Raw genomic sequence first — 72,089 nt, 5'->3', positions numbered from 1 at the left:
ATCCCTAGTATAGGCAATAAAATGTACCATGCTGTCTCGGCCGCTGACAGCACAGCCAGGAGGTATTAATAAGGGGAGTCTCTGCAGCCTAGCAAGTATACTGGGTCTGTCTCAATTTTGATAACTTAAACATAGTTAGAATAGGGCAATACATTCCCCCATGTTCTAGTATAAGTTGCAGGGGAAAATAAAATAAAATAACTCTGCAAATAAATAGTAGGTGGCCACAAATATAAGAAGTTCTAGTTATAATAGTATGCATGTCTAGAAAGAGGGGAAAAGGGAGCATAAGAAATGCATCGGTCAGGTCTTCTCTTACACTAATACCAAGTGAGCATAAAATCATATATATAACTTATCTGGGTTTTGGACCGCAATAGGTGTGAGATATAATAACCTGGTGGCATGGTAATGGAGACAAATGAAATCAGTATAAAGACAGGCACATATCATATACACTATTATGTCTAAGCAGAAAAATAGCCCACATAACAGGTAATATCCTAGGCTGCCAAATATCAGGCTCAGTCACCGTCATTAGGGCAGACATTTTTCTAGCCTGGAAGCAATTAAAAGTAACTGGATTGTCCTTAAAGAGCATGATATAAACGTGACAGTAAAAGGTATAGTGGGTAGTAGAGTCTTATATCCATTCATGCCAGTTTTCAGAATGTTTCTGTACCGCTTATTCTGCTGACATCCGCGTATTGCCGTAACTATTTATCCGATTCCAGCTTAACCTATGCCTGCTGGGTCCTGTATAGATAGAAGAAATGGTCAGATGTGACCCTTTGTTAAGAGCACACAAACCAGCATCGTATCAAAGATGATCTGACCATCGGCACATACACTTACTCCCAACATGTTAAGCTCTGCTGTAGCGTGTCTCACCACATCATGATAAGCTTTGAGTTGACAGTATTTGAAGACTATAGGCTCCATTTGCTCAAGTGTCCGCTCTAGAGTCTTTGCTTTTTCATAATTACTGACAATCCGTGTCCTCAGACCGGTCCTGGGAGACAGAAGACCCCCAATGCACAGGTTGCTCTCCATCTTCAGTTCCCACGAGAGGGGCAAGACCGGTATTTCCTCAATAGTCCTGGCTATCCAACATCGCCTACCCGCTCGCAAGCTACGCTTTTCGTGTACAGCCAGCCAATGATCAGTGAGTGACTCCGGTAGGAGCGGTGCAGTCACAAGTGTATTCAGACAGGTCAGGGAACAGTCCTCTTGTGTTGCTGCCAATGTCATGTTTGTTTTGAGTAGGCCCCAGGGACCGCGCCAGCCAGCGATCCATTATCCGTGTCAGGCACGTTTAACAACTCAGTTCCCTGCGGGGACCCTGGGGAGATCGGCAATTGTAAGATCCTCTGGAGATCTTGTTCCAATTCCTCAAAGTGCCTCTGAATGAGAGACTGCATCTCCATTCCCCATGCATCAATAATAGCCGTCATTGGTTCCATGGCGGTCCACAGTCAAGCTAATATTCACAGCTTCCCAATTAGTTATACGTAGGTGCCAAGACTTGTATATTTAAGACTGTAGCTGCTCCAGTGATTTCAGTTATGACTTCCCACAGATAGTGCCATAGCATAGAGTATATAGAAGGACAGCTTAGCAAGCTGTTGTACCCGGATCACCGGGGGGGGGGGGGTTAGGTGATGGTCGGGCCTTATTCTAGGCCGCCACTGCGTACCTCACCGTTCCAGTATAACAAGGAAGAAGCTGGCTCCACTATTTAGGTCAAACTGTTCAGTAGGATCTATAGTTTAGGTATATAACACTTTCGACCCTGGATGGTGCCGTAGTCAGATGATATGCAATGGATATATCAGTCTAGCTCTTCAGCCCCTGAAATAAGCAGCCATCATGGCCGCCGCCCGGAAGCATCCCCCATGTAACGCCTTTTTAAGTGAGGGAGTAATAAGTTAAAAGTTAATCGCAGTGAGAAATTTTGTTTCCAATCTCCTGTGCCACCAAAAAGTTTTGGAAAGTGTCTCTTTTAAACCCCTTTTTCTGCTAAGAAGCTTTTTATCAGCTATTCTATGCTGAGCTCCAAGATTAACCCGTTATCCAGCTTTTAAATTATGTAGACACAGGGGGGGGGGGGGGGTCTTACAAACCCCTCTATGGGGTAAAGGCATCGAGGCTCTAAAAAGGATCAGCAAGAGAACCCCTATATCAGGCTTAAAACAAAGTTCCTTGATGAACCCACCAAAGTCACTTTTTTTTCTCTCTCTCTTTTCCCCTTCTTGTTCCTTTTCCTCCGTCTTCCTCCTCTCCTCAACCCTTTATACACTCTCTTAGACTTTCCCCTTTTACCTTAAGCCTTGCGCGGGTTTGATGGTTAATGATCCTCTCAGGGGTGGTATAGTACCGTCCCAACTCGGCCAGCCGTTGCCTTCCTGCTTGTAACACCCAGGAGCTGCTTGACCTTAACCTCCGCTGTGTGCAGACTGACAGGACCTGGATCAGGTATTGATGCGGCAAATGGTAAGACTGAAGTCCCGGTGTTCTGTCTCCTGAACCGCCGGGGAGGCGGGTGTTTTAGAACAGGCGAGGAGAGGATGTATTTTAGAGGAGTTTGTTATACCCTTTTACCAAGATTGTCTGCCCCCCAAACGCAACAACGGTGGGAGGGGGGGGGGGAAGGTGCTGATGTTCTACCGTCTAAGGATTTTCTGGTGTCTTCGGGCTATCTACCCCCCTCACGCAGCACCGGTGGGAGGGGGGGACTGCCGCTATAGATCTTATCTTTTTGTGTGACCTCTCCACAGAATGTCCTTCGTGGGGTCCAACACGCTGTGTGTTAAATTGTAGCACAAGTTGTAATAGCGCTGTGGGAGTCCCTCCAGGCGATAACCAAGCCGGTTGCAGCGTCTTCCCTCAGCTGCTGGGAATCCTGGCACGTAATCTACCGCCAATGGATTGTCTGCAGGGAGCAGTGAACAGAGCTTGTGCAACTCAGCCTCATGCACAGGCTCCTCCTCCGGAACTCCATTTCACATCTTATTAGAAGTCTTTAGGACCGGTACCCCCAGTCAGATAGGCTTGTCGCCTTAAGTCAGATAGAAATACAATATTAATATTATGCCACACTGATTATATAATTTTATGTTTTATTGAATTTTTGTCTTATATTCTATAGACACATGGATCCATGCTTATTTTAATTTTATTTTAATTGTTGTATTAAATTGAATCATATTCTACTTTAAGCATCTAATTGAAGTAACTTATGTAGGATCTCTTGAAGCATCTAATTCAAGCTACTTATGAATGCTCTCTTTGAATTATAGCATATCATAGTCAATTTAGCCTTCTCAATTTAGGCGCTCTGAACACCATATCTAATTCTTAAATAGAAGTACTCGGAGCATCTTATAGAATCTCACCAGACCAGAGAGATTTAGATAATTCCACCAGGGAAATAGAAGTACTGGCAGCATCTTATAGAACAGCCCTTCTTAAACTGTGGGGGTCGCGGGAGCAGTGGAGAGCACATAAAAAAATAAAAATCTTTATTTCTTTATTATTTTTTTTTAAATTGAAATGTTGCGCAAAGCAGTTCCCTCTCTCACTACAGTGTGTGTACAGGCGCGGGAAAAAAAAAAACTACTTCCTCCCGAGCCTGTAACACAGTTCATACAGACACAGCAGTAGTTCCATGGCATTTGGTGCTTGGAGAGGCAGGCAGCAGAGGGAAGAGTGGAGCTCCTGACTGGTTACAAGAATGTAAGTGCATGGAAAGAGGGAGGGGGTTGTTGGAGTCAGTACACCATATAGTGTCGGTTCTGGTCCTTACAATTACAAGCCTCAGTCCAGGAGCAGTTGCCTCACCGGCAGCTGGAGAAAACATATCCACTGAAGCATCAAGGAAGGCTGTGTCTAATTTGAGAGTTAATTAACCGTTATTTTTGATCAGTGAACTGATGTTTATTTGTTAAGTTGGATCCAGTGGAAGCAGAAGAGGGGCAAAGAGCGTAATAAGTAGTGGAGAGGAGACAACGGAGTTGCTTAACAGTAACTCCGGCGTCTCCTCTCCACTACTTATTACGCTCTTTGCCCCTCTTCTGCTTCCAATGGATCCAACTTAACAAATAAACATCAGTTCACTGATCAAAAATAATGGTTAATTAACTCTCAAATTAGACACAGCCTTCCTTGATGCTTAACAAGTGGATATGTTTTCTCCAGCTGCCGGTGAGGCAACTGCTCCTGGACTGACGCTTGGAAGGAATCATGAGGACCGGAATAAAAAGAACATACGCTGCGTGCCTTGTAAACACATACATATATATATATTGATTCTGAAGCCCATCTCATGCAAAGAAGCAAGACAGCAGTAACTCCAGCGTCTCCTTTCCACTACTTATTACGCCCCTTGCCCCCTTCTGCTTCCACTGGATTTAACTTAACAGTGTTTGCTTATAGGGGTTACAGGGGATGCTTATGGGGCTTATGTAGTTTACAGAGAAGGGGCTTATGGGGGTTTACTGGGGATGCTGATGGGGTTTATGTAGGTTAGAGAGGGGGTGCTGATGGGGGTTACAGGGGGTGCTTATGGGGCTTATGTAGTTTACAGAGAAGGTGCTTATGGGGGTTACTGGGGATGCTGATGGGGTTTATGTAGGTTAGAGAGGGGGTGCTGATGGGGGTTACAGGGGGTGCTTATGGGGCATATGTAGTTTACAGAGGTGTTTATGGGGGTCAATGGGGATGCTGATGGTTGATACACGCCCTAGCTTTAATCCACTCCACCACGCTATCCATTTGTATACCTATTTTATATACCCGGGGTCATGTAAAAATTTCTTGCGTGAAATGGGGTCACGAGTGGAAAAAGTTTAAGAAGGGCTGTTATAGAATCTCACCAGCCCAGAGAGATTTAGATAATTCCACCAGGGAAATAGAAGTACTGGCAGCATCTTATAGAATCTCACCAGCCCAGAGAGCTTTAGATAATTCCACCAGGGAAATAGAAGTACTGGCAGCATCTTATAGAATCTCACCAGCCCAGGGAGCTTTAGATAATTCCACCAGGGAATTAGAAGTACTGGCAGCATTCTTATAGAATCTCACCAGACCAGAGAGCTTTAGATAATTCCACCAGGGAATTAGAAGTACTGGCAGCATCTTATAGAATCTCACCAGCCCATACAGCTTTAGATAATTCCACCAGGGAAACAGAATTACTGGTAGCATTCTTATAGAATCTCACCAGTCCAGCGAGCTTTAGATAATTCCACCAGGGAAATAGAAGTACTGGCAGCATCTTATAGAATCTCACCTGCCCAGAGTGTTTTAGATAATTCCACCAGGGAAATAGAAGTACTGGCAGCATCTTATAGAATCTCACCTGCCCAGAGAGTTTTAGATAATTCCACCAGGGAAATAGAAGTACTGGCAGCATCTTATAGAATCTCACCTGCCCAGACAGCTTTAGATAATTCCACCAGGGAAATAGAAGTACTGGCAGAATCTTATAGAATATCACCGGCCCAGAGAGCTTTAGATAATTCCACCAGGGAAACAGAAGTACTGGCAGCATCTTATAGAATCTAACCTGCCCAGAGAGCTTTAGATAATTCCACCAGGGAAATAGAAGTACTGGCAGCATCTTATAGAATCTCACCAGCCCATACAGCTTTAGATAATTCCACCAGGGAAACAGAAGTACTGGCAGCATCTTATAGAATCTCACCTGCCCAGAGTGTTTTAGATAATTCCACCAGGGAAATAGAAGTACTGGCAGCATCTTATAGAATCTTACCAGCCCAGAGAGCTTTAGATAATTCCACCAGGGAAATAGAAGTACTGGCAGCATCTTATAGAATCTCACCTGCCCAGAGAGTTTTAGATAATTCCACCAGGGAAATAGAAGTACTGGCAGCATCTTATAGAATCTCACCTGCCCAGAGTGTTTTAGATAATTCCACCAGGGAAATTGAAGTACTGGCAGAATCTTATAGAATCTCACCTGCCCAGAGAGCTTTAGATAATTCCACCAGGGAAATAGAAGGACTAGCAGCATCTTATAGAATCTCATCAGACCAGAGAGCTTTAGATAATTCCACCAGGGAAATAGAAGGACTAGCAGCATCTTATAGAATCTCATCAGACCAGAGAGCTTTAGATAATTCCACCAAGGAAATGGAAGTACTGGTAGCATCTTATAGAGTCTCACCAGACCAGAGAGCTTTAGATAATTCCACCAGGGAAATAGAAGGACTAGCAGCATCTTATAGAATCTCACCAGCCCAGAGAGCTTTAGATCATTCCACCAGGGAAATAGAAGTACTGGCAGCATCTTATAGAATCTCACCAGCCCAGAGACCTTTAGATAATTCCACCAGGGAAATAGAAGGACTAGCAGCATCTTATAGAATCTCACCTGCCCAGAGAGCTTTAGATCATTTTACCAGGGAAATAGAAGCACTGACAGCATCTTATAGAATCTCATCAGCCCAGAGAGCTTTAGATAATTCCACCAGGGAAACAGAATGACTGGCAGCATCTTATAGAATCTCACCAGCCCAGAGAGCTTTAGATAATCCCACCAGGGAAATAGAAGTACTGGCACATTCTTATAGAATCTCACCTGCCCAGAGAGATTTAGATAATTCCACCAGGGAAATAGAAGTACTGGCAGCATCTTATAGAATCTCACCTGCCCAGAGAGTTTTAGATAATTCCACCAGGGAAATAGAAGTACTGGCAGCATCTTATAGAATCTCACCTGCCCAGAGAGTTTTAGATAATTCCACCAGGGAAATAGAAGTACTGGCAGCATCTTATAGAATCTCACCTGCCCAGAGAGTTTTAGATAATTCCACCAGGGAAATAGAAGTACTGGCAGAATCTTATAGAGACTCACCAGCCCAGAGAGCTTTAGATAATTCCACCAGGGAAATAGAAGTACTGGCAGCATCTTATAGAATCTCACCTGCCCAGAGACCTTTAGATAATTCCAACAGGGAAATAGAAGTACTGGCAGCATCTTATAGAATCTCACCTGCCCAGAGAGATTTAGATAATTCCACCAGGGAAATAGAAGTACTGGCAGCATCTTATAGAATCTCACCATCCCAGACAGCTGTAGATCATCGGACCCTCAGTATAGCACAGAGGCTTTTATGTGGTTTTGAGGAACAGGGCTATTTGCATCTTAAGGATGGACTTCCCTATTAGAGGAAGGGTTAAAGGACTGCTGGTTAAAACTACAGTAGCACAGTTACTACTCACCATTTTATTAGTTTTCTTTTTGTGACTGAAGCTCCCTTCAAAGACGTTGTCTTATTTTAACCCTTTACGAGTGCTGTTTAGTGAAGCTCTGCATCTTCACACTGGGCGCCGCCATCTTGGAATTTAATGGGACAGTCTACTCCAGAATTGTTATTGTTTAAAAAGATAGATAATCCCTTTATTACCCATTCCTCAGTTTTGCATAACCAACACAGTTATATAAATTTACTAAAAGTAAAAAGTATATTATTATAACAGGGTGTGGGTAATAAAGGGATTATCTATCTTTTTAAACAATAACAATTTACACGTAGACTGTCCCTTTAAGTTGTAAACTCTATAAGTTAAAGTCAATGTAAATTTTGATGCTAAAGTGCCCGTTTTTTAAAAATTTGATTAAAAACAGGGGCACTTTAATTCTTCAAAATTTACATTTCACTCGTGTTGTAAAAAAAAACCAACTTACCTTTTACTCTTCACAGCAGCTCCAGCTTCCTCCACCCGTTGCAAAGTCTCTTCCTGGGTCTAAAATGAGGAATCCGGCTTCCTCCAATCACGGCGTTGAATCAGACACTGATTCCCCCAGGGGGGAAGCCGTGATTGGAGGATGACCTATCCATCATTTCTGACATCAAAAATGGCTTGCGATGACTGGAGGAAGCTGGAGCTGCTGTCAAGTTTAAAAGGTAAGTTTTTTTTCACAACAGGAGTGAAATGTAAATTTTGATGAATTAAAGTGCCCCTGTTTTTAATCGAATGTTTAAAAACCGGGCACTTTAGCATCAAAATTTACATTCACTTTAAGAGTCATGTAATCCTTCTGTCCCTGTCTATTGCCCCCTCTGTATAGCACTGAAGGTTTAAATGGTGCATTACACAAACATACTACTAAATACATGACATTTTTGTAGAGTAAAGGGACATAAAACAAGTTGGGATAGAGACAAAATATAATATTTACTTTAATTACTTTACCTGCAAATTTATGCTGCAGTGCCTCGCCATTAACCCTTTTTTTTAAGTTTCTGAATTGTACAGTTCTAACTCCCCCCACACATTTCCTTCTATGGCTGTATCTATATCTATTGTTGCTTTGGCAGAATGCAAAAGTGCACAGTGATTTTCTGCTGGAGCTGCCTAGGAGCATATAAGTAGTTGAAATACAATGTCTGTGTCTAAACACTGATAAGGGGGGGTGGAGCACAGTGCTCCAGACAGCATGACTAAGTATTTTTGCTTATTTTTGGAAAAAATATTTTAAAATACTTGCCAACAGTTTTTAAACTTTTTTTATGCATTTATTTTTTTACTAAATTAGCCCTTTTAGGATATGCACAGATCTCAACATGTTTTATGGCATGTTTTGTCAAGTGTTTCACACAAGCGTTATGTTTCTCACATCACAAATGCTAGATTCTACTGCATTGTGCATGGCACTGTGTGACAATGTGTGTGTCAAATGTGTGTATGTCATTGTGTGACAATGTATGTTACTGTGTGTGTGAAAATGTGTGCATGGTACTGTGTGACAATGTGTACATGACTAGGTGTGTGACAATGTGTGCATGGCACTGTGCGACTGTGTGCATGACTAGGTGTGTGACAATGTGTGCATGGCACTGTGCGACAATGTGTGCATGACTAGGTGTGTGACAATGTGTGCATGGCACTGTGTGACAATGTGTGCATGACTAGGTGTGTGACAATGTGTGCATGGCACTGTGCGACAATGTGTGCATGACTAGGTGTGTGACAATGTGTGCATGGCACTGTGCGACAATGTGTGCATGACTAGGTGTGTGACGAAGTGTGCATGGCACTGTGTGACAATGTGTGCATGGCACTGTGTGTGACAATGTATGTTACTGTGTGTGTGATGGTGTGTACATGTCACTGTGTGACAATGTATGTTACTGTGTGTGTGAGACACTGTGTGCATGGCACTGTGTGACAATATGTGTGACAATGTGTGCATGTCACTGTGTGCAAATATGTGCATGTCCCTGTGTGACAATGTGTGCATATCACTCTGTAACAATGTGTCTATGTCATTGTGTGACAATGTGTGCATGGCACTGTGTGACAATGTGTGTGTCATATGTGCATGTTCCTGTGTGACAATGTGTGCATATCACTCTGTAACAATGTGTCTATGTCATTGTGTGACAATGTGTGCATGGCACTGTGTGACAATGTGTGTGTCAAATGTGTGTATGTCATTGTGTGACAATGTATGTTACTGTGTGTGTGAAAATGTGTGCATGGCACTGTGTGACAATGTGTGCATGACTAGGTGTGTGACAATGTGTGCATGGCACTGTGCAACTGTGTGCATGACTAGGTGTGTGACAATGTGTGCATGGCACTGTGCGACAATGTGTGCATGACTAGGTGTGTGACAATGTGTGCATGGCACTGTGTGACAATGTGTGCATGACTAGGTGTGTGACAATGTGTGCATGGCACTGTGCGACAATGTGTGCATGACTAGGTGTGTGACGAAGTGTGCATGGCACTGTGTGACAATGTGTGCATGGCACTGTGTGCGACAATGTATGTTACTGTGTGTGTGATGGTGTGTGCATGTCACTGTGTGACAATGTATGTTACTGTGTGTGTGAGACACTGTGTGACAATATGTGTGACAATGTGTGCATGGCACTGTGTGCAAATATGTGCATGTCCCTGTGTGACAATGTGTGCATATCACTCTGTAACAATGTGTGTATGTCATTGTGTGACAATGTATGTTACTGTGTGTGTGACAATGTGTGCATGACATTGTGTGACAATGTATGTTACTGTGTGTGACAATGTGTGACAATGTAGGTTACTATGTGTGTGAAAATGACTAAGTATTTTTACTTATTTTCGAAAATTATTTTAAAATACTTGCCAACAATTTTTAAAAAATTTTTTTTTATGCAAACTATTTTTACAAAATTAGCCCTTTTTTTGGATATGCACAGATCTCAACATATTTTATGGCACTTTATTTAAAGTGTCTCACACAAGCGTTATGTTCCTCACATCACAAATGCTAGATTCAACTGCATTGTGCATGGCACAGTGTGACAATGTATGTTACTGTGTGACACTGTGTGCATGACACTGTGTGACAATTTGTACGAGGCACTGTGTGACAATGTGTGCATGGCACTGTGTGACAATGTATGTAACTGTGTGTGACAATGTATGTAACTGTGTGTGACACAATGTGTGCATGGCACTGTGTGTGACAAATGTGTGCATGGCACTGTGTGTGACAATGTGTGTGTGTCACTGTATGTTACTGTGTGTGTAACAATGTGTGTGTATGTTACTGAATGTGTAACAATGTGTGTGTATGTTACTGAATGTGTAACAATGTGTGTGTATGTTACTGTGTGACAATGAGTGTATGTTACTGTATGTGTAACAATGTGTGTATGTGTGTATGTTACTGTGTGACAATGTATGTTACTGTATGTGTAACAATGTGTGTGTATGTTACTGAATGTGTAACAATGTGTGTGTGTGTTACTGTATGTGTAACAATGTGTGTGTGTGTTACTGAATGTGTAACAATGTGTGTGTGTGTTACTGAATGTGTAACAATGTGTGTGTATGTTACTGAATGTGTAACAATGTGTGTGTATGTTACTGAATGTGTAACAATGTGTGTGTATGTTACTGAATGTGTAACAATGTGTGTGTATGTTACTGAATGTGTAACAATGTGTGTGTATGTTAATGTATGTGTAACAATGTGTGTGTATGTTACTGAATGTGTAACAATGTGTGTGTATGTTGCTGAATGTGTAACAATGTGTGTGTATGTTACTGTATGTGTAACAATGTGTGTATGTTACTGAATGTGTAACAATGTGTGTGTATGTTACTGTATGTGTAACAATGTGTGTATGTTACTGAATGTGTAACAATGTGTGTGTATGTTACTGTATGTGTAACAATGTGTGTGTATGTTACTGTATGTGTAACAATGTGTGTGTATGTTACTGTATGTGTAACAATGTGTGTGTATGTTACTGTATGTGTAACAATGTGTGTGTATGTTACTGAATGTGTAACAATGTGTGTGTATGTTACTGAATGTGTAACAATGTGTGTGTATGTTACTGAATGTGTAACAATGTGTGTGCATGTTACTGAATGTGTAACAATGTGTGTGCATGTTACTGAATGTGTAACAATGTGTGTGCATGTTACTGAATGTGTAACAATGTGTGTGTATGTTACTGAATGTGTAACAATGTGTGTGTATGTTACTGAATGTGTAACAATGTGTGTGTATGTTACTGAATGTGTAACAATGTGTGTGTATGTTACTGTGTGACAATGTGTGTATGTTACTGTATGTGTAACAATGTGTGTGTGTGTATGTTACTGTGTGACAATGTATGTTACTGAATGTGTAACAATGTGTGTATGTTACTGAATGTGTAACAATATTTGTGTATGTTACTGAATGTGTAACAATATTTGTGTATGTTACTGAATGTGTAACAATGTGTGTTTATGTTACTGTATGTGTAACAATGTGTGTGTGTATGTTACTGTGTGACAATGTGTGTTACTGTATGTGTAACAATGTGTGTATGTTACTGTATGTGTAACAATGTGTGTGTATGTTACTGTATGTGTAACAATGTGTGTGTGTTAATGTATGTGTAACAATGTGTGTGTATGTTACTGTATGTGTAACAATGTGTGTGTGTGTATGTTACTGTGTGACAATGTGTGTATGTTACTGTATGTGTAACAATGTATATGTGTGTATGTTACTGTGTGACAATGTATGTTACTGTATGTGTAACAATGTGTGTGTGTGTGTGTGTGTATGTTACTGTGTGACAATGTGTGTTACTGTATGTGTAACAATGTGTGTGTATGTTACTGTATGTGTAACAATGTGTGTGTAACAATGTGTGTGTATGTTACTGTATGTGTAACAATGTATATGTGTGTGTATGTTACTGTGTGACAATGTATGTTACTGTATGTGTAACAATGTGTTTGTATGTTACTGTGTGACAATGTATGTTACTGAATGTGTAACAGTGTGTGTATGTTACTGTGTGACAATGTATGTATGTTACTGTGTGACAATGTATGTTACTGTATGTGTAACAATGTGTGTGTATGTTACTGTGTGGCAATGTATCTTACTGTATGTGTAACAATGTGTGTGTGTGTGTGTGTGTGTGTGTATGTTACTGTGTGACAATGTATGTTACTGTATGTGTAACAATGTGTCTGTGTATGTTACTGTGTGACAGTGTGTTACTGTATGTGTAACAGTGTGTGTGTGTGTGTGTGTGTGTGTGTGTGTGTGTATGTTACTGTGTGACAGTGTGTTACTGTATGTGTAACAATGTGTGTGTATGTTACTCTATGTGTAACAATGTGTGTGTGTGTGTGTGTATATATGTATGTTACTGTGTGACAATGTATGTTACTGAATGTGTATGTGAGGGACGCACATATTTTTACAAGTCTCAGGCCTTTTGTTTCTGCAGATTATCTGGTGTTTTTATTATCTCAATCTCAAGGTTAAAAATATCCCACACAAAGGCTGCAGTCCTAAAAAGACAGCGCTTTGTTCATAAGGTCATTGGGAAATTATAAAATAGCTCGACCAGTGACCACCAGCAAATATATAGTAATCCCAGTCCGGTGTTTGTTATGTCTGTACTACTATTGCATTTATTTATGGTGACATTGCTTTGTGCTGTGAGAGACTCACAGCCTGAACATCGCTGTCTGACACTCAATAATAGCATTGTCTTTGCATTCAGGCCATTATGAATTATTTCCATATTTAATATAAATGGAGAAATAAAGTAATTTCTTATAGATATAAACATTTAAAATTATTTTGTTAGAAAATATTTCCTTGTTTTACAGTACATGGGTAAATCACTTGAAACCCTCAAATGCTTATCTTTTCACTTTTGCTGTTGCCAATTAGGAACAACAAATTATCTGTTTCATATATCAAACAAGCACTGTGCAGTATTTAGGAGGTATAGGGCTTGATACCACAGAAAGCACAACAGCTTCTCTGGGGCAGTGTAAAAAAAAAATGCAATTTACACAGTTAAATTACAGGAAAAGCCAGCAAACTAAATAATTAATTGTGGCTTATTAAACCTTTTATGGGGGATTCATATTTAAGTTTATGGTCCCTTCAAGGGTTCTGTGCAATTTTACATTTTGTTAGGTCACATATCTGTAGACGGAATATAGGTGAGGAAAACTGAAGAAAGAACTAACGAGACAAATACAGAGGATACGATAAAGCTTTATTTCAGACAGAGTGCGACAGATAAACAACATTCTCATATCTACACAAATATTTGTAGATTACATACACAAGTTATAAAGAGAATTCCTCTTCTACGGTCGTCAATCTATTGTCTACACCACCTGCAGGGGGTCTTGGTCTTTCTGTGACACCAGAACTTGCACCTTTCTATCCAGCTTTTCCTCAATCTGCCCCCGAAGTTCCTGCAGATATCCACGCTCAGAATTACTGTGCTCACAAAGAATCACACTGCGCCCCTCAGATACTGCGTCAAGGACATCGTGGTGAGACATCTCACCTAAAAAAGAAATGAGATGGTCAGTAACAAACCCTCTGATAGGGCAGCAGGACTAGATGTGAAAGTATTACTACTGGCGGAGGTGATAGCGTGACTGGGACAGCGGGACTAGATGTGCCGGTAACACTACAGATGCAAGGGGACTAGATGTGCCGGTAACACTACAGATGCAAGGGCACTAGATGTGCCGGTAACACTACAGATGCAAGGGCACTAGATGTGCCGGTAACACTACAGATGCAAGGGCACTAGATGTGCCGGTAACACTACAGATGCAAGGGCACTAGATGTGCCGGTAACACTACAGATGCAAGGGCACTAGATGTGCCGGTAACACTACAGATGCAAGGGCACTAGATGTGCCGGTAACACTACAGATGCAAGGGCACTAGATGTGCAGGTAACACTACAGATGCAAGGGCACTAGATGTGCCGGTAACACTACAGATGCAAGGGCACTAGATGTGCCGGTAACACTACAGATGCAAGGGCACTAGATGTGCCGGTAACACTACAGATACAAGGGGACTAGATGTGCCGGTAACACTACAGATGCAGGGGACAAGATGTGCCGGTAACACTACAGATGCAGGGAACTAGATGTGCCGGTAACACTACAGATACAAGGGGACTAGATGTGCCGGTAACACTACAGATGCAGGGGACTAGATGTGCCGGTAACACTACAGATACAAGGGGACTAGATGTGCCGGTAACACTACAGATACAAGGGGACTAGATGTGCCGGTAACACTACAGATACAAGGGGACTAGATGTGCCGGTAACACTACAGATACAAGGGGACTAGATGTGCCGGTAACACTACAGATGCAGGGAGACTAGATGTGCCGGTAACACTACAGATACAAGGGAACTAGATGTGCCGGTAACACTACAGATGCAGGGGACTAGATGTGCCGGTAACATTACAGATGCAGGGGACTAGATGTGCCGGTAACACTACAGATGCAGGGGACTAGATGTGCCGGTATTACTAATGATACAGGAGATATTGTGCCTGGGGCAGCAGTATTACTACAGACGGCGGAGACCGTCACTTTTCATGTAAAGGTTTGAGGGGGATAACCGACTTGGAGAGACGAGGAAGATTGTTACCTGTGAGATAGAGATCAGCAGAAACCCCACTTAGAATGCTGCTCCCTGACCCTGCGCAGACAGCCATAAAACTCACAAGGGATTCTGGGAAGAGAGTGGAGAGAAACTGTATGGTAATATGGGCATCTTATACATAAAGACTGTAGGATTTGTTATCTGCAACATTATACAAAAAGATAAGGAGCAATGTGACACATATTGGTGCAAGGAAGACAGATGTATTTTATTTAAATAAAAAGAAAAAATTTGGATACAGAGTAAGCAACGTTTTGCATCTTATATTAACAGAGACTCAGATATTAGTGCAGACCTAAGGTTTTGCCCCGTCCTAATGCCAGGCGCAGGTGCGGCAGGCCCAGGTGCTCCTTGGCACGCTCTAGAGCTGTTGCTATAGATATGGGTTCGGGCAGTGTGCAGAGACGCCCCATCCCTGTATCCGACATAGGAGGCTGTAGAGAAAGAACTAAGCATTAACTCCTGTGCCGCCAGAAAGGGGTTATAATACCTTGTACATCATTCTCCCTCATACCTTCTGTAAGGCGAGGAGCTCCACGTTTCGATACACCTGCTCATCCTCTGCCAGTATGGGAAGCACCTGCAGCAAAGCTTTCTGGGAGCAGCTTAAGCTTATGCGGGACCCATCCTTTCCATCCTGTCTGCGTGGAAGAGACACAGTATTTAAGATCTATTAACAGCCTCTCCAATCTCTATGATATTCAATGGAACCACTCATTAAATAGCTGAGAGATGAGGGAGCTTTAGTGAATGGATGCACACTATAAAACTCAGACAAGAGAGCCTGAGGCAGATAAATCTAGTGAATCTACCCTAACATTAGTGACCGAAGCTTACTGATACACAGCTGAAGTGTGGGTGGGTGAATACGTATGTGCATGTGTGTCTGTGCGTGAGTGAATCTGTGAGTGCATATGTGTGAGTGTGTGCATGTGTATGTGCAGCATACAACACAGATACCTGACTGGGTAAAACCGCACAGAGACATCCTGTAGGGATTTCAGTCTGGACATGACAGTATGAGAGGGGTCACAGCTAAACTCCAAGAGATGCCCAAAACCACCCGGGTGTGAGAGAGATGAGGAAGGGCAGAGCGGGATGGAAACACAAGTACCTACAGACAGAGAGAAAATGTTTTATTTGGGAGAATTATAAATGAATGTCCTTACACACATGAACCCACTGAGTGCTCTTTCTCCTCATCGCCTGACTAGAGAGTGGCATCAAGCAGAATTTCACCCCAGCCTAGTGACACTCACCTCTCTATCAACTATGGTAATTCCCCCTGGTGGTTCCTGGCAGTGCGTATATGTCATCTGTTTAATATGGATATTAGTCCAATAAAGGTTACTATCTATGTTGCAAAGTATGGACTCACCAAGTGCCCTCCCCAGCCAGTCATTGACCCCGTTGGGCAGTGCATCACAGGCCGTGTGTGGGGAGTATATAGCGAGCCGATTCTCCAAAGCTTTGACCATTAGCCTCTCCTTCCATCCTGTCCAGGTGAGACGTTTCAGGGCTTTGAAGATGGGTGGGTGATAAGAGAGGACCATGTTGGCCCCCAGCTGTAGGGCCTCTTCTAGCACATCCTCAGTCAAGTCATTCGTTAGCAGAAGCTTCCGTACCTGGTGAGGGGGACTGGGCTCCACTAGAAGACCAACGTTATCCCAGCTCTCCGCTAGTGCTGGGGGTGTCAAAGCATTTAAACGGGAGATTACACTACAGAGGTCCATGATCTTACGGCTCTGGGTCAACCAACTGAGAGATATTGGACGGCAGAGGAACCTCAGGGGCAAATCTAGCAACATCTAACAGAAGCAAAACGAGGGCCTGGGAGACTGAGAGGAACAATTAGAAATATTATTTACTGGAAGATTTATGGAACTAAACAAGAATAAATAAGAAACTGTCAACAAAAAAACAATATGGAAAGAAAAATGGTGACCTACATCACATGAATGTGGTTAGTGGATGATTTTATCAATAAGCATTTAACTCTCTCAAAAATCAATTTTTAAAACTTGTGACTCTATAATGAGCCCCCTCCCTTGATGCTGTACCCCAACCCTTACATAGCTTCTCTGAAAGCCTTTGCTGACAAATAATTTCACTGAGCTGGCTATAACCCTCTGAAAAAAAGTAAACATCTGAGTTCAGTAATCATGACCTGTGTTATTCTATAATTAATGATCATATATATTTAGTAAAATAACCTGCTGTCTCTTTACTGTCAGAATATAGCATTAGAGACGAATCAGTTTGTATTCTACACTAAGTTCTTATAATTGCTATACTCATGTATAAGGAATATGCCAGCATTTATTGATTATTTATAGGAAAAAGAAAGAAGGTCACAGTGTATGGTCATGCATTTCATTTTGTATTTAAAGTTTTTTTGTTATTATATAAAAAAAAAATATACACTTTATAAAAATATTTGACAAACAATCGCCTAGATTACGAGTTTTGCGGTAACAGGGGTGCGTTGCTAACAAGACTTTTTTTTTTTTTTTTAACCCTCCCTTAAGACAACGCTGGTATTACAGGTTTTTTTAAACCCGGCGTTATCCGCAAAAAGGTGAGCGTAGAGCAAAATTTAGCTCCACATCTCACCTCAATACCAGCGTTGCTTACGGTAGCGGTGAGCTGGCTAAACGTGCTTGTGCACGATTTCCCCATAGGAAACAATGGGGCTGAGCCGGCTGACAAAAAACCTAACACCTGCAAAAAAGCAGCGTTCAGCTCCTAACGCAGCCCCATTGTTTCCTATGGGGAAAGGAATTTTATGTCTACACCTAACACCCTAACATGAACCCCGAGTCTAAACACCCCTAATCTTACATTTATTAACCCCTAATCTGCCGTCCCCGACATCGTCGCCACCTACATTATTATTAACCCCTACTCTGCTGCTCCGGTCACCGCCACCACCTACATTATTTCTATGAACCCCTAATCTGCTGCCCCTAACATCGCCGAACCCTACATTATATTTATTAACCCCTAATCTGCCCCCCCAACTTCGCCGCAACCTAACTACACTTATTAACCCCTAATCTGCCGCCGCAAACGTCGCCACCACTATAATAAAGTTATTAACCTCTAAACCTAAGTCTAACCCTAACCCCCCCTAATTTAAATAAATCTAAATAAAATAAAACTACAATTAAATAAATTATTCCTATTTAAAACTAAATACTTACCTATAAAATAAACCCTAAGCTAGCTACAATATAACTAATAGTTACATTGTAGCTATCTTAGGTTTTATTTTTATTTACAGGAAAGTTTGTATTTATTTTAACTAGGTAGATTAGTTACTAAATAGTTATTAACTATTTAATAGCTACCTAGTTAAAATAAGTACAAATTTACCTGTAAAATAAATCCTAACCTAAATTACAATTACACCTAACACTACACTATCATTATATTAATTACTTAAACTAACTACAATTAAATAAACTAAAGTACGAAAAAAAAAACTAAATTACAGAAAATAAAACATTTACAATTTTTTTTAAACTAATTACACCTAATCTAACCCCCCTAATAAAATAAAAAAGCCCCCCAAAATAATAAAATTCCCTACCCTATACTAAATTACAAATAGCCCTTAAAAAGGCGTTTTGCGGGGCATTGCCCCAAAGTAATCAGCTCTTTTACCTGTAAAAAACAATACAATACCCCTCCCCCAACATAAAAACCCACCACCCACAAACCCAACCCTACTTTAAAACCCACCCAATCCCCCCTTAAAAAAACCTAACACTACCCCCTTGAAGATCACCCTACCTTGAGCCGTCTTCACCCAGCCGGGCACAAATGGACCTCCAGAGGGGCAGAAGTCTTCATCCGATCCGGACAGAAGAGGTCCTCCAAGCGGCAGAAGTCTTCATCCAGACGACATCTATCTTCATCCATCCGGAGCCGGTCCATCTTCAATACAGCCGATGCAGAGCATCCTCTTCAAATGAAGTACAAGCGAAGAATGAAGGTTCCTTTAAATGACGTCATCCAAGTTGGCGTCCCTTGAATTCCAATAGGATTGAGCCTGCATTCTATTGGCTGTTCCAATCAGCCAATAGAATGCGACCTCAATCCTATTGGCTGATTGGATCAGCCAATAGGATTTTTCCTACCTTAATTCCAATTGGCTGATCCTATCAGCCAATTGGAATTCAAGGGATGCCATCTTGGATGACATTTAACCCTTTGAGTACTTTCCCACCTGGGTGCTAAGATTTTTTAAGTATTTATTTTTTACACAACATTTTTTTTTTACTTTTTTTTCTTTTTTCAGACCCCCAAGACTTACACTGTTGGAAAGGTTAGGCTTCTAAGCAGCATGCCCCCTGCTTCTATACTTTTTTATTTAGGTGGGAGAGTGCTAGTGACGGCTCTGAGCAGTCATTAGCACCAGAGTGGGAAACTCTGTGACGGCTGAGAGCCTTCATTAGCACTCAAAGGGTTAAAGGAACCTTCATTCTTCTCTTGGACTTCATTTGAAGAGGATGCTCCGCATCGGCTGGATTGAAGATGGACCCGCTCCGGATGGATGAAGATAGAAGATGCCATCTGGATGAAGACTTCTGCCGCTTGGAGGACCTCTTCTGCCCGGATCGGATGAAGACTTCTGCCCCTCTGGAGGACCACTTGTGCCCGGCTGGGTAAAGACTTCTCAAGGTAGGGTGATCTTCAAGGGGTTAGTGTTAGGTTTTATTAAGGGGGGGATTGGGTGGGTTTTAGAGTAGGGTTGGGTGTGTGGGTTTTAATGTTGGGGGGTATTTGTACTTTTGCTTTTTTATTTTATTAGGGGAATTAGATGAGGTGTAATTAGTTTAAAAAAATTGTAATTTTTTTATTTTCTGTAATTTAGTGTTTGTTGATTTTCGTACTTTAGTTTATTTAATTTAATTGTAGTTAATTGTAGTTAGTTTATGTAATTAATTTAATGATAGTGTAGTGTTAAGTGTAATCGTAATTTAGGTTAGGATTTATTTTACAGGTAAATTTGTACTTATTTTATTAGGGGAATTAGATTAGGTGTAATTAGTTTAAAAAAATTGTAGTTATTTTTTATTTTCTGTAATTTAGTGGGGGTTTTTTGTACTTTGGTTTATTTAATTGTATTTAAATTGTAGGTAATTTAGTAAATTAATTTAATGATAGTGTAGTGTTAGGTTTAATTGTAACTTAGGTTAGGATTTATTTTACAGGTAAATTTGTAATTATTTTAACTAGGTAGTTATTAAATAGTAAATACAAAGTTGCCTGTAAAATAAATATAAATCCTAAAATAGCTACAAATGTAACTATTAGTTATATTGTAGCTATCTTAGGGTTTATTTTATAGGTAAGTATTTAGTTTTAAATAGGATTAATTTATTTAATTGTAGTAATTTTATTTTGTTTTATTTAAATTATATTTAAGTTAGGGGGGGGGGGGGTTAGACTTAGGGTTAAAGGGACACTGAACCCAATTTTTTTCTTTCGTGATTCAGATAGAGCATGCAATTTTAAGCAACTTTCTAGTTTACTCCTATTATCAATTTTTCTTCATTCTCTTGCTATCTTTAATTGAAAAGAAGGCATCTAAGCTTTTTTTCCTTGGTTCAGAACTCTGGACAGCTCTTTATTGGTGGATGAATTTATCCACCAATCAGCAAGGACAACCCAGGTTGTTCACCAAAAATGGGCCGGCATCTAAACTTAAATTCTTGCATTTCAAATAAAGATACCAAGAGAATAAAGAAAATTTGATAATAGGAGTAAATTATAAAGTTGCTTAAAATTTAATGCTCTATCTGAATCACGAAAGAAAAAAATTGGGTTCAGTGTCCCTTTAAGACTTAGGTTTAGGGGTTAATAAATTTAATATAGTAGCGGCGACTTTGGCACGGCAGATTAGGGGTTAATAAATGTAGATAGGTGTCGAGATGTTAGGGATGGCAGATTAGGGGTTAATAAAATTTAACTAGCGTTTGCGAGGCGGGAGTGTAGCGGTTTAGGGTTTAATATATTTATTACAGTGGCGGCGATGTCCAGTCGGCAGATTAGGGGTTAAAAACTTTATTTAAGTGTTTGCGATGTGGGGGGGGGACTCGGTTTAGGGGTTAATAGGTAGTTTATGGGTTTTAGTGTATTTTTTAGCACTTTAGTTAAGAGTTTTGTGTTACGGTGTTAGCCCATAAAACTCTTAACTACTGACTTTTAAATGCGGTACCAGGCTTGACAGGAGAGGGTCTACCGCTCACTTCTTCCAAGACTCGTAATATTGGCGTTAGGCAAGTCCCATTAAAAAGATAGTATACGCAAATTACGTAAGGGGATTTGCGGTAAGCTCGAGTTGCGGAAGAAAAGTGAGCGGTACACCTGTACCTGCCAGACTCGTAATACCAGCGGGCGTTAAAAAGCAGCGTTAGGACCTCTCAACGCTGCTTTTTAAGGCTAACGCAAGACTCTGTAGTGTATCAAGAAAACCCTTTTGCATTAATACAGAAAATTCAAAGCTATGCATTTTATACAGCACATAAAGCATCACAATGACGAACAAAGTGGTATCTTCTCACACCAGTATACAAAAATAGATATTTATAGAAAAACTCACCAACAATAATCTGCTATTAATTATCACTGATTCTCTTAAACAAGTATTGATGGCTAGTACACTTCCATTGTTAGCAGAAGTTGTACTATATATATATATATATATATATATATATATATATATATATATATATATATATATATATATATATATATATATATATATATATATATATATATATATATATATATATATATATATATATAATAAAATATTATAATATAACAAAGTCTTAACCCCCTTGGCTGTCAGATAAAGATGCAGCATTATGCCGCACAATAAGTAGCTATAATCTTTTATTCAGTATTCCATAAAAAAGGTCAGACAAAGGAGCATTAGGGTCTTAATAAATAAATCCCTTTAATCTGTTTAATCATGGGTTAGCTTTATTACCACTAATACCCAATATTCCTTGACCTTTCAAATCTCTGCACATTATACTAGTAAAACCCTAGTAAGTATTTTTATCTACCTTGGCTGTCACCAATTAATTTAGGTGTGTGCCAACATCTAACCAATCACTGTGTATAATGTAGCCAGGTCAAAATTCACAACATACTTGGGTTGCAGAATCTAAACTTCAGTCTCTCTAGGGATCAAGGAATACAGCAAAAAAAGCAATGAATGTATATTGCAATATTGTTTCATTCTCATCAATTAATTTTAGGGGGGATTAATGTTTTATCTTGCTTTAAAAACTCAGTTACTTTAAATACAACAAACCTGTATTTAGTACATATAGTAAGGTTTTTTTTTGTTTGTTTTTTCTTCACATTTTTTGTTTTGTTGTACACACATAATTCACTAGTCGCCATACAGCGAAAACCACAGCTCCGGCGGATTTGGCTGGTATTGGTTTTTTTTTTCACATACAGTATATATATTAGTTTAGACACTATAATTTATAAGTCTCTATAAAAGTGAATGGATAGGTTTATTTCCCATCAGAAACTTTCCTCACCCATTATGCCTCCTAAACATAAGGATAAGAAAGGTAATAATAAAAATTCAGATGCAGCCCTTGATATTTCACAAGAGAGAGGGGCAGCCAATATCCGTTTTAATGGCATGTCAGAATTCGCTGCTGAAGTCGCTAAAATGATTGCACCTCATTTAGACATAGTCAAACAAGAAATGAAGTCAGAGATAACCACCCTGTCAAGCGAAATTAGACAATCCATGACTAGAATGGAGGAGGTGGAGACAAACAAGGGTGTCTGACTTAGAAGACAAATTAAATTGATATATGCCAGTTACAACTACACAAGGTAAAGCCATTTCGGTATTGCAATCTAGGATTGAAGACCTCGAAGATCGGTCAAGGCGGAATAATTTGAGGGTTATTGGCCTTCCTGAATCGGTAGAGTTTCAAGATCTCCTGAACTTAGCCTCTGTCACGCTACCTCAGTCACTCTTAATTCCACCTCCCCCTACTCATTTTCTGAAAGAAAGGGCCCATAGAATTGGGCAACTTAGAGAGAATAACAGTGACTCTAAACCAAGAGCCATTATTTTTAAATTTGTTAATTATCAAGATAAACTATTATATTTGAAACACTACAGGAAACTTAATGCCCTTCATATTGATACCCATAACATTTTGATTTTTCAAGATTTTTCTTCTGAGACCCTTACTAAACAAAAGAGAAATGTCGCCCTTTTTCGCTAAATTTTTGGGAGCAGAGTGTAGCGTCAGGCTAGTTTACCCGGCTAAGCATTTAGTAGCTAAGGCAGGAACCTCATACACATTAAATGATACTTATGAAGCTATTGCTTTGTGCAAAAAGATGGGATTAGCATGATTCTGACCCATATATTAGGAGCGTCTGATGGGTATTGTAAGCTTAGAGTTAAGAATGGAGTTTGTTTTAATGTATTCTTTAGTTTTTAGATCCTGTACACAGGATTGGCTTTTTCCAAAGGCAGGTGCGGGGGTTTTTTGGGTTTTTTTTCCCCCCCTCTTCAATTGTGTATGGGATCGCAATTGTATTTGCTGAATTGTGGAACAAGATGTTGTTTGTATATATGTATTTTGAGATTTATGCAAGTTATTTTCTTTCAAAATGTACTTAGAATTATATAATATTTGTGGGGCATATCTTTTTTTTTTCTCTCCCCCTCTTCAATTGTGTATGGGATCACAATTGTATTTGCTGCATTGTAGGGTCAAGATGTTTTTTGTATATATGCATTTTGAGATCTATGCAAGTTATTTTCTTTCAAATGTACTCAGAACTATATAGTATTTGCGGGACACATTTTTTTTTCCTCTTCAATTGTGTATAGGATCACAATTGTATTTGCTGAATTGTGGCTTAAGATGTTTTATGTGTGTGTATATATATATATATATATATATATATATATATATAAAAACACGGAAGGGAACTGCACTCTCATACCGGACCGGGTACACATCCTATGACCCTGCAACATGCTCAGCCCTGGGTGCCACTGGCACTCACAGGAAGCTGTGCTGTCCCCAGAGCCACAAGCAGTTAACCCCAGACAGGTCTGGGTGCAAGAACCATAGGGAAAATTACAAAACAAATTAATACAACACACAGAGAAAACCCAGCACTCACTTACAAGCTCTCAGCTAAGATTTAAAAGCAAAACTGGAAAGGTTAGTCACCGCATCTGGCCAAATGGGACAAGCTCAGGTACCACGTCAAGGTCCTCTCCAATACCTGAGACCCTAAAACAGCCACACAATGCAAGCTTTCAAATCCAAACAAACTGAAAACAAAAAAAGGGTGCACAGGAATATGTAATCACCCTAGACATATACAAAACACGGAAGGGAACTGCACTCTCATACCGGACCGGGTACACATCCTATGACCCTGCAACATGCTCAGCCCTGGGTGCCACTGGCACTCACAGGAAGCTGTGCTGTCCCCAGAGCCACAAGCAGTTAACCCCAGACAGGTCTGGGTGCAAGAACCATAGGGAAAATTACAAAACAAATTAATACAACACACAGAGAAAACCCAGCACTCACTTACAAGCTCTCAGCTAAGATTTAAAAGCAAAACTGGAAAGGTTAGTCACTGCTTGTGGCTCTGGGGACAGCACAGCTTCCTGTGAGTGCCAGTGGCACCCAGGGCTGAGCATGTTGCAGGGTCATAGGATGTGTACCCGGTCCGGTATGAGAGTGCAGTTCCCTTCCGTGTTTTGTATATGTCTAGGGTGATTACATATTCCTGTGCACCCTTTTTTTGTTTTCAGTTTGTTTGGATTTGAAAGCTTGCATTGTGTGGCTGTTTTAGGGTCTCAGGTATTGGAGAGGACCTTGACGTGGTACCTGAGCTTGTCCCATTTGGCCAGATGCGGTGACTAACCTTTCCAGTTTTGCTTTTAAATCTTAGCTGAGAGCTTGTAAGTGAGTGCTGGGTTTTCTCTGTGTGTTGTATTAATTTGTTTTGTAATTTTCCCTATGGTTCTTGCACCCAGACCTGTCTGGGGTTAACTGCTTGTGGCTCTGGGGACAGCACAGCTTCCTGTGAGTGCCAGTGGCACCCAGGGCTGAGCATGTTGCAGGGTCATAGGATGTGTACCCGGTCCGGTATGAGAGTGCAGTTCCCTTCCGTGTTTTGTATATGTCTAGGGTGATTACATATTCCTGTTCACCCTTTTTTTGTTTTCAGTTTGTTTGGATTTGAAAGCTTGCATTGTGTGGCTGTTTTAGGGTCTCAGGTATTGGAGAGGACCTTGACGTGGTACCTGAGCTTGTCCCATTTGGCCAGATGCGGTGACTAACCTTTCCAGTTTTGCTTTTAAATCTTAGCTGAGAGCTTGTAAGCGAGTGCTGGGTTTTCTCTGTGTGATATATATATATATATATATATATATATATATATATATATATATATATATATATATATATATATATATATATATATATATATATATATATATATATATATATATATATATATATGTGTATTTTGGGATCTATGCAAGTTATTTTCTTTCAAAATGTACTCAAATTATATAGTATTGGTGGGGTATGTTTTTTTTTTCTCTTTCCCTCCTAGACGAGATGTGGTCCACTCTCTCTTCCCTCCCCTTCCTCTCCGCTCTCCCCTTGGATCCAATCTCATACGCATTTTTAACTAAGGTTAATGACATCAACGCTTAAAATAGTTTCCTGGAATGTAGGGGGCATAAACTCCCCAATAAAAAGGAAATCTATAATTAAACACCTTGCTAAATCAAAACCAGATATAGCCTTCTTACAGGAGACTCATTTAAAAGCTTCTGAAATTCCTAAACTTCAGACTAACTGGGTGGGTAAAGTAATTGCTGCTCCCTATAATTCTAGTAAGAGAGGCGTGGCAATTCTTTTTAACAAAACCTTAGAGTACAAAATAATATCCTCTGTTAAAGATTCGGAAGGTCGTTTCCAAATTATAGAGATACTCTATAACAAAACGCGATTTGTGCTTTGTAATATATATGGTCCCAACAAAGTTGATAAAGATTTTTGGAATAAAATGACATTACTATTGCACAAATATATATGTCAAAATCTCATAGTGGCAGGGGATTTTAATCCAATTGCAGAACCTTTACTCAACAGAGCCAATAAAACACCTATGTTCACAAGGGATAGGAAAGTACAGATCTTGCAGAAGATTTGCTCACAGCTGGGGCTAATAGATATCTGGCGATCTCAGAACCCAGATCTGAGATCGTATTCTTGCATGTCGAAGGGTCATCAATCTTTGTCCAGGATCGACCTATTTTTAATTGCAGAGTCTTTGATTGGTTTAGAATGGAGAGCGGACATTGGAGACATAATTTCGGACCATGCTATTATCACATTAACACTTAATGCATCACTGATACACTCACCCGCCAATCACACCATTTATTTTCCTAAACACCTAGTGAATAATATCAACTTTCAAAATTGGTTGAATGGACAATGGAGAGAATTTGTCAGCTATAATATTTCATATAAAGATAGACCTGAAGTGCTTTGGGAAACCGCTAAAGCTGATGGAAGATTAAAGCTCATATGTCCCATCTCAAGAGAACCAGATGTCTAGCCAAGTCAAAAAACGTTTACAGAGCATATTTGGGGGACCGTTCCAACCTTAATTGGCTTAAGTATATAAATGCTAAGACTGCCTGGGATTTATTTATATGTCAAAAAACTACCCAAGAGGTGCAAAGACAAAAGGCTCTCTATGGGAGCTTTGTCGGTAGATCGGCCAAATTTTTGGCTAGGATGACGAAAGCAATCAATAGAAATAGTATAGCAGTCATTAGAAGTGACACTGATAGATTCACTAATAATGCAGATATCAGTAAGGTTTTTTATAATTATTTTAGAGAACTATATAGACGTGAGGAGCATGAAGTAGATGAAGAAAAACTGTTCTGGGGCAAAATCAAGGTCCCCAAAATCCCTACAGAAATCTTGTCAGAGATAAATATGCCCATTTCTGAAGATGATATTTTTGCAGCAATTAAAGGGACACTGTACCCACATTTTTTCTTTTGTAATTCAGAAAGAGCATGCAATTTTAAGCAACTTTCTAATTTACTCCTATTATCAATTTTTCTTCGTTCTCTTGCTATCATTATTTGAAAAAGAAGGCATCTAAGCTTTTTTTTGGTTTCAGTACTCTGGACAGCACTTTTTTATTGGTGGTTGAATTTATCCACCAATCAGCAAGGACAACCCAGGTTGTTCACCAAAAATGGGCCGGCATCTAAACTTACATTCTTGCATTTCAAATAAAGATACCAAGAGAATGAAGAAAATTTGATAATAGGAGTAAATTAGAAAGTTGCTTAAAATGTCATGCTCAATCTGAATCACAAAAGAAAATTTTTGGGTACAGTGTCCCTTTAAGACAGCCAAGACCAAAAAGGCTGCTGGTCCAGAATGTTTACCGATTTAATTCTATAGGATCTTGCAATTGCAAATCGCTCCATCCCTGGTGAAACTATTTAATTTTTATTTTATTAAAAATAATAACGGTTCTCCATATTTCACCACTGCCAATACATCTTTAATTCCCCCCCAAAAATAAAGATCCGGAACTGCCTTCTTCATATAGGCCCATTTCTGTATTAAACGCTGATTATAAGTTACTAACTTCTATCATAGCAAACAGATTAAAGCCTCATTTAGGCCTAATAATTCATGAAAGCCAATCAGGTCTTATGCCTGGGAGGAACCCAGCCAAGAATATGCGGAAGGTAATGACTTTGATAGATTTTTTTTTGGAACAAATTTAGATCTTCAAGACATAGAGAGACTGTAGATCTAGCTCTATTAACGGTTGACACGGAGAAGGCGTTCGATCGTATTTCATGGAAACATTTATTTTTCTCTTTAGAGCAGTTTGGTCTGACGGGATATTTTAACAATTTTATTCGGTTAATATATTGTGGCCCGACTTCCACTTTATTTAATGGGGAAATTTCACAGTGTTTAGTTTTACAAAGGGGTACCCGACAAGGCTGTCATCTCTCCCTATTATTAACGTGTCATTGGAACCTCTGGCGATTTTGCTTCGCCAACAGCTGGAGGGGATTCGTATTGAGGACATAAATTGGTGCTATTGATGTATGCAGATGATTTACTCTTATTTTTAAGTAATATTCAGAAGAATCTCCCTCTTCTTCTTTTTATCTACCCCTTAATCAATGGTCTTCTACAGACCAAGTAGAATATATAGTTTCTAAATGGATTAAATTATTTCCAGATATAGATAGCCAGGTAATAACGGATACTTTAAGTTTAACAGAGAAAAGATGGGTTCTAACGACATGGAGAGACTGGTGGGCTGACTGAGTGGGGGAGGGATAGAGAGGAGTTGGCTCGGCTACTCCTTTTCATTTTCTTGGGGGGGGGTTAGGTAAATAGTAAAATGTAATAACAAGTGAATTGTAATCTTAAAGGGACACTGAACCCAAAATTTTTCTTTCTTGATTCAGATAGAGCATGCAATTTTAAGCAACATTCTAATTTATTCCTATTATCAATTTTTCTTTGTTCTCTTGCTATCTTTATTTGAAAAAGAATGCATCTAAGCTTTTTTTTTGGTTCAGCACTCTGGATAGCATTTTTTTTATTGGTGGATGAATTTATCCACCAATCAGCAAGAACAACCCAGGTTGTTCACCAAAAATGGGCCGGCATCTAAACTTACATTTTAAATAAAGATACCAAGAGAATGAAGAAAATTTGATAATAGGAGTAAATTAGAAAGTTGCTTAAAATTTCATGCACTATCTGAATCACAAAATAAAAAAAATGTGGGTTCAGTGTCCCTTTAAGGTACATGTAATCCTTTATTTTTGTCACAGGGGTCCTGTGTGACCCTTGGTTTAATTTGAGCATGTTGTATCATGTGAGACCTTTTGTTGTTATGTGATAAATAAAAAATTAAAAATAATGCAACAAACCTGTTCAACTACCTAACCAAGTACTTAACATAAACCAACAAAGAGCATCATATAGCAAACAAATAGCTGACAAGAATGTTTTAAATAGCAATTTTTTTCCCGCCAAAAGTTTACCAACCTGAGCTTCAACAAAAAACAAAATAATGTTTCCTTTAGCACTGCACAGTTTGTATTGGAGTATAAGAGCAGCACTCTTTACCACAAGCACAGCAAAGTATGTTTTTTAATACTAATTTTACTGTGATTTTCTAAAAAAACAGTTATAAAATGTGTGCTGTGTTACTAGTGATAATGATACTTTACCTCTCTCTATGCTAAAAGTTGTCTGCTACAAACAAGCAAGTCATAGAATATGAAAGGAAGAAATCCTGGTCTTTTATAATATGGATTAAAAAGGAACAGTAAAGTCAAAATGAAACTTAAAATGACTGGATAAAGTATTAAATTTTAAACAACTTTCCAATTTACTTATATCATCAATTCTGCATAGTTCTCTTGGTATCCTTTGTTAAAGAGATATCCTAGGGGAGCTCAGTAGCAAACACTTCTCTATAGCCACCCACCCAGCAGAAGTGTTTGCAACATTGTTTATTGCAGTGTTACAATGTTGTTCGACAAAGGATAACAGTAAAACACAGCAAATTTGAAAATAAAAGTGAACTGGAAAGTTGTTTAAAATTGCATGTTCTCCCTCAATTATACAGATTTTATTAACCATTTAAAATAAAACGGTTTCAACATGTAAAATATTGCACAACAGCAGTGAGTGTAAAGTGAGTCATCTGGTAAAGACAAGTTTGTGAGCCTCCAGACATAAAATAATGTGTTACTATAAGAGAGTAAATTGATACTTTCTATGCGTCCATAATACATCTATAAGACTTTAAATAATACCCCATTATAATGTATTACATCATATTTATGCACACAACCTGTTAGGATTTACTATTAGCATTCGCATCTATGCACATATTTATATATCACTGACACAATAAACATAAGACACCCACCCACAGCAAACAGCTGCATGTGCATCACCAGGAGGCGGCCATCTTTGTACACCCAACGCACTGGATATATTACAGCAGTAAGTAAAAACGTCACACGTCAAAAAAACTACTGCAGTCAGAACGCGTGCCGCCATCTTGTTACACCTGGCACACTCAGACTGCATATCCGCCATCTTACTACACTCAGTTTACCGGAAGTACTTGTTCCTACCGAAGCATGACAGGATGTCCGTCTTCTTTATACACCCAAGAAACAAAACCACTGCTCTAAGTTCATGTCAGCGGCCATCTTGGTGCTCCCATTGATTTAGAAACGAAATATACAACAAGGTAAATACGCCTGGAAATACGTTCATTTGGTTTAATAAGTCGCAGTATATTTTATATGTAATTAATCTAGTAGAGCGTTTGAACTTCTGAAGTAACTGTTGGTTTCTGTACAATTTTATTTCAGGGCTGTAATGTGTCTCATATCAAGTCTGTATAATCCTGATATGATTTAGCATTTGTACTCACATAATGGAGGTACCTGGTGAAATCTAAGCTTTGTGCTTATTATTGTACTGCACAAGCTGGCATGGGGGTTCATGATGGCGGCCAACAACACCACAGAGTCTGTGTCACAGGGAACAAACATTAAAAAGCAACTTGACCTGATATTAGATGCAAATGTGTGTTTATGCACAGTACATTAATAAGAATAGGAACAGGCTGTTTATTGGCTGATAAGGACAATGCTCTACTGATGGGCAATGATATGTGAGCAAAAATTCATTTAGATTACAGTTATTGTAACCACAACCCCTTATATAAATCCCTTATATATGAACCCTTTAGCTGCTAGACAAGGCTACATGCAATGCTGCACCCTCAGTAGATTTCTCTCCTGCTGTTATCTGAATCAGTGGGTTTCACCCTCATTCTCAGCAACTCTAATAAAGTATAATATTGTGTGAGAAAGCAAATTAGTTTAAGCGTTATCCTATTTAAAGGGACAGTATAACAACTTTGAGAATTAAATATAAAATACTTAAACACAGTAAAACAACCTTGCAATATACTTTGTTTATTTTGCCCCCCTTTTCTTGTTATTTAAGTCTAAAAATTGTGGCTTTTCCAGTCCTAAAAACTGAAAGAGCCCTTGGCAGCTTTACAACCTTATCCCAGCTATATATATGTCCCTAATTTGCAGTTTATATTATCATTTATGCCAAAGCCAAACAGAATGACAGTGGCAAGCTCTGTCCTCTCTATACACAAGTCTAGATCGGCTCCTCCAAGTAAGGAAGGTGGAGTTTGACTGATGAAAACAATTGCAGTAAACAAGGTGTTAATCTGTTCTAACAATACTCAGAATCTGCTGATATGTTAATCTATTGGAAGACTGCAACAAAATGTTGTATTTACAAGGTGTTCACTGTCCCTTTAATGTTGTGATGTATAACTAGATTGGTGCTATTTTTAACCCTTTGGGAATTTTGAAGCTCAGTGTGTTTATAATGACGCTGGTGTTATCAGGACAGGTACAGACAGTGCTGGTTTTATGTCACATAAGCAGATCAGTTCTAATTGCTTTTCTTTAGTGAATTTGTAAATATGTGTTAATTAGACTTGTGACACTTTTCTCCTCCTTTTATTGCAGGCAGATCTGTGCACCAGGATGGTGAGTTGGTGATGTGTGTCTGATGTAACTGTCATCATACTTTGTGTAACGTGACTACTCTGTGTCTTGTTTTCAGGCTGTGACACTTCACACTGATCTTGGGGACCTAAAAATAGAGGTGTTCTGTGAGCGAGCGCCTAAAGCCTGTGAGGTGAGGGACGGGTTTCCTTTTTGGGTTAATAACATCATATATCATTTTTAGTGCTTGCTCCTCACACTTAGGTCCTTATGCAGATATATTCCACAACAATCTTCTTATTTTCGAGTTGCTTGAAACTTAGTGAGGGGTGATTCTGTGTCCAGAGATTTGCAGAGGAGCAATGGAATTAAAGGGACAGTAAAGACAAAATTAAACTTTTATGATTCGATAGGACATGCAATTTTAACAACTTTTCAATTTGCTTTTTTTAATCTAATTTTCTTTGTTCTCCTGGTATCCATTGTTGGAAGCATACATAGGTAGGCTCAGGAGTAATGCACAACTGTGAGCTAGCTGCTTGTCACTGGCTTGTCCAATGTGTTCAGCTAGCTCCCAGTAGAGATTTGCTCTCCTTCATCAAAGGATTCCAAGTGAATGAAGCAAATTTGATAAAAGAAGTCAATCTGAAAATTGTTCTGTTTGAATCATGAAAGAAAACTTTTATGTCCCTTTAAGGTCTTTATTTTATTACATTTTGCTGTGAAGATGGATCATGTTATTATTTCTGCAGACACAAAGTCACTACAAAACCAATAATACGTGATACAATGCCCCAGATAATCTGACCGAAAGCTCTGGGAGAGCATAACATTGTAGAAAAAAATACAGCCATGAATAAACAGCCTCTTGCTGTGCAATTAAAAACAAATCCTTATTTCAGTATAAAGAACCTTTTGGTTTATAATGTATCTTAAAGGGACACTAAACCCACATTTTTTCTTTCATGATTCAAATAGAGCATGAAATTTTAAGCAACATCCTAATTTACTCCTATTATCAAATTTTGTTCGTTCTCTTGTTATCTTTATTTAAAAAGCAGGAATGTGATGCATAGGAGCCGGACCATTTTTGGTTGAGAACCTGGGTTATGTTTGCTTATTGGTGGGTAGATGTAAGCCTCCAATAAGCAAGCGCTATCCATGGTGCTGAACCTAAAATGGGCTGGCTGCTAAGATTTAAATTCCTGCTTTTAAAATAAAGATAGCAGGAGAATGAAAAAAATTTGATAATAGGAGTATATTAGAAAGTTGCTTAAAATGTCATGCTCTATCTGAATCGTGAAAGAAAAAAATTGGGTTTGGTGTCCCTTTAAATAGAAAATATCTTTAGATTGATTTTTTTCTTTAAAAAACATTTTATTTAAAACAAATCCTATTTAAATATAAATATAGTGCTCTAGACACGTGCATGCTCCTAAGCTTTTTTTTCAACAAAAAATACCAGGAGAACAAAGATAATTTAATATTAGAAGTAAATTAGAAAGGTGTTTACAATTGTGCGCTGTATCTGAATCCTGAAAGCAAATCTGGGAAATGTATGGCTATTAAGCACACACAGTATATTTCCTAAAAACGTCCCGTGGCACAAGGCTAGTTTTAATAATAATATTTATATGTATAGCGCCGCACAATACCGTACAGGTGAGGAAGAGCTTACAGTCACAGGAGACCCTCTCTGTCTTTTAGTTGTTACTCTAAAGCGCACATCTTTCCACTTTTTCTCAAACAAAATCTATGGCACATACTGTTAGTTCAGGGGCCGCAGAATGCCACATGTAGCCCTTTGGCTGCCAGTAGCCACCCCTGAAATAAGGCAGGGGAGGCAGACTGGGCAGAAGGAATACAGACCCCTGCTCCCTACAGAGCTTACAATCTACTTCACCTAGTGACTGACCGTAACGTCTTTACATTGTCACTCGTCACCTGGTGACTGACCGTAACGTCTTTACATTGTCACACGTCACCTGGTGACTGACCGTAACGTCTTTACATTGTCACACGTCACCTAGTGACTGACCGTAACGTCTTTACATTGTCACACGTCACCTGGTGACTGACCGTAACGTCTTTACATTGTCACACGTCACCTAGTGACTGACCGTAACGTCTTTACATTGTCACACGTCACCTAGTGACTGACCATAACGTCTTTACATTGTCACACGTCACCTAGTGACTGACCATAACGTCTTTACATTGTCACACATCAGCTAGTGACTGACCGTAACGTCTTTACATTGTCACACATCAGCTAGTGACTGACATAAAGTCTTTACATTGTCACACGTCACCTAGTGACTGACCGTAACGTCTTTACATTGTCACACGTCACCTGGTGACTGACCATAACGTCTTTACATTGTCACACGTCACCTAGTGACTGACCGTAACGTCTTTACATTGTCACACGTCACCTGGTGACTGACTATAACGTCTTTACATTGTCACACGTCACCTAGTGACTGACCGTAACGTCTTTACATTGTCACACGTCACCTAGTGACTGACCGTAACGTCTTTACATTGTCACACGTCACCTAGTGACTGACCGTAACGTCTTTACATTGTCACACGTCACCTAGTGACTGACCTAACGTCTTTACATTGTCACACGTCACCTAGTGACTGACCGTAACGTCTTTACATTGTCACACGTCACCTAGTGACTGACCGTAACGTCTTTACATTGTCACACGTCACCTAGTGACTGACCGTAACGTCTTTACATTGTCGCACGTCACCTAGTGACTGACCGTAACGTCTTTACATTGTCGCACGTCACCTAGTGACTGACCGTAACGTCTTTACATTGTCACACGTCACCTAGTGACTGACCATAAAGTCTCTACATTGTCACACGTCACCTAGTGACTGACCGTAACGTCTTTACATTGTCACACGTCACCTAGTGACTGACCGTAACGTCTTTACATTGTCACACGTCACCTAGTGACTGACCGTAACGTCTTTACATTGTCACACGTCACCTGGTGACTGACTATAACGTCTTTACATTGTCACACGTCACCTGGTGACTGACTATAACGTCTTTACATTGTCACACGTCACCTAGTGACTGACCGTAACGTCTTTACATTGTCACACGTCACCTAGTGACTGACCGTAACGTCTTTACATTGTCACACGTCACCTAGTGACTGACCATAACGTCTTTACATTGTCACACGTCACCTAGTGACTGACCTAACGTCTTTACATTGTCACACGTCACCTAGTGACTGACCTAACGTCTTTACATTGTCACACGTCACCTAGTGACTGACCTAACGTCTTTACATTGTCACACGTCACCTAGTGACTGACCGTAACGTCTTTACATTGTCACACGTCACCTAGTGACTGACCGTAACGTCTTTACATTGTCACACGTCACCTAGTGACTGACCATAAAGTCTCTACATTGTCACACGTCACCTAGTGACTGACCGTAACGTCTTTACATTGTCACACGTCACCTAGTGACTGACCGTAACGTCTTTACATTGTCACACGTCACCTAGTGACTGACCATAAAGTCTCTACATTGTCACACGTCACCATTCATTGGGAAGCAGAGTTTGGATAAGACTCAGGTACATTGAAGAGACATAAAATGCTTTGAGATTGTATTATGAAATGTTAAATTATGCCTAGTGGGAAAAAAGCAAAATGTACTTAAAGGGACACACAACCTATTAATTTTCTTTCATAATTCAGATATAACATACAATTTTAAACAACTTTCCATTTTGCTTCTATTATCAGATTTGCTTTAATCACTTGGTATCCTTTGTTGAAAAGCATAGTTAGATCTGGATCGGCAATGCACTACTGGAAGCTAGCCGCTGATTGGTGACTGTACGAATAAGCCTTTTGTTATTGGCTCATCTGGTGTGTTCAGCTAGCTCCCAGTAGTGTATTGCTGCTCCTTCAACAAAGGATACCAAGAGAATTAAGCACATTTGATATTAGAAGGAAACTGGAAATTGAGCATCGTCACTACTGAGTTCACACTTTGCTTTACTGTGTGGGATTTCACTATAATCTTGTGATATCTCATAGTAAACTTCATTAAACTGATGAGGGAAATAACATGCTTGTGCTGCGCATGCCAGATGCACGCTCCCTTGCAAGTCCCGGGACTTGCATCCTGATTGGCTGCTTAAAGTCCCTCTACAATGGGATGTGGCTATTGAGGAACTATTGAGCTGAAATATCTTCTTTTTTACCTAGAAATGCTCATGTAATATATTCTAATCTGCTATTTACAGGGACACTAAACCCGCATTTTTTTTCTTGCTTGATTCAGATACAGCAGCAATTTTAAGAAACTTTCTAATTTACTCCAATTATCAAATTTTCTTCATTCTCTTGCTATCTTTATTTAACCCTTTGGGTGCTAAGCAATTTCCCACCTGGCTGCTAAGCTGAATTTGAGGGGTTTTATTTTTATTTAATTTTTTTACTTTATTTTTTTTTCAGATCCTCAAGTCTTATACCATTAGAAAGGTTAGGTGATTCCCTTTCTAATGGTGTAGCTGCTTAGATGCCTGAGATACAGGCTTCTAAGCAGCATGCCCCCATTTCCCTATTCTGTCCATTGTAATTTTTAAATAAAGTTGCACAGTGATGTCATTACATCATTGCGCGTAACGTCACAGCGCAAAACGTGAAGCCCCGGCGATGCCTGTCACTATACAGGCCAGATCGCCAGGGTGGGAGTCAGTGGGAGCCTCCAGATTGCCCTCAAGGTGGGTGAGTGCTAGCGACGGCTCAGAGCCGCCGTCAGCACTTGACCGGGACAATTTGCGACGGCTCAGAGCCGTTGTTAGCACCCAAAGGGTTAAAAAAAAAAACAGGGATGTAAAGCTTAGGAGCCACCCCATTTTAGGTTCAGCACACTGGATAGAACACGCTTATTGGTGACTACATTTAGCTACTAATAAGCAAGTGCAACCCAGGTTCTGAACTAAAAATGGTCCGGCTCCTAAGCTTTATATTCCTGCTTTTTAAATAAAGATACCAAGAGTTGCTTAGATTTGCTTCTCTACCTGAATCATTGAAGATAAAAAAATGGGTTTAGTATCCCTTTAAGCATTTGGTAACATGTCCCTTTAATGTGTTCTGATTATTGATCTTTGTGTACAAGACTATTTATCCTGAGCTTGTGTTGCTGTTAATTGGTTATTACACCAGTAGCTGTCAGTCTGTATCTAATAACGAGGCAGCTAAATGTACAGTAATCTTATTTCTTTTACTGCAGAACTTCCTGGCCCTGTGTGCCGGGAATTATTACACCGGCTGCATCTTTCACAGGAACATTAAAGGCTTCATGGTGCAGACCGGCGACCCGTTAGGTGAGAGCTGCCTGAAAAGAGTTAATTATGTAAAGAGAATGGGGATTCAATGTATTAGGGATTAGGTGACCCTGGTAGACTCAGTCCTTGTATATTTACTGCTGTGTCCTGTCACCTGTATCTGTGACACAGCCCCTGCCTGTGTCTCACTCTGCCATCTCTCTCTTTATCAGGCACAGGGAAGGGAGGTCAGAGCATCTGGGGGAGGAAGTTTGAAGATGAATTCAGTGAATATCTGAAGGTTTGTGTGAACTTTATGACTTATGTTGGTAGCAAAGTATTATTGTACCCTTATGTGTAACGTCTGCTGCTCCCTGGAGGTTCCACAGCTCCTGCTAGGCCCCCAGATGTAACATCTGCTGCTCACTAGAGGTTCCACAGCTCCTGCTGGGCCCCCAGATGTAACATCTGCTGCTCACTAGAGATTCCACAGCTCCTGCTAGCCCCCCAGATGTAACATCTGCTGCTCACTAGAGATTCCACAGCTCCTGCTAGCCCCCCAGATGTAACATCTGCTGCTCACTAGAGATTCCACAGACCCACAGCTCCTGCTGGCCCCCCCAGATGTAACATCTGCTGCTCACTAGAGATTCCACAGATCCTGCTGGGCCCCCAGATGTAACATCTGCTGCTCACTAGAGATTCCACAGCTCCTGCTGGGCCCCCAGATGTAACATCTGCTGCTCACTAGAGATTCCACAGCTCCTGCTGGGCCCCCAGATGTAACATCTGCTGCTCACTAGAGATTCCACAGATCCACAGCTCCTACTGGGCCCCCAGATGTAACATCTGCTGCTCACTAGAGATTCCACAGCTCCTGCTAGCCCCCCAGATGTAACATCTGCTGCTCACTAGAGATTCCACAGCTCCTGCTAGCCCCCCAGATGTAACATCTGCTGCTCACTAGAGGTTCCACAGCTCCTGCTGAGCCCCCAGATGTAACATCTGCTGCTCACTAGAGATTCCACAGCTCCTGCTAGCCCCCCAGATGTAACATCTGCTGCTCACTAGAGATTCCACAGCTCCTGCTAGCCCCCCAGATGTAACATCTGCTGCTCACTAGAGGTTCCACAGCTCCTGCTGGGCCCCCAGATGTAACATCTGCTGCTCACTAGAGATTCCACAGATCCACAGCTCCTGCTGCCCCCCCCAGATGTAACATCTGCTGCTCACTAGAGATTCCACAGATCCACAGCTCCTGCTAGCCCCCCAGATGTAACATCTGCTGCTCACTAGAGATTCCACAGATCCACAGCTCCTGCTGGCCCCCCCAGATGTAACATCTGCTGCTCACTAGAGATTCCACAGATCCACAGCTCCTGCTAGCCCCCCAGATGTAACATCTGCTGCTCACTAGAGATTCCACAGATCCACAGCTCCTGCTGGCCCCCCCAGATGTAACATCTGCTGCTCACTAGAGATTCCACAGATCAACAGCTCCTGCTGGGCCCCCAGATGTAACATCTGCTGCTCACTAGAGATTCCACAGATCCACAGCTCCTGCTGGCCCCCCCAGATGTAACATCTGCTGCTCACTAGAGATTCCACAGATCCACAGCTCCTGCTGGCCCCCCCAGATGTAACATCTGCTGCTCACTAGAGATTCCACAGACCCACAGCTCCTGCTGGCCCCCCCAGATGTAACATCTGCTGCTCACTAGAGATTCCACAGCTCCTGCTTGCCCCCCAGATGTAACATCTGCTGCTCACTAGAGATTCCACAGATCCTGCTGGGCCCCCAGATGTAACATCTGCTGCTCACTAGAGATTCCACAGATCCTGCTGCCCCCCCAGATGTAACATCTGCTGCTCACTAGAGATTCCACAGATCCTGCTGGCCCCCCAGATGTAACATCTGCTGCTCACTAGAGATTCCACAGATCCTGCTGGCCCCCCAGAGGTAACATCTGCTGCTCACTAGAGATACCAGAGATCCTGCTGGCCCCCCAGATGTAACATCTGCTGCTCACTAGAGGTTCCACAGATCCTGCTGGGCCCCCAGATGTAACATCTGCTGCTCACTAGAGATTCCACAGATCCTGCTGGGCCCCCAGATGTAACATCTGCTGCTCACTAGAGATTCCACAGATCCTGCTGGGCCCCCAGATGTAACATCTGCTGCTCACTAGAGGTTCCACAGATCCTGCTGGGCCCCCAGATGTAACATCTGCTGCTCACTACAGATTCCACAGATCCTGCTGGGCCCCCAGATGTAACATCTGCTGCTCACTACAGATTCCACAGATCCTGCTGGCCCCCCAGATGTAACATCTGCTGCTCACTACAGATTCCACAGATCCTGCTGGCCCCCCAGATGTAACATCTGCTGCTCACTAGAGATTCCACAGATCCTGCTGGCCCCCCAGATGTAACATCTGCTGCTCACTAGAGATTCCACAGATCCTGCTGGGCCCTCAGATGTAACATCTGCTGCTCACTAGAGATTCCACAGATCCTGCTGGGCCCCCAGATGTAACATCTGCTGCTCACTAAAGATCCCACAGCTCCTGCTGGACCCCCAGATGTAACGTCTGCTGCTCACTAAAGATTCCACAGATCCACAGCTCCTGCTGGGCCCCCAGATGTAACGTCTGCTGCTCATTGGAGGTTCCACAGATCCTGCTAGGCCCCCAGATGTAACATCTGCTGCTCACTAAAGATTCCACAGATCAACAGCTCCTGCTGGGCCCCCAGATGTAACGTCTGCTGCTCATTGGAGGTTCCACAGATCCACAGCTCCTTCTGGGCCCCCAGATGTAACATCTGCTGCTCACTAAAGATTCCACAGATCAACAGCTCCTGCTGGGCCCCCAGATGTAACGTCTGCTGCTCACTAGAGGTTCCACAGATCCACAGCTCCTGCTGGGCCCCCAGATGTAACATCTGCTGCTCACTAGAGATTCCACAGATCCACAGCTCCTGCTAGCCCCCCAGATGTAACATCTGCTGCTCACTAGAGATTCCACAGATCCACAGCTCCTGCTGGCCCCCAGATGTAACATCTGCTGCTCACTACAGATTCCACAGATCCTGCTAGGCCCCCAGATGTAACATCTGCTGCTCACTAGAGGTTCCACAGCTCCTGCTGGGCCCCCAGATGTAACATCTGCTCCTCACTAGAGATTCCACAGATCCACAGCTCCTGCTAGCCCCCCAGATGTAACATCTGCTGCTCACTAGAGGTTCCACAGATCCTGCTGCCCCCCCAGATGTAACATCTGCTGCTCACTAGAGATTCCACAGCTCCTTCTAGCCCCCCAGATGTAACATCTGCTGCTCACTAGAGATTCCACAGATCCTGCTAGCCCCCCAGATGTACCATCTGCTGCTCACTAGAGATTCCACAGCTCCTGCTAGCCCCCCAGATGTAACATCTGCTGCTCACTAGAGGTTCCACAGACCCACAGCTCCTGCTGGGCCCCCATATGTAACATATGCTGCTCACTAGAGGTTCCACAGATCCTGCTGGCCCCCCAGATGTAACATCTGCTGCTCACAGGAGGTTCCACAGCTCCTGCTGGCCCCCCAGATGTAACATCTGCTCACATGAGGCTCTACAGAGCCTGCTGGGCCCCCAGATGTAACATCTGCTCACAGGAGGTTCCACAGCTCCTGCTGGGCCCCCAGATGTAACATCTGCTGCTCACAGCAGGTTCCACAGAGCTAAAGCTCCTGCTGGCCCCCCAGATGTAACATCTGCTGCTCACATGAGGTTCCACAGATCCTGTTGGGCCCCTTGATGTAACATCTGCTGCTCACAGGAGGTTCCACAGATCCACAGCTCCTGCTCGGCCCCTAGCGGCACATATCACCATATGGCGCATGCTCAGGTTCCTGTAGTCCTTGTGAGATAAACATGGCACCTGCTTGGCTTATCTCATTTCTTTATTTAGCAGTGAGCGAGATCTGATACCTAACTAGTGATACAAATCCCCTGGTGTAGTTCACTTCACATGGCTCTGTCCAGTCATTTCCTCCTTTACTTGTCTGACACTTCACTGCTGATGATGGATACATTCCTGGGTGTCATTTAATTGCTTTCAAACCTGCATCATTGTCTCCTGTCTAATTTCTGCCTCCTTTTGTTGTGATGTCTTATACCCATCTGTCTGTTCTTTCCCCCCCAGCACAGCGTACGAGGTGTGGTGTCAATGGCGAACAGTGGCCCCAACACTAACGGCTCCCAGTTCTTCATAACCTACGGGAAGCAGCCTCATCTCGACATGAAATACACAATCTTTGGAAAGTATGTGATGGGGGGGGGGGGGGAGTATATGATCTGCACATAATGGCGAGGGAAAGGGACAGGGACTCGGTGCAGCTTGGGCAGTGACACCGCAACATGCACACGATATGCTAATGCTGAAGGTCTCACTGGGATGGCCAGACTTAGGGATTATACATCAGCATCTATACTTCTATCATCAAATTTGCTTTGTTCTTTTGGTATCCTTTGTTGAAGACTAAACCTAGTTAGGCTGATAGGAGCTCAAGATTGTGCAGGTGTCTTTAGCAGTCTATGACAGCAGTGTTCATAACTATGTATAACATTGCTGTAAACAATGTTGCAAACAGATGGCTAAAGACACGTGCACTCTCCTAAGCTTACATAGGGTTAGTCTTTAACAAAGGATACCAAGAGAACTAAGCAAAATTGATAAAAGAATGCATTGCAAAGTCCATGCTCTGTCCAAAAAATTTAAGCTTAGTTTTGACGTTACTGTCCCTTTGAATTGCTAAATTGTGTACAAACCTCTTTAAAGTACATTTAGTGGTATAAAATGGCTAAAATTATGTTTTTGGTATAATTAATGAATTTTTATACAGCAAAAAGATTAAATCAACGACGTATCACACAATAACAGATCCCAGCCACAGGTCAGACTTCATATTAATGTACAGCTGGTACAGAGATGTATCACACAATAACAGATCCCAGCCACAGGTCAGACTTCATATTAATGTACAGCTGGTACAGAGACGTATCACACAATAACAGATCCCACCAGCAGGTCAGACTTCATATTAATGTACAGCTGGTACAGAGGCGTATTACACAATAACAGATCCCAGCCGCAGGTCAGACTTCATATTAATGTACATCTGGTACAGAGACGTATCACACAATAACAGATCTCACCAGCAGGTCAGACTTCATATTAATGTACAGCTGGTACAGAGACGTATCACACAATAACAGATCCCACCAGCAGGTCAGACTTCATATTAATGTACAGCTGGTACAGAGACGTATCACACAATAACAGATCTCACCAGCAGGTCAGACTTCATATTAATGTACAGCTGGTACAGAGACGTATCACACAATAACAGATCCCACCAGCAGGTCAGACTTTATATTAATGTACAGCTGGTACAGAGACGTATCACACAATAACAGATCCCACCAGCAGGTCAGACTTTATATTAATGTACAGCTGGTACAGAGATGTATCACACAATAACAGATCCCACCAGCAGGTCAGACTTCATATTAATGTACAGCTGGTACAGAGACGTATCACACAATAACAGATCCCACCAGCAGGTCAGAGTTATATAATGTACAGCTGGTACAGAGACGTATCACACAATAACAGATCCCACCAGCGGGTCAGACTTCATATTAATGTACATCTGGTACAGAGACGTATCACACAATAACAGATCCCACCAGCAGGTCAGAGTTATATAATGTACAGCTGGTACAGAGACGTATCACACAATAACAGATCCCACAAGCAGGTCAGAGTTATATAATGTACAGCTGGTACAGAGACGTATCACACAATAACAGATCCCACCAGCAGGTCAGACTTCATATTAATGTACAGCTGGTACAGAGACGTATCGCACAATAACAGATCCCACCAGCAGGTCAGACTTCATATTAATGTACAGCTGGTACAGAGACATATCACACAATAACAGATCCCACCAGCAGGTCAGACTTCATATTAATGTACATCTGGTACAGAGACGTATCGCACAATAACAGATCCCACCAGTAAGTCAGACTTCATATTAATGTACATCTGGTACAGAGACGTATCACACAATAACAGATCCCACCAGCAGGTCAGACTTCATATTAATGTACAGCTGGTACAGAGACGTATCACACAATAACAGATCCCACCAGCAGGTCAGACTTATATAATGTACAGCTGGTACAGAGACGTATCACACAATAACAGATCCCACCAGCAGATCAGACATCATATTAATGTACAGCTGGTACAGAGACACATCATACAATAACAGATCCCACCAGCAGGTCAAACTTCATATTAATGTACAGCTGGTACAGAGACGTATCACACAATAACAGATCCCACCAGCAGGTCAGAGTTATATAATGTACAGCTGGTACAGAGACGTATCACACAATAACAGATCCCACCAGCAGGTCAAACTTCATATTAATGTACAGCTGGTACAGAGGCGTATTACACAATAACAGATCCCACCAGCAGGTCAGAGTTATATAATGTACAGCTGGTACAGAGACGTATCACACAATAACAGATCCCACCAGCAGGTCAGACTTCATATTAATGTACAGCTGGTACAGAGACGTATCACACAATAACAGATCTCACCAGCAGGTCAGACTTCATATTAATGTACAGCTGGTACAGAGACGTATCACACAATAACAGATCCCACCAGCAGGTCAGACTTTATATTAATGTACAGCTGGTACAGAGACGTATCACACAATAACAGATCCCACCAGCAGGTCAGACTTTATATTAATGTACAGCTGGTACAGAGATGTATCACACAATAACAGATCCCACCAGCAGGTCAGACTTTATATTAATGTACAGCTGGTACAGAGATGTATCACACAATAACAGATCCCACCAGCAGGTCAGACTTCATATTAATGTACATCTGGTACAGAGACGTATCACACAATAACAGATCCCACCAGCAGGTCAGAGTTATATAATGTACAGCTGGTACAGAGACGTATCACACAATAACAGATCCCACCAGCGGGTCAGACTTCATATTAATGTACATCTGGTACAGAGACGTATCACACAATAACAGATCCCACCAGCGGGTCAGACTTCATATTAATGTACAGCTGGTACGGAGACGTATCGCACAATAACAGATCCCACCAGCAGGTCAGACTTCATATTAATGTACATCTGGTACAGAGACGTATCGCACAATAACAGATCCCACCAGTAAGTCAGACTTCATATTAATGTACATCTGGTACAGAGACGTATCACACAATAACAGATCCCACCAGCAGGTCAGACTTCATATTAATGTACAGCTGGTACAGAGACGTATCACACAATAACAGATCCCACCAGCAGGTCAGACTTATATAATGTACAGCTGGTACAGAGACGTATCACACAATAACAGATCCCACCAGCAGATCAGACATCATATTAATGTACAGCTGGTACAGAGACACATCATACAATAACAGATCCCACCAGCAGGTCAAACTTCATATTAATGTACAGCTGGTACAGAGACGTATCACACAATAACAGATCCCACCAGCAGGTCAGAGTTATATAATGTACAGCTGGTACAGAGACGTATCACACAATAACAGATCCCACCAGCAGGTCAAACTTCATATTAATGTACAGCTGGTACAGAGGCGTATTACACAATAACAGATCCCACCAGCAGGTCAGAGTTATATAATGTACAGCTGGTACAGAGACGTATCACACAATAACTGATCCCACCAGCAGGTCAGACTTCATATTAATGTACAGCTGGTACAGAGACGTATCACACAATAACAGATCCCACCAGCAGGTCAGACATCATATTAATGTACAGCTGGTACAGAGATGTATCACACAATAACAGATCCCACCAGCAGGTCAGACATCATATTAATGTACAGCTGGTACAGAGACGTATCACACAATAACAGATCCCACCAGCAGGTCAGACTTTATATTAATGTACAGCTGGTACAGAGACGTATCACACAATAACAGATCCCACCAGTAAGTCAGACTTCATATTAATGTACATCTGGTACAGAGACGTATCACACAATAACAGATCCCACCAGCAGGTCAGACTTCATATTAATGTACAGCTGGTACAGAGACGTATCACACAATAACAGATCCCACCAGCAGGTCAGACTTTATATTAATGTACAGCTGGTACAGAGACGTATCACACAATAACAGATCCCACCAGCAGGTCAAACTTTATATTAATGTATAGCTGGTACAGAGACGTATCACACAATAACAGATCCCACCAGCAGGTCAGACTTTATATTAATGTACAGCTGGTACAGAGACGTATCACACAATAACAGATCCCACCAGCAGGTCAGACTTTATATTAATGTACAGCTGGTACAGAGACGTATCACACAATAACAGATCCCACCAGCAGGTCAGACTTCATATTAATGTACAGCTGGTACAGAGACGTATCACACAATAACAGATCCCACCAGCAGATCAGACATCATATTAATGTACAGCTGGTACAGAGACACATCATACAATAACAGATCCCACCAGCAGGTCAAACTTCATATTAATGTACAGCTGGTACAGAGACGTATCACACAATAACAGATCCCACCAGCAGGTCAGACTTCATATTAATGTACAGCTGGTACAGAGACGTATCACACAATAACAGATCCCACCAGCAGGTCAGACTTCATATTAATGTACAGCTGGTACAGAGACGTATCACACAATAACAGATCCCACCAGCAGGTCAGACTTGATATTAATGTACAGCTCGTACAGAGACGTATCACACAATAACAGATCCCACCAGCAGGTCAGACTTCATATTAATGTACAGCTGGTACAGAGACGTATCACACAATAACAGATCCCACCAGCAGGTCAGACTTCATATTAATGTACAGCTGGTACAGAGACGTATCACACAATAACAGATCACACCAGCAGGTCAGACTTTATATTAATGTACAGCTGGTACAGAGACGTATCACACAATAACAGATCCCACCAGCAGGTCAGACTTCATATTAATGTACAGCTGGTACAGAGACGTATCACACAATAACAGATCCCACCAGCAGGTCAGACTTCATATTAATGTACAGCTGGTACAGAGACGTATCACACAATAACAGATCCCACCAGCAGGTCAGACTTTATATTAATGTACAGCTGGTACAGAGACGTATCACACAATAACAGATCCCACCAGCAAGTCAGTATTTATTTGTGTGACTTCATATTAATGTACAGCTGGTACAGAGACGTATCACACAATAACAGATCCCACCAGCAGATCAGACATCATATTAATGTACAGATACGTATCAGACAATAACAGATCCTACCAGCAGGTCAGACTTTATATTAATGTACAGCTGGTACAGAGACGTATCACACAATAACAGATCCCACCAGCAGATCAGACATCATATTAATGTACAGCTGGTACAGAGACGTATCACACAATAACAGATCCCACCAGCAGATCAGACATCATATTAATGTACAGCTGGTACAGAGACGTATCACACAATAACAGATCCCACCAGCAGGTCAGACTTTATATTAATGTATAGCTGGTACAGAGACGTATCACACAATAACAGATCCCACCAGCAGGTCAGACTTTATATTAATGTACAGCTGGTACAGAGACGTATCACACAATAACAGATCCCACCAGCAGGTCAGACTTCATATTAATGTACAGCTGGTACAGAGACGTATCACACAATAACAGATCCCACCAGCAGGTCAGACTTTATATTAATGTACAGCTGGTACAGAGACGTATCACACAATAACAGATCCCACCAGCAGGTCAGACTTTATATTAATGTACAGCTGGTACAGAGACGTATCACACAATAACAGATCCCACCAGCAGGTCAGACTTCATATTAATGTACAGCTGGTACAGAGATGTATCACACAATAACAGATCCCACCAGCAGGTCAGACTTCATATTAATGTACAGCTGGTACAGAGACGTATCACACAATAACAGATCCCACCAGCAGATCAGACTTCATATTAATGTACAGCTGGTACAGAGATGTATCACACAATAACAGATCCCACCAGCAGGTCAGACTTCATATTAATGTACAGCTGGTACAGAGACGTATCACACAATAACAGATCCCACCAGCAGGTCAGACTTCATATTAATGTACAGCTGGTACAGAGACGTATCACACAATAACAGATCCCACCAGCAGGTCAGACTTCATATTAATGTACAGCTGGTACAGAGACGTATCACACAATAACAGATCCCACCAGCAGGTCAGACTTCATATTAATGTACATCTGGTACAGAGACGTATCACACAATAACAGATCCCACCAGCAGGTCAGACTTATATAATGTACAGCTGGTACAGAGACGTATCACACAATAACAGATCCCACCAGCAGGTCAGACTTTATATAATGTACAGCTGGTACAGAGACGTATCACACAATAACAGATCCCACCAGCAGGTCAGACTTTATATTAATGTACAGCTGGTACAGAGACGTATCACACAATAACAGATCCCACCAGCAGGTCAGACTTCATATTAATGTACAGCTGGTACAGAGACGTATCACACAATAACAGATCCCACCAGCAGGTCAGACTTATATAATGTACAGCTGGTACAGAGACGTATCACACAATAACAGATCCCACCAGCAGGTCAGACTTCATATTAATGTACAGCTGGTACAGAGACGTATCACACAATAACAGATCCCACCAGCAGGTCAGACTTTATATTAATGTACAGCTGGTACAGAGACGTATCACACAATAACAGATCCCACCAGCAGGTCAGACTTCATATTAATGTACAGCTGGTACAGAGACGTATCCCACAATAACAGATCCCACCAGCAGGTCAGACTTTATATTAATGTACAGCTGGTACAGAGACGTATCACACAATAACAGATCTCACCAGCAGGTCAGACTTATATAATGTACAGCTGGTACAGAGACGTATCACACAATAACAGATCCCACCAGCAGGTCAGACTTTATATTAATGTACAGCTGGTACAGAGACGTATCACACAATAACAGATCCCACCAGCAGGTCAGACTTCATATTAATGTACAGCTGGTACAGAGACGTATCACACAATAACAGATCCCACCAGCAGGTCAGACTTCATATTAATGTACAGCTGGTACAGAGACGTATCACACAATAACAGATCCCACCAGCAGGTCAGACTTATATTAATGTACAGCTGGTACAGAGACGTATCACACAATAACAGATCCCACCAGCAGGTCAGACTTCATATTAATGTACAGCTGGTACAGAGACGTATCACACAATAACAGATCCCACCAGCAGGTCAGACTTCATATTAATGTACAGCTGGTACAGAGACGTATCACACAATAACAGATCCCACCAGCAGGTCAGACTTCATATTAATGTACAGCTGGTACAGAGACGTATCACACAATAACAGATCCCAGCCACAGGTCAGACTTCATATTAATGTACAGCTGGTACAGAGACGTATCACACAATAACAGATCCCACCAGCAGGTCAGACTTTATATTAATGTACAGCTGGTACAGAGACGTATCACACAATAACAGATCCCACCAGCAGGTCAGACTTCATATTAATGTACAGCTGGTACAGAGACGTATCACACAATAACAGATCCCACCAGCAGGTCAGACTTCATATTAATGTACAGCTGGTACAGAGACGTATCACACAATAACAGATCCCACCAGCAGGTCAGACTTTATATTAATGTACAGCTGGTACAGAGACGTATCACACAATAACAGATCCCACCAGCAGGTCAGACTTCATATTAATGTACAGCTGGTACAGAGACGTATCACACAATAACAGATCCCACCAGCAGGTCAGACTTCATATTAATGTACAGCTGGTACAGAGACGTATCACACAATAACAGATCACACCAGCAGGTCAGACTTTATATTAATGTACAGCTGGTACAGAGACGTATCACACAATAACAGATCCCACCAGCAGGTCAGACTTCATATTAATGTACAGCTGGTACAGAGACGTATCACACAATAACAGATCCCACCAGCAGGTCAGACTTTATATTAATGTACAGCTGGTACAGAGACGTATCACACAATAACAGATCCCACCAGCAAGTCAGTATTTATTTGTGTGACTTCATATTAATGTACAGCTGGTACAGAGACGTATCACACAATAACAGATCCCACCAGCAGATCAGACATCATATTAATGTACAGATACGTATCAGACAATAACAGATCCTACCAGCAGGTCAGACTTTATATTAATGTACAGCTGGTACAGAGACGTATCACACAATAACAGATCCCACCAGCAGATCAGACTTCATATTAATGTACAGCTGGTACAGAGACGTATCACACAATAACAGATCCCACCAGCAGATCAGACATCATATTAATGTACAGCTGGTACAGAGACGTATCACACAATAACAGATCCCACCAGCAGGTCAGACTTTATATTAATGTATAGCTGGTACAGAGACGTATCACACAATAACAGATCCCACCAGCAGGTCAGACTTTATATTAATGTACAGCTGGTACAGAGATGTATCACACAATAACAGATCCCACCAGCAGGTCAGACTTCATATTAATGTACAGCTGGTACAGAGACGTATCACACAATAACAGATCCCACCAGCAGGTCAGACTTCATATTAATGTACAGCTGGTACAGAGACGTATCACACAATAACAGATCCCACCAGCAGGTCAGACTTTATATTAATGTACAGCTGGTACAGAGACGTATCACACAATAACAGATCCCACCAGCAGGTCAGACTTTATATTAATGTACAGCTGGTACAGAGACGTATCACACAATAACAGATCCCACCAGCAGATCAGACTTTATATTAATGTACAGCTGGTACAGAGACGTATCACACAATAACAGATCCCACCAGCAGGTCAGACTTTATATTAATGTACAGCTAGTACAGAGACGTATCACACAATAACAGATCCCACCAGCAGGTCAGACTTTATATTAATGTACAGCTGGTACAGAGACGTATCACACAATAACAGATCCCACCAGCAGGTCAGACTTCATATTAATGTACAGCTGGTACAGAGATGTATCACACAATAACAGATCCCACCAGCAGGTCAGACTTCATATTAATGTACAGCTGGTACAGAGACGTATCACACAATAACAGATCCCACCAGCAGGATCAGACTTCATATTAATGTACAGCTGGTACAGAGATGTATCACACAATAACAGATCCCACCAGCAGGTCAGACTTCATATTAATGTACAGCTGGTACAGAGACGTATCACACAATAACAGATCCACCAGCAGGTCAGACTTCATATTAATGTACAGCTGGTACAGAGACGTATCACACAATAACAGATCCCACCAGCAGGTCAGACTTCATATTAATGTACAGCTGGTACAGAGACGTATCACACAATAACAGATCCCACCAGCAGGTCAGACTTATATAATGTACAGCTGGTACAGAGACGTATCACACAATAACAGATCCCACCAGCAGGTCAGACTTATATTAATGTACAGCTGGTACAGAGACGTATCGCACAATAACAGATCTCACCAGCAGGTCAGACTTCATATTAATGTACAGCTGGTACAGAGACGTATCACACAATAACAGATCCCACCAGCAGGTCAGACTTCATATTAATGTACAGCTGGTACAGAGACGTATCACACAATAACAGATCTCACCAGCAGGTCAGACTTTATATTAATGTACAGCTGGTACAGAGACGTATCACACAATAACAGATCTCACCAGCAGGTCAGACTTCATATTAATGTACAGCTGGTACAGAGACGTATCACACAATAACAGATCCCACCAGCAGGTCAGACTTATATAATGTACAGCTGGTACAGAGATGTATCACACAATAACAGATCTCACCAGCAGGTCAGACTTTCATATTAATGTACAGCTGGTACAGAGACGTATCACACAATAACAGATCCCACCAGCAGGTCAGACTTATATTAATGTACAGCTGGTACAGAGACGTATCACACAATAACAGATCCCACCAGCAGGTCAGACTTATATAATGTACAGCTGGTACAGAGACGTATCACACAATAACAGATCTCACCAGCAGGTCAGACTTTATATTAATGTACAGCTGGTACAGAGACGTATCACACAATAACAGATCTCACCAGCAGGTCAGACTTTCATATTAATGTACAGCTGGTACAGAGACGTATCACACAATAACAGATCCCACCAGCAGGTCAGACTTCATATTAATGTACAGCTGGTACAGAGACGTATCACACAATAACAGATCCCACCAGCAGGGTCAGACTTTCATATTAATGTACAGCTGGTACAGAGACGTATCACACAATAACAGATCTCCACCAGCAGGTCAGACTTATATTAATGTACAGCTGGTACAGAGACGTATCACACAATAACAGATCCCACCAGCAGGTCAGACTTTATATTAATGTACAGCTGGTACAGAGACGTATCACACAATAACAGATCCCACCAGCAGGTCAGACTTCATATTAATGTACAGCTGGTACAGAGACGTATCACACAATAACAGATCACACCAGCAGGTCAGACTTCATATTAATGTACAGCTGGTACAGAGACGTATCACACAATAACAGATCCCACCAGCAGGTCAGACTTCATATTAATGTACAGCTGGTACAGAGACGTATCACACAATAACAGATCCCACCAGCAGGTCAGACTTTATATTAATGTACAGCTGGTACAGAGACGTATCACACAATAACAGATCCCACCAGCAGGTCAGACTTCATATTAATGTACAGCTGGTACAGAGACGTATCACACAATAACAGATCCCACCAGCAGGTCAGACTTCATATTAATGTACAGCTGGTACAGAGACGTATCACACAATAACAGATCCCACCAGCAGGTCAGACTTCATATTAATGTACAGCTGGTACAGAGACGTATCACACAATAACAGATCCCACCAGCAGGTCAGACTTCAATATTAATGTACAGCTGGTACAGAGACGTATCACACAATAACAGATCCCACCAGCAGGTCAGACTTCATATTAATGTACAGCTGGTACAGAGACGTATCACACAATAACAGATCCACCAGCAGGTCAGACTTCATATTAATGTACAGCTGGTACAGAGACGTATCACACAATAACAGATCCACCAGCAGTCAGACTTCATATTAATGTACAGCTGGTACAGAGACGTATCACACAATAACAGATCCCACCAGCAGGTCAGACTTATATAATGTACAGCTGGTACAGAGACGTATCACACAATAACAGATCCCACCAGCAGGTCAGACTTTATATTAATGTACAGCTAGTACAGAGACGTATCACACAATAACAGATCCCACCAGCAGGTCAGACTTATATAATGTACAGCTGGTACAGAGACGTATCACACAATAACAGATCCCACCAGCAGGTCAGACTTTATATTAATGTACAGCTGGTACAGAGACGTATCACACAATAACAGATCCCACCAGCAGGTCAGACTTTATATTAATGTACAGCTGGTACAGAGACGTATCACACAATAACAGATCCCACCAAGCAGGTCAGACTTTATATTAATGTACAGCTGGTACAGAGACGTATCACACAATAACAGATCCCACCAGCAGGTCAGACTTCATATTAATGTACAGCTGGTACAGAGACGTATCACACAATAACAGATCCCACCAGCAGGTCAGACTTCATATTAATGTACAGCTGGTACAGAGACGTATCACACAATAACAGATCCCACCAGCAGGTCAGACTTCATATTAATGTACAGCTGGTACAGAGACGTATCACACAATAACAGATCCCACCAGCAGGTCAGACTTCATATTAATGTACAGCTGGTACAGAGACGTATCACACAATAACAGATGCCCACCAGCAGGTCAGACTTCATATTAATGTACAGCTGGTACAGAGACGTATCACACAATAACAGATCTCACCAGCAGGTCAGACTTCATATTAATGTACAGCTGGTACAGAGACGTATCACACAATAACAGATCTCACCAGCAGGTCAGACTTCATATTAATGTACAGCTGGTACAGACGTATCACACAATAACAGATCCCACCAGCAGGTCAGACTTCATATTAATGTACAGCTGGTACAGAGACGTATCACACAATAACAGATCCCACCAGCAGGTCAGACTTCATATTAATGTACAGCTGGTACAGAGACGTATCACACAATAACAGATCCCACCAGCAGGTCAGACTTCATATTAATGTACAGCTGGTACAGAGACGTATCACACAATAACAGATCTCACCAGCAGGTCAGACTTGCATATTAATGTACAGCTGGTACAGAGACGTATCACACAATAACAGATCCCACCAGCAGGTCAGACTTCATATTAATGTACAGCTGGTACAGAGACGTATCACACAATAACAGATCTCCACCAGCAGGTCAGACTTCATATTAATGTACAGCTGGTACAGAGACGTATCACACAATAACAGATCCCACCAGCAGGTCAGACTTCATATTAATGTACAGCTGGTACAGAGACGTATCACACAATAACAGATCTCACCAGCAGGTCAGACTTTATATTAATGTACAGCTGGTACAGAGACGTATCACACAATAACAGATCCCACCAGCAGGTCAGACTTATATAATGTACAGCTGGTACAGAGACGTATCACACAATAACAGATCCCACCAGCAGGTCAGACTTCATATTAATGTACAGCTGGTACAGAGACGTATCACACAATAACAGATCTCACCAGCAGGTCAGACTTCATATTAATGTACATCTGGTACAGAGACGTATCACACAATAACAGATCTCACCAGCAGGTCAGACTTCATATTAATGTACATCTGGTACAGAGACGTATCACACAATAACAGATCCCACCAGCAGGTCAGACTTCATATTAATGTACAGCTGGTACAGAGACGTATCACACAATAACAGATCCCACCAGCACGTCAGACTTCATATTAATGTACAGCTGGTACAGAGACGTATCACACAATAACAGATCTCACCAGCAGGTCAGACTTCATATTAATGTACAGCTGGTACAGAGACGTATCACACAATAACAGATCCCACCATCAGGTCAGACTTCATATTAATGTACAGCTGGTACAGAGACGTATCACACAATAACAGATCCCACCAGCAGGTCAGACTTCATATTAATGTATAGCTGGTACAGAGACGTATCACACAATAACAGATCTCACCAGCAGGTCAGACTTCATATTAATGTACATCTGGTACAGAGACGTATCACACAATAACAGATCTCACCAGCAGGTCAGACTTCATATTAATGTACAGCTGGTACAGAGACGTATCACACAATAACAGATCTCACCAGCAGGTCAGACTTCATATTAATGTATAGCTGGTACAGAGACGTATCACACAATAACAGATCTCACCAGCAGGTCAGACTTCATATTAATGTACAGCTGGTACAGAGACGTATCACACAATAACAGATCCCACCAGCAGGTCAGACTTCATATTAATGTATAGCTGGTACAGAGACGTATCACACAATAACAGATCTCACCAGCAGGTCAGACTTCATATTAATGTACATCTGGTACAGAGACGTATCACACAATAACAGATCTCACCAGCAGGTCAGACTTTATATTAATGTACAGCTGGTACAGAGACGTATCACACAATAACAGATCCCATCAGCAGGTCAGACTTTCATATTAATGTACAGCTGGTACAGAGACCGTATCACACAATAACAGATCCCACCAGCAGGTCAGACTTCATATTAATGTACATCTGGTACAGAGACGTATCACACAATAACAGATCTCACCAGCAGGTCAGACTTCATATTAATGTACAGCTGGTACAGAGACGTATCACACAATAACAGATCCCACCAGCAGGTCAGACTTCATATTAATGTACAGCTGGTACAGAGACGTATCACACAATAACAGATCCCACCAGCAGGTCAGACTTCATATTAATGTACAGGCTGGTACTGAGACGTATCACACAATAACAGATCACACCAGCAGGTCAGACTTCATATTAATGTACAGCTGGTACAGAGACGTATCACACAATAACAGATCCCACCAGCAGGTCAGACTTCATATTAATGTACAGCTGGTACAGAGACGTATCGCACAATAACAGATCCCACCAGCAGGTCAGACATCATATTAATGTACAGCTGGTACAGAGATGTATCGCACAATAACAGATCCCACCAGCAGGTCAGACATCATATTAATGTACAGCTGGTACAGAGACGTATCACACAATAACAGATCCCACCAGCAGGTCAGACTTCATATTAATGTACAGCTGGTACAGAGACGTATCACACAATAACAGATCCCACCAGCAGGTCAGACTTCATATTAATGTACAGCTGGTACAGAGAAGTATCACACAATAACAGATCCCACCAGCAGGTCAGACTTCATATTAATGTACAGCTGGTACAGAGACGTATCACACAATAACAGATCCCACCAGCAGGTCAGACTTCATATTAATGTACAGCTGGTACAGAGACGTATCACACAATAACAGATCTCACCAGCAGGTCAGACTTCATATTAATGTACAGCTGGTACAGAGACGTATCACACAATAACAGATCCCACCAGCAGGTCAGACTTCATATTAATGTACAGCTGGTACAGAGACGTATCACACAATAACAGATCCCACCAGCAGGTCAGACTTCATATTAATGTACAGCTGGTACAGAGACGTATCACACAATAACAGATCCCACCAGCAGGTCAGACTTCATATTAATGTACAGCTGGTACAGAGACGTATCACACAATAACAGATCCCACCAGCAGGTCAGACTTCATATTAATGTACAGCTGGTACAGAGACGTATCACACAATAACAGATCCCACCAGCAGGTCAGACTTTATATTAATGTACAGCTGGTACAGAGACGTATCACACAATAACAGATCCCACCAGCAGGTCAGACTTCATATTAATGTACAGCTGGTACAGAGACGTATCACACAATAACAGATCCCACCAGCAGGTCAGACTTCATATTAATGTACAGCTGGTACAGAGACGTATCACACAATAACAGATCCCACCAGCAGGTCAGACTTCATATTAATGTACAGCTGGTACAGAGACGTATCACACAATAACAGATCCCACCAGCAGGTCAGACTTCATATTAATGTACAGCTGGTACAGAGACGTATCACACAATAACAGATCCCACCAGCAGGTCAGACTTCATATTAATGTACAGCTGGTACAGAGACGTATCACACAATAACAGATCCCACCAGCAGGTCAGACTTCATATTAATGTACAGCTGGTACAGAGACGTATCAGCACAATAACAGATCCCACCAGCAGGTCAGACTTCATATTAATGTACAGCTGGTACAGAGACGTATCACACAATAACAGATCCACCAGCAGGTCAGACTTCATATTAATGTACAGCTGGTACAGAGACGTATCTGCACAATAACAGATCCCACCAGCAGGTCAGACTTCATATTAATGTACAGCTGGTACAGAGACGTATCACACAATAACAGATCTCACCAGCAGGTCAGACTTCATATTAATGTACAGCTGGTACAGAGACGTATCACACAATAACAGATCCCACCAGCAGGTCAGACTTCATATTAATGTACAGCTGGTACAGAGACGTATCACACAATAACAGATCCCACCAGCAGGTCAGACTTTATATTAATGTACAGCTGGTACAGAGACGTATCACACAATAACAGATCCCACCAGCAGGTCAGACTTCATATTAATGTACAGCTGGTACAGAGACGTATCACACAATAACAGATCCCACCAGCAGGTCAGACTTCATATTAATGTACAGCTGGTACAGAGACGTATCACACAATAACAGATCCCACCAGCAGGTCAGACTTCATATTAATGTACAGCTGGTACAGAGACGTATCACACAATAACAGATCTCACCAGCAGGTCAGACTTCATATTAATGTACAGCTGGTACAGAGACGTATCACACAATAACAGATCCCACCAGCAGGTCAGACTTTATATTAATGTACAGCTGGTACAGAGATGTATCACACAATAACAGATCCCACCAGCAGGTCAGACTTCATATTAATGTACAGCTGGTACAGAGACGTATCACACAATAACAGATCCCACCAGCAGGTCAGACTTCATATTAATGTACAGCTGGTACAGAGACGTATCACACAATAACAGATGTCACCAGCAGGTCAGACTTCATATTAATGTACAGCTGGTACAGAGACGTATCACACAATAACAGATCCCACCAGCAGGTCAGACTTATATAATGTACAGCTGGTACAGAGACGTATCACACAATAACAGATCCCACCAGCAGGTCAGACTTCATATTAATGTACAGCTGGTACAGAGACGTATCACACAATAACAGATCCCACCAGCAGGTCAGACTTCATATTAATGTACAGCTGGTACAGAGACGTATCACACAATAACAGATCCCACCAGCAGGTCAGACTTCATATTAATGTACAGCTGGTACAGAGACGTATCACACAATAACAGATCTCACCAGCAGGTCAGACTTCATATTAATGTACAGCTGGTACAGAGACGTATCACACAATAACAGATCCCACCAGCAGGTCAGACTTCATATTAATGTACAGCTGGTACAGAGACGTATCACACAATAACAGATCTCACCAGCAGGTCAGACTTCATATTAATGTACAGCTGGTACAGAGACGTATCACACAATAACAGATCCCACCAGCAGGTCAGACTTCATATTAATGTACAGCTGGTACAGAGACGTATCACACAATAACAGATCCCACCAGCAGGTCAGACTTCATATTAATGTACAGCTGGTACAGAGACGTATCACACAATAACAGATCTCACCAGCAGGTCAGACTTCATATTAATGTACAGCTGGTACAGAGACGTATCACACAATAACAGATCTCACCAGCAGGTCAGACTTTATATTAATGTACAGCTGGTACAGAGACGTATCACACAATAACAGATCCCACCAGCAGGTCAGACTTCATATTAATGTACAGCTGGTACAGAGATGTATCACACAATAACAGATCCCACCAGCAGGTCAGACTTCATATTAATGTACAGCTGGTACAGAGACGTATCACACAATAACAGATCCCACCAGCAGGTCAGACTTCATATTAATGTACAGCTGGTACAGAGACGTATCACACAATAACAGATCCCACCAGCAGGTCAGACTTCATATTAATGTACAGCTGGTACAGAGACGTATCACACAATAACAGATCTCACCAGCAGGTCAGACATCATATTAATGTACAGCTGGTACAGAGACGTATCACACAATAACAGATCCCACCAGCAGGTCAGACTTCATATTAATGTACAGCTGGTACAGAGACGTATCACACAATAACAGATCCCACCAGCAGGTCAGACTTCATATTAATGTACAGCTGGTACAGAGACGTATCACACAATAACAGATCCCACCAGCAGGTCAGACTTCATATTAATGTACAGCTGGTACAGAGACGTATCACACAATAACAGATCTCACCAGCAGGTCAGACTTCATATTAATGTACAGCTGGTACAGAGACGTATCACACAATAACAGATCCCACCAGCAGGTCAGACTTCATATTAATGTACAGCTGGTACAGAGACGTATCACACAATAACAGATCCCACCAGCAGGTCAGACTTCATATTAATGTACAGCTGGTACAGAGACGTATCACACAATAACAGATCCCACCAGCAGGTCAGACTTCATATTAATGTACAGCTGGTACAGAGACGTATCACACAATAACAGATCCCACCAGCAGGTCAGACTTCATATTAATGTACAGCTGGTACAGAGACGTATCACACAATAACAGATGTCACCAGCAGGTCAGACTTCATATTAATGTACAGCTGGTACAGAGACGTATCACACAATAACAGATCTCACCAGCAGGTCAGACTTCATATTAATGTACAGCTGGTACAGAGACGTATCCCACAATAACAGATCCCACCAGCAGGTCAGACTTCATATTAATGTACAGCTGGTACAGAGACGTATCACACAATAACAGATCTCACCAGCAGGTCAGACTTCATATTAATGTACAGCTGGTACAGAGACGTATCCCACAATAACAGATCTCACCAGCAGGTCAGACTTCATATTAATGTACAGCTGGTACAGAGACGTATCACACAATAACAGATCCCACCAGCAGGTCAGACTTCATATTAATGTACAGCTGGTACAGAGACGTATCACACAATAACAGATCCCACCAGCAGGTCAGACTTCATATTAATGTACAGCTGGTACAGAGACGTATCACACAATAACAGATCCCACCAGCAGGTCAGACTTAATATTAATGTACAGCTGGTACAGAGACGTATCACACAATAACAGATCCCACCAGCAGGTCAGACTTCATATTAATGTACAGCTGGTACAGAGACGTATCACACAATAACAGATCCCACCAGCAGGTCAGACTTCATATTAATGTACAGCTGGTACAGAGACGTATCACACAATAACAGATCCCACCAGCAGGTCAGACTTCATATTAATGTACAGCTGGTACAGAGACGTATCACACAATAACAGATCCCACCAGCAGGTCAGACTTCATATTAATGTACAGCTGGTACAGAGACGTATCACACAATAACAGATCCCACCAGCAGGTCAGACTTCATATTAATGTACAGCTGGTACAGAGACGTATCACACAATAACAGATCCCACCAGCAGGTCAGACTTCATATTAATGTACAGCTGGTACAGAGACGTATCACACAATAACAGATCCACCAGCAGGTCAGACTTCATATTAATGTACAGCTGGTACAGAGACGTATCACACAATAACAGATCCACCAGCAGGTCAGACTTCATATTAATGTACAGCTGGTACAGAGACGTATCACACAATAACAGATCTCACCAGCAGGTCAGACTTCATATTAATGTACAGCTGGTACAGAGACGTATCACACAATAACAGATCCCACCAGCAGGTCAGACTTCATATTAATGTACAGCTGGTACAGAGACGTATCACACAATAACAGATCACACCAGCAGGTCAGACTTCATATTAATGTACAGCTGGTACAGAGACGTATCACACAATAACAGATCCACCAGCAGGTCAGACTTCATATTAATGTACAGCTGGTACAGAGACGTATCACACAATAACAGATCTCACCAGCAGGTCAGACTTCATATTAATGTACAGCTGGTACAGAGACGTATCACACAATAACAGATCCCACCAGCAGGTCAGACTTCATATTAATGTACAGCTGGTACAGAGACGTATCACACAATAACAGATCCCACCAGCAGGTCAGACTTCATATTAATGTACAGCTGGTACAGAGACGTATCACACAATAACAGATCCCACCAGCAGGTCAGACTTCATATTAATGTACAGCTGGTACAGAGACGTATCACACAATAACAGATCTCACCAGCAGGTCAGACTTCATATTAATGTACAGCTGGTACAGAGACGTATCACACAATAACAGATCCCACCAGCAGGTCAGACTTCATATTAATGTACAGCTGGTACAGAGACGTATCACACAATAACAGATCTCACCAGCAGGTCAGACTTCATATTAATGTACAGCTGGTACAGAGACGTATCACACAATAACAGATCCCACCAGCAGGTCAGACTTCATATTAATGTACAGCTGGTACAGAGACGTATCACACAATAACAGATCCCACCAGCAGGTCAGACTTCATATTAATGTACAGCTGGTACAGAGACGTATCACACAATAACAGATCCCACCAGCAGGTCAGACTTCATATTAATGTACAGCTGGTACAGAGACGTATCACACAATAACAGATCCCACCAGCAGGTCAGACTTCATATTAATGTACAGCTGGTACAGAGACGTATCACACAATAACAGATCCCACCAGCAGGTCAGACTTCATATTAATGTACAGCTGGTACAGAGACGTATCACACAATAACAGATCCCACCAGCAGGTCAGACTTCATATTAATGTACAGCTGGTACAGAGACGTATCACACAATAACAGATCCCACCAGCAGGTCAGACTTCATATTAATGTACAGCTGGTACAGAGACGTATCACACAATAACAGATCTCACCAGCAGGTCAGACTTCATATTAATGTACAGCTGGTACAGAGACGTATCACACAATAACAGATCCCACCAGCAGGTCAGACTTCATATTAATGTACAGCTGGTACAGAGACGTATCACACAATAACAGATCCCACCAGCAGGTCAGACTTCATATTAATGTACAGCTGGTACAGAGACGTATCACACAATAACAGATCCCACCAGCAGGTCAGACTTCATATTAATGTACAGCTGGTACAGAGACGTATCACACAATAACAGATCCCACCAGCAGGTCAGACTTCATATTAATGTACAGCTGGTACAGAGACGTATCACACAATAACAGATCTCACCAGCAGGTCAGACTTTATATTAATGTACAGCTGGTACAGAGACGTATCACACAATAACAGATCCCACCAGCAGGTCAGACTTCATATTAATGTACAGCTGGTACAGAGACGTATCACACAATAACAGATCCCACCAGCAGGTCAGACTTCATATTAATGTACAGCTGGTACAGAGACGTATCACACAATAACAGATCCCACCAGCAGGTCAGACTTCATATTAATGTACAGCTGGTACAGAGACGTATCACACAATAACAGATCCCACCAGCAGGTCAGACTTCATATTAATGTACAGCTGGTACAGAGACGTATCACACAATAACAGATCCCACCAGCAGGTCAGACTTCATATTAATGTACAGCTGGTACAGAGACGTATCACACAATAACAGATCCCACCAGCAGGTCAGACTTCATATTAATGTACAGCTGGTACAGAGACGTATCACACAATAACAGATCCCACCAGCAGGTCAGACTTCATATTAATGTACAGCTGGTACAGAGACGTATCACACAATAACAGATCCCACCAGCAGGTCAGACTTCATATTAATGTACAGCTGGTACAGAGACGTATCACACAATAACAGATCCCACCAGCAGGTCAGACTTCATATTAATGTACAGCTGGTACAGAGACGTATCACACAATAACAGATCCCACCAGCAGGTCAGACTTCATATTAATGTACAGCTGGTACAGAGACGTATCACACAATAACAGATCCCACCAGCAGGTCAGACTTCATATTAATGTACAGCTGGTACAGAGACGTATCACACAATAACAGATCCCACCAGCAGGTCAGACTTCATATTAATGTACAGCTGGTACAGAGACGTATCACACAATAACAGATCCCACCAGCAGGTCAGACTTCATATTAATGTACAGCTGGTACAGAGACGTATCACACAATAACAGATCCCACCAGCAGGTCAGACTTCATATTAATGTACAGCTGGTACAGAGATGTATCACACAATAACAGATCCACCAGCAGGTCAGACTTCATATTAATGTACAGCTGGTACAGAGACGTATCACACAATAACAGATCCCACCAGCAGGTCAGACTTCATATTAATGTACAGCTGGTACAGAGACGTATCACACAATAACAGATCCCACCAGCAGGTCAGACTTTATATTAATGTACAGCTGGTACAGAGACGTATCACACAATAACAGATCCCACCAGCAGGTCAGACTTCATATTAATGTACAGCTGGTACAGAGACGTATCACACAATAACAGATCCCACCAGCAGGTCAGACTTCATATTAATGTACAGCTGGTACAGAGACGTATCACACAATAACAGATCCCACCAGCAGGTCAGACTTATATTAATGTACAGCTGGTACAGAGACGTATCACACAATAACAGATCCCACCAGCAGGTCAGACTTCATATTAATGTACAGCTGGTACAGAGACGTATCACACAATAACAGATCCCACCAGCAGGTCAGACTTCATATTAATGTACAGCTGGTACAGAGACGTATCACACAATAACAGATCCCACCAGCAGGTCAGACTTCATATTAATGTACAGCTGGTACAGAGACGTATCACACAATAACAGATCCCACCAGCAGGTCAGACTTCATATTAATGTACATCTGGTACAGAGACGTATCACACAATAACAGATCCCACCAGCAGGTCAGACTTCATATTAATGTACAGCTGGTACAGAGACGTATCACACAATAACAGATCCCACCAGCAGGTCAGACTTCATATTAATGTACAGCTGGTACAGAGACGTATCACACAATAACAGATCCCACCAGCAGGTCAGACTTCATATTAATGTACAGCTGGTACAGAGACGTATCACACAATAACAGATCCCACCAGCAGGTCAGACTTCATATTAATGTACAGCTGGTACAGAGACGTATCACACAATAACAGATCCCACCAGCAGGTCAGACTTCATATTAATGTACAGCTGGTACAGAGACGTATCACACAATAACAGATCCCACCAGCAGGTCAGACTTCATATTAATGTACAGCTGGTACAGAGACGTATCACACAATAACAGATCCCACCAGCAGGTCAGACTTCATATTAATGTACAGCTGGTACAGAGACGTATCACACAATAACAGATCCCACCAGCAGGTCAGACTTTATATTAATGTACAGCTGGTACAGAGACGTATCACACAATAACAGATCCCACCAGCAGGTCAGACTTCATATTAATGTACAGCTGGTACAGAGACGTATCACACAATAACAGATCCCACCAGCAGGTCAGACTTCATATTAATGTACAGCTGGTACAGAGACGTATCACACAATAACAGATCCCACCAGCAGGTCAGACTTCATATTAATGTACAGCTGGTACAGAGACGTATCACACAATAACAGATCCCACCAGCAGGTCAGACTTCATATTAATGTACAGCTGGTACAGGCGTATCACACAATAACAGATCCCACCAGCAGGTCAGACTTCATATTAATGTACAGCTGGTACAGAGACGTATCACACAATAACAGATCCCACCAGCAGGTCAGACTTCATATTAATGTACAGCTGGTACAGAGACGTATCACACAATAACAGATCTCACCAGCAGGTCAGACTTCATATTAATGTACAGCTGGTACAGAGACGTATCACACAATAACAGATCCCACCAGCAGGTCAGACTTTATATTAATGTACAGCTGGTACAGAGACGTATCACACAATAACAGATCCCACCAGCAGGTCAGACTTCATATTAATGTACAGCTAGTACAGAGACGTATCACACAATAACAGATCCCACCAGCAGGTCAGACTTCATATTAATGTACAGCTGGTACAGAGACGTATCACACAATAACAGATCCCACCAGCAGGTCAGACTTCATATTAATGTACATCTGGTACAGAGACGTATCACACAATAACAGATCTCACCAGCAGGTCAGACTTCATATTAATGTACAGCTGGTACAGAGACGTATCGCACAATAACAGATCCCACCAGCAGGTCAGACTTCATATTAATGTACAGCTGGTACAGAGACGTATCACACAATAACAGATCTCACCAGCAGGTCAGACATCATATTAATGTACAGCTGGTACAGAGACGTATCGCACAATAACAGATCCCACCAGCAGGTCAGACTTCATATTAATGTACAGCTGGTACAGAGACGTATCACACAATAACAGATCTCACCAGCAGGTCAGACATCATATTAATGTACAGCTAGTACAGAGACGTATCACACAATAACAGATCCCACCAGCAGGTCAGACTTTATATTAATGTACAGCTGGTACAGAGACGTATCACACAATAACAGATCTCACCAGCAGGTCAGACTTCATATTAATGTACATCTGGTACAGAGACGTATCACACAATAACAGATCCCACCAGCAGGTCAGACTTCATATTAATGTACAGCTAGTACAGAGACGTATCACACAATAACAGATCCCATCAGCAGGTCAGACTTTATATTAATGTACAGCTGGTACAGAGACGTATCACACAATAACAGATCACACCAGCAGGTCAGACTTCATATTAATGTACAGCTGGTACAGAGACGTATCACACAATAACAGATCCCACCAGCAGGTCAGACTTCATATTAATGTACAGCTGGTACAGAGACGTATCACACAATAACAGATCCCACCAGCAGGTCAGACTTCATATTAATGTACAGCTGGTACAGAGACGTATCACACAATAACAGATCCCACCAGCAGGTCAGACTTATATAATGTACAGCTGGTACAGAGACGTATCACACAATAACAGATCCCACCAGCAGGTCAGACTTATATAATGTACAGCTGGTACAGACGTATCACACAATAACAGATCCCACCAGCAGGTCAGACTTATATAATGTACAGCTGGTACAGAGACGTATCACACAATAACAGATCACACCAGCAGGTCAGACTTCATATTAATGTACAGCTGGTACAGAGACGTATCACACAATAACAGATCCCACCAGCAGGTCAGACTTCATATTAATGTACAGCTGGTACAGAGACGTATCACACAATAACAGATCCCACCAGCAGGTCAGACTTCATATTAATGTACAGCTGGTACAGAGACGTATCACACAATAACAGATCCCACCAGCAGGTCAGACTTCATATTAATGTACAGCTGGTACAGAGACGTATCACACAATAACAGATCCCACCAGCAGGTCAGACTTCATATTAATGTACAGCTGGTACAGAGACGTATCACACAATAACAGATCCCACCAGCAGGTCAGACTTCATATTAATGTACAGCTGGTACAGAGACGTATCACACAATAACAGATCCCACCAGCAGGTCAGACATCATATTAATGTACAGCTGGTACAGAGACGTATCACACAATAACAGATCCCACCAGCAGGTCAGACTTCATATTAATGTACAGCTGGTACAGAGACGTATCACACAATAACAGATCCCACCAGCAGGTCAGACTTCATATTAATGTACAGCTGGTACAGAGGCGTATTACACAATAACAGATCCCACCAGCAGGTCAGATTTCATATTAATGTACAGCTGGTACAGAGGCGTATCACACAATAACAGATCCCACCAGCAGGTCAGACTTATATAATGTACAGCTGGTACAGAGACGTATCACACAATAACAGATCCCATCAGCAGGTCAGACTTCATATTAATGTACAGCTGGTACAGAGACGTATCACACAATAACAGATCCCACCAGCAGGTCAGACATCATATTAATGTACAGCTGGTACAGAGACGTATCACACAATAACAGATCCCATCAGCAGGTCAGACATCATATTAATGTACAGCTGGTACAGAGACGTATCACACAATAACAGATCCCACCAGCAGGTCAGACTTTATATTAATGTACAGCTGGTACAGAGACGTATCACACAATAACAGATCCCAGCCGCAGGTCAGACTTCATATTAATGTACAGCTGGTACAGAGACGTATCACACAATAACAGATCCCATCAGCAGGTCAGACATCATATTAATGTACAGCTGGTACAGAGACGTATCACACAATAACAGATCCCACCAGCAGGTCAGACATCATATTAATGTACAGCTGGTACAGAGACGTATCATACAATAACAGATCCCATCAGCAGGTCAGACATCATATTAATGTACAGCTGGTACAGAGACGTATCACACAATAACAGATCCCACCAGCAGGTCAGACATCATATTAATGTACAGCTGGTACAGAGACGTATCACACAATAACAGATCACACCAGCAGGTCAGACTTTATATTAATGTACAGCTGGTACAGAGACGTATCACACAATAACAGATCCCACCAGCAGGTCAGAGTTATATAATGTACAGCTGGTACAGAGACGTATCACACAATAACAGATCCCACCAGCAGGTCAGACTTTATATTAATGTACAGCTGGTACAGAGGCGTATTACACAATAACAGATGCCACCAGAAGGTCAGACTTCATATTAATGTACAGCTGGTACAGAGATGTATCACACAATAACTGATCCCACCAGCAGGTCAGACTTCATATTAATGTACAGCTGGTACAGAGACGTATCACACAATAACAGATGTCACCAGCAGGTCAGACTTCATATTAATGTACAGCTGGTACAGAGACGTATCACACAATAACAGATCTCACCAGCAGGTCAGACTTTATATTAATGTACAGCTGGTACAGAGACGTATCACACAATAACAGATCTCACCAGCAGGTCAGACTTCATATTAATGTACAGCTGGTACAGAGACGTATCACACAATAACAGATCTCACCAGCAGGTCAGACTTCATATTAATGTACAGCTGGTACAGAGACGTATCACACAATAACAGATCCCACCAGCAGGTCAGACTTCATATTAATGTACAGCTGGTACAGAGACGTATCACACAATAACAGATCCCATCAGCAGGTCAGACTTCATATTAATGTACAGCTGGTACAGAGACTTATCACACAATAACAGATCCCACCAGCAGGTCAGACTTCATATTAATGTACAGCTGGTACAGAGACGTATCACACAATAACAGATCCCACCAGCAGGTCAGACTTCATATTAATGTACAGCTGGTACAGAGACGTATCACACAATAACAGATCCCACCAGCAGGTCAGACTTTATATTAATGTACAGCTGGTACAGAGACGTATCACACAATAACAGATCCCACCAGCAGGTCAGACTTCATATTAATGTATAGCTGGTACAGAGACGTATCACACAATAACAGATCCCACCAGCAGGTCAGACTTCATATTAATGTACAGCTGGTACAGAGACGTATCACACAATAACAGATCCCACCAGCAGGTCAGACTTCATATTAATGTATAGCTGGTACAGAGACGTATCACACAATAACAGATCCCACCAGCAGGTCAGACTTCATATTAATGTATAGCTGGTACAGAGACGTATCACACAATAACAGATCCCACCAGCAGGTCAGACTTCATATTAATGTACAGCTGGTACAGAGACGTATCACACAATAACAGATCCCACCAGCAGGTCAGACTTTATATTAATGTACAGCTGGTACAGAGACGTATCACACAATAACAGATCCCACCAGTAAGTCAGACTTCATATTAATGTACATCTGGTACAGAGACGTATCACACAATAACAGATCCCACCAGCAGGTCAGACTTATATAATGTACAGCTGGTACAGAGACGTATCACACAATAACAGATCCCACCAGCAGGTCAGACTTCATATTAATGTACAGCTGGTAAAGAGACGTATCACACAATAACAGATCCCACCAGCAGGTCAGACTTCATATTAATGTACAGCTGGTACAGAGACGTATCACACAATAACAGATCCCACCAGCAGGTCAGACTTCATATTAATGTACAGCTGGTACAGAGACGTATCACACAATAACAGATCCCACCAGCAGGTCAGACTTTATATTAATGTACAGCTGGTACAGAGACGTATCACACAATAACAGATCCCACCAGCAGGTCAGACTTCATATTAATGTACAGCTGGTAAAGAGACGTATCACACAATAACAGATCCCACCAGCAGGTCAGACTTCATATTAATGTATAGCTGGTACAGAGACGTATCACACAATAACAGATCCCACCAGCAGGTCAGACTTCATATTAATGTACAGCTAGTACAGAGACGTATCACACAATAACAGATCCCACCAGTAAGTCAGACTTCATATTAATGTACAGCTGGTACAGAGACGTATCACACAATAACAGATGTCACCAGCAGGTCAGACTTCATATTAATGTACAGCTGGTACAGAGACGTATCACACAATAACAGATCTCACCAGCAGGTCAGACTTCATATTAATGTACAGCTGGTACAGAGACGTATCACACAATAACAGATCTCACCAGCAGGTCAGACTTTATATTAATGTACAGCTGGTACAGAGACGTATCACACAATAACAGATCCCACCAGTAAGTCAGACTTCATATTAATGTACAGCTGGTACAGAGACGTATCACACAATAACAGATCCCACCAGCAGGTCAGACTTCATATTAATGTACAGCTGGTACAGAGACGTATCACACAATAACAGATCCCATCAGCAGGTCAGACTTCATATTAATGTACAGCTGGTACAGAGACGTATCACACAATAACAGATCCCACCAGCAGGTCAGACTTTATATTAATGTACAGCTGGTACAGAGACGTATCACACAATAACAGATCCCACCAGCAGGTCAGACTTCATATTAATGTACAGCTGGTACAGAGACGTATCACACAATAACAGATCCCACCAGCAGGTCAGACTTTATATTAATGTACAGCTGGTAAAGAGACGTATCCCACAATAACAGATCCCACCAGCAGGTCAGACTTTATATTAATGTACAGCTGGTACAGAGATGTATCACACAATAACAGATCCCACCAGCAGGTCAGACTTCATATTAATGTACAGCTGGTACAGAGACGTATCACACAATAACAGATCCCACCAGCAGGTCAGACTTCATATTAATGTACAGCTGGTACAGACGTATCACACAATAACAGATCCCATCAGCAGGTCAGACTTCATATTAATGTACAGCTGGTAAAGAGACGTATCACACAATAACAGATCCCACCAGCAGGTCTGCACTATGGCAGCAGCTTTGTAAGAATGCTATTCATTTGCAAGAACACTAGAGGGCTGCACTATTTCCTGTCATGTAGTACTCCAGATGCTACCTAGGTATCTCTTCAACAAAGCATATCATTGGAACAAAGCAAATTTGATTCTAGAAGCAAATTGGAAACGTTTTTTTTTCTAATTTTTGGGTATCACATCCCTTTAAAGGGATCGCCATCTCTAGCAGGCATATACAAGAGGCGGTTTTCTTTGCATTAAAAAAAGGTTTTGAAGATAACAGGAAGTATGACGGTGCCTTAGGAACGTAATACTTACTGGCTCACAAGCACCCAGTTGTTTGTTCATATTCAGTGACGTCACAAGAACACAAACAAGTGATGGTCGCAGGGAATGAACCAGTGAGAGACTTGTGTGCCCCTAGAGATCAGATGGCAATAAACCTGAGAGATTATATCTGAGGGGCGGTCCCAGGAGACCCCCATTCTGCTGAATGTTGTGATTTCACCAGCACTTCCCAATTACCTAACTCTCTCCCAGTTACTCTCTATCATTTATTCTCTGTGATCTGAATTCATTTACTGTCCATTCCCCTCCTGATCTTTCCTTCTGTTGTCTCCTGTAGAGTAATAGATGGACTGGATACTCTGGATGAACTGGAAAAGCTGCCCGTGCACGAGAAAACCTTCTGCCCCCTGACTGAGGTGCGAATTAAAGACGTTACCATCCATGCCAACCCTTTTGCTCTGTAGTTCAGCAAATGACTGAGATAAAGGGGTGACATCCAGGTCACCCACAGATCAACACATGGACCTGGTCTGTAGATGGTGCCATGAAGAAGAGACGTTGTCACCATATTGGTTTCTCTGCCATTGATAGGACAACACAGACACCAGGAACCTGACCTATTACATATTCCTCAATCAGCTAGAACATTTATGTGAACTTTCATTTATTTTTGGGCAATTACTTCTTTTTATTTTTAACAGAAGAAATGAACATTTAATATTGGATGAGAAAATTATTATTAAGGCCCAGTCTAATACATTAAATCTGCTGTTATATAAAAGAGCATTTTAAGATGATTTTTTTGGGAGGAGGTGATATCACCATGTAATCTGCAATTACATTATCTCTATTTACAAACATCTTTTTTTCTCTTGGGCTCCATTTATCAAGCCCCTACGGCTGCAAGTTCTCACAAGAACTTGCTCGCCGTAATTTATCAAGCAGCGGTCCCTTCCCTAAGCTCTTCGCCACCTCTAAGGTGGCGAAATTCAATCTCTGCAGTCGAGTCTGATCGAGGAGATTGACAGCTCCTGCCCGCGCGTGAATGGCTGTGCGCGGGCAGGGTGCGGGATTGCACGCAAGCGCAAAATTGCGCTTGTGTGCAATGTTGATTACCTGCAGGTCATTTTGCCCCGCCACAGGCGAGCTGAGGCGTACAGAGGCGCGTATACGTGCCCCTGTACGCCTCAGCTTTGATAAATCTAGTGATTAATAATTAGTAATCTATGAGTTAGCTGAATATATTAACAAGAAGCTGAGAAATTGTAGAAAGTATCCCTCGATCTACGGCTTTAAAAATTGTATTTTCAAATCCTACATTTTTAAAGGGATAGTAAACACCAAAAATGTTATTGTTTAAAAAGATACATAATTCCTGTATTTACCGTTCCCCTGTTTTACGTAACCAACACTGTAATATTAATATACTTTTTACCTCTGTGATTACCTTGTATTATAGCTTCTGCTGACTGCCCCCTTATCTCAGATCTTTTGACAGACTTACATTTTAGCCAATCAGTGCTGATGTGTGTGAGCACAATGTTATTTATAGAAAACGCATGAACTAACGCCCTCTAGCTGTGAAAAACTGTCAAATGCATTTAGATAAGAGGAGGCCTTCAAGTGCTTAGAAATTAGCATATGAGCCTACCTAGGTTTAGCTTTCAACTAAGAATACCAAGAGAAAAAGGCAAACTTGATGATAAAAATAAATTAGAAAGTTGTTTAAAATAACATGCCCTATCTTAACCCTTTCCTGACAGGGTTAAGGTGTCTACATCGGAACACCTGTTCCGATGTAGACAAATTGAAACTACGCGATCGTGCATACGATCGCGAGATTTCAATTATTGGATCGCATCTGGGGGGCGTCCCTACAACCCTAGGAACGCCCTCCAGACCGCGATCAAGTCCTTGAAGCGCAGAAGGCTTCAGGACAGCCGTTTGTTATGACGTTCTATTCCGTCATAACGGCTTTAAAGCCCAGTGTAAATATGACGGAATA

At 41.6% G+C, this 72,089-nt stretch overlaps 2 protein-coding genes across 2 annotated transcripts; one reads left to right on the top strand and one right to left on the bottom strand.

Moving 5' to 3' along the window:
- Window positions 1–13,533: 13,533 nt before the first annotated feature.
- NIF3L1 (NGG1 interacting factor 3 like 1) lies at window positions 13,534–30,158 on the bottom strand. Its single transcript, XM_053695061.1, has 7 exons — window positions 30,034–30,158; window positions 16,361–16,820; window positions 15,943–16,096; window positions 15,497–15,623; window positions 15,278–15,416; window positions 14,968–15,051; window positions 13,534–13,850 (listed from the first exon to the last, which is right to left on the bottom strand). The coding sequence occupies exons 2-7, from the start codon at window positions 16,788–16,790 to the stop codon at window positions 13,666–13,668; spliced, it is 1,119 nt and encodes a 372-aa protein (XP_053551036.1). The 5' UTR covers window positions 16,791–16,820; window positions 30,034–30,158; the 3' UTR covers window positions 13,534–13,665.
- A 98-nt stretch (window positions 30,159–30,256) lies between these two features.
- Window positions 30,257–70,868, top strand: PPIL3 (peptidylprolyl isomerase like 3). Its single transcript, XM_053694341.1, has 7 exons — window positions 30,257–30,363; window positions 31,676–31,696; window positions 31,773–31,847; window positions 36,939–37,032; window positions 37,206–37,273; window positions 41,160–41,278; window positions 70,422–70,868. Exons 2-7 carry the CDS (start codon window positions 31,694–31,696, stop codon window positions 70,546–70,548), a joined length of 486 nt encoding a protein of 161 aa, XP_053550316.1. The 5' UTR covers window positions 30,257–30,363; window positions 31,676–31,693; the 3' UTR covers window positions 70,549–70,868.
- Window positions 70,869–72,089: the final 1,221 nt, after the last annotated feature.

This window comes from Bombina bombina, chromosome 11, assembly GCF_027579735.1.
Source record: "Bombina bombina isolate aBomBom1 chromosome 11, aBomBom1.pri, whole genome shotgun sequence".
Classification (NCBI taxonomy): Eukaryota; Metazoa; Chordata; class Amphibia; order Anura; family Bombinatoridae; genus Bombina; species Bombina bombina.
This window is presented reverse-complemented; position numbering and strand designations above follow the sequence as displayed.

Excerpts from the sequence above, each read along its gene's own strand:
- NIF3L1 (XM_053695061.1), bottom strand. The coding sequence starts at position 16,790 with ATGTTGCTAGATTTGCCCCTGAGGTTCCTCTGCCGTCCAATATCTCTC. Across the intron at positions 15,417-15,496 it reads AGCTCCTCGCCTTACAGAAG|CCTCCTATGTCGGATACAGG; the intron begins GTATGAGGGAGA and ends CTTTCTCTACAG. Across the intron at positions 13,851-14,967 it reads TGCTGATCTCTATCTCACAG|GTGAGATGTCTCACCACGAT; the intron begins GTAACAATCTTC and ends TTTCTTTTTTAG.
- PPIL3 (XM_053694341.1), top strand. Across the intron at positions 31,848-36,938 it reads GAGCGCCTAAAGCCTGTGAG|AACTTCCTGGCCCTGTGTGC; the intron begins GTGAGGGACGGG and ends CTTTTACTGCAG. Across the intron at positions 37,274-41,159 it reads AATTCAGTGAATATCTGAAG|CACAGCGTACGAGGTGTGGT; the intron begins GTTTGTGTGAAC and ends TTTCCCCCCCAG.